We start from the raw sequence: 72089 nt of genomic DNA, 5'->3' as shown, positions 1-72089 counted from the left end.
AACATCGGTCAACCTAGCTAAAATAGTATGAACCTCAACATCAGGGTTCACCAAACCCATGAGGCTATCTAAGTGAAGGACGATGAACTATAGGCGGCTGTCCTGGTCACCTGCGGGAGGTAAAGGTGGTGGTGGCGGATCAGAAGAATCCCTAGTATCTAAAGGCCCTGAAACAACAGATGTTGTGGCAAGTGGTATGACCCTAGGGTGTGACACATTGTGGAACCACTCCAGGTATCCATTCTCGCACTGCCCGGGCTCCTGAACCTCAACGGCTGTATCAATGATCTCATGGTGGGAGCTGATGATGTGACTCTAAAACCATCAACCAATGCCGCCAGCTGGATTAAACACAAAACCAGCAAGCTGTCTGGTGTCAGGATGCTGGATCTTCTGCTCACAGATGTGAGAGAAGTGCTCGTAGATCCAACACTGCATAAATAAAAACCATCAAATAAATACGCCCAAATAATTAAACACAAAACCATCTAATAAAGGGTTAATACCTATTTTCCCCCCTGCCATATAGGCGTCATTTGAAAAACCCCCCTGCAAAAAAAAAAGTTGCAAGAAGTTCCCTAACATTTCAAGATTCTCTCATTTTTTACCTTCATCACAACCAGTCAGCAAAAAAGCTGACATGGCATGTATTTTTTTTTTATTAATGATGTGGATGCACAGGTGGCTTTTTATTTTATTTATTTGTTAATTTTAATGCCACATGTACTAAATATTACACAACCTTCCACTTAAGGTGTGCAGCGCCTGACCACTAGGCTGGATGTTTCAAGTTGCAATATATTTGCTTTTAATTGTTGTTATAGTACCAACTAAATATTTGCATTTAATTACTAATTACATATATATACTATACTTACGTTATATATATATATATATATATATATATATATATATATATATATATATATATAATATATATACTATACTTACGTTATATATATATATATACTATAGTTACGTTAAATATTTACGTTTTATATATAATAATAATATATTTACGTTAAATAATAATAATAATAATATATATAATAATATATATACTATATATATAAATTGGTTCAGTTAGTATAAACTAAAATAATTATGTTAAATATCATTTATATTTAAAAATATTAATATTTAAATTACTATTTAAAAATACTGTACATATAAAGTAATATATTAGTTAATAGTTAATATTTAAATTAATAATTATTAGTTAATAGTTAACATTATTAATTAATATTTAGTTAAATTACAAAACCAATACTGTAGCTATTTAAATAAATTAAAAATAAACTAAACTAATTATATTAATACATATTAATTAATTTAAAACTAGTTTAATTAATATAGTTAAATTGAAAATAGTAAAACCTATTTAAATTAAAACAAATTAATTTAGTTTATAATGATAATAGTAAAATAATATTAAAATAATATTATTTTAAACAATTTATATTAATATTTATATTTAATTTAACTTACTATTAACTTTATTAATTAATATTGTTTAACGTTATTAATTTACTAATTTAATTTAATTTACTATTAACTTTACTAATTTATAAAATAGTAAAATAATATTTTAATATTTTACTATTTTATAACGTTAAACAATTTATATTAAATTATATAAAATCTTTAAATTAAATTTATTAAGTTAAAATATAACAAGGCTTTTAATGAAAATATATATATATACTATAGGAATTGTAAATAAAATTGCAGTATGCTATTAATACCATTCAAAGTAATTGTTGAACATAACAAACCACCTAGTCTAGTGGTTAGGCGCTTGGGCTTCATATGGAAGGGAGTGGGTTCAACTCCCACTACCAACAAATTTTGGCTATTTAAACTGTTTTAACATATCATCCAAAAATTAATATAATATAAATTGCCAACATGGCATTATAAATAAAAATAAAAGCCACATGGAACTTCTTGCAACTTTTTTTTTGCAGGGGGGTTTTTCAAATGACGCCTATATGGCAGGGGGAAAATAGGTATTAACCCTAAATTATAATATACCTGTAACAAGCTCAGGTAACTAGAAAGTTGTCAGGTGTCAGGACGAGATGCAACATCAAGTGTCGTGTACAACATCGTCAATCCCGCCACTCCTTAAGCCCAACATGGGTGTCAAGGCCGTTGAATAGAGTAAGGTATTGAACATCTATATAAACTCCAGACTTGTCCGCAAAGAGAGAACATGCCACTAGATGTAGCGTATACGCCCTAACGACGGCTTGGTACCTCTCTGCATCCACAAGCACCTGATAAGTAGTCCTCAACCAAGACATCCTAAGGTTAAAGTCCCGAGTCTCACCAAACTCATGTAGCACATCCACCTCATCAACCTCCAAGGCATCCATAATCATGCGCGTTGTTAGCACCTGATTCCTATAAAATGTTGTGAAAACGTACCAACAATCGGAATGTGAAAGAGGACATCCATTTCATCTAAAGTCACAGCCATCTCCCCAAATGGAAAATGGAAGGATGATGTCTCTGAGTGCCACCTCTCAACAAAAGTTGATAATAGGGAGGCGTCCAGTATCGTCAAGGAGCTTCCAGCAAAGTCCACCAGATAGAAATCCTTAACTATCCTCCTCACCTGCTTAGGCATCCGACTATCAGGGAAGTTCTTCAATTTCGACCTGTGAGAAGCGACCTTCAACACTGGACGCTCCTGTAACAAAATAATACAGTTAAAACAAATTAGTATACATCAAATCGTGTAATATACATAAAAATTAAGTATTTACACGAGACCAATATTACATACCTCGCTCTGCCATATCCTATAAGCGACATGGTCAACATATCCCGCCAACACGGACCACTTAGAAGGTCCTTCGGGAAACCTCCATCAGTGTGTACTGATGTGTGTCCTAAACCACCGGCTCTTGAACCACTGACTCCTCAACTACCTGCTCCTGAACCACCTGAACCACCGGCTCCTGAACTACCTGCTCCTGAACCACCAGCTCCTCAACTACCTGCTCCTCCACAACAGTGAATGCTCTACCAGTCCAGCGGCGAGGTACGCGGAACCCCAACACCGCTTGTTGCTCAGTCCTTCGTTTTTGGTTAGAACCGATTGGAGGAAGGCGTCCAACACGTTGCTCTGAGGCCTGTGCCTCACTAGTAGCTGGAGCAACCGCACTGGCTCTATTGGTGGTTCGTCCCGCAATAGAACCGTCCCTGCCTCTGGTCCTCACTGTAAAATTTAAAAATATAAGGAAAATAAATTCTTCTTTTTTTTTTAAATTGAAATACCGAAAAATTTCAAAATTTCCGATAATATTGGTAAATGATAATACCGGAAATTTTGAAATTTCCGTTACGAAAATATCGAAAATTTTGAAACTTCTAGTAGCAAATACCAGAAATTTCAAATTTTCTAGTACAATATACCAGAAATATCACAAAATATACCATAAATCTTACTTGTTTTTACCACATTTCCGGTATGCCTTCAAAATTTCCAGTATCGTCCGAAAATTTGGGAGGTGGCAAGATAAATACTCGGTGCTATCTATTGATCAAATGTGTTTTGATTTAGGAATATAATATCAAGGTTCAAATTCCAATTGGCATTATTTGACTTACCTTTTGATTTTGGTGTTATTTTAAATGTTTTCAAAATAATTGCTGCAGATTAAAAAAATTGAAATAATTTAAATGAGGTTACTCATAAAACTGAACTTGGGCTTCAATTATCAAATTGGGCCGGGCTAAAAAGTTTCTTGGGTCAGGCCCAACATATCATTCTCCAACAAAACCCAAAAAAAATTAGGGTTTGCGCTACAGCTCCTTCAGATCATCTTCTTCATCTTCTTCCTTTCTGCGTTCTCTCAATCTCCATTCTTCACCATGAGCAGGTCAGGCCAGCCTCCGGATTTGAAGAAGTAAGCCTTGTACCCGTTTTCACTTCAATTCATTATTACATTTTTTCCTAGCCATTCAATTTCTTCTTCACTTGATCGACATTAATATGATTTTTTTTTTATTTTTTTGTGTTTATTTTGGCAGATACATGGACAAACAGCTTCAAAGTAACTATCTTTCTTCTAATAATTATTATTATCTTCTTTCTTTCTCGTCAAATTGGATTTTCATACTTCATGTGTATAATTTGGTGCTTCTTATCTGAAAACATGCTTTATAATTTGGTGAGGGGTTATACTGAAATGAGCTTTATTATCTTGCAGTCAAGCTGAATGCGAATCGTATGATTGTTGGTACTCTCCGTGGCTTTGACCAATTTATGAATTTGGTTGTTGACAATACTGTTGAGGTCAATGGCAATGAGAAAAATGAAATAGGAATGGTGGTAAGTCCTCAAATTATGATTGCATTATCAATTTAGGTGTAGCAGCTTATAGAGATTGAACATTGTTAAATTCATTCCTATTCTGCAGGTAATCCGTGGAAATAGTGTGGTAACTGTAGAGGCACTTGAACCAGTAAACAGGAGCATTTGATTTCTGTTTCTTGTAAACATTTATAACTAAATTGTAAGGTTTCAAATTTCAACAGAAAGTGATATTGCTGGGAGTGAAATGTAATTGGGGATCTAATACGGTCATGCTAGCGGCTAACTGTGGTTATGTTTCTAGTTGAATATCAGCCCGGGATACCTTCAGTGGTTCAGTGGATGGATGGTATTGGTTTTAACTAAAATGATGTTTACGTCTTTTTAGTTGAATTCATAGATTTCTGTTGCATATAACATAAGCAATTCTCTCTTTCTTTCTTCACATTTGAGTCTAAAATTACAGCTTACACATAATGTTTTGTTAAGTAAATCATATATGTTGTTGACTAATGTCTCATTCTGCTCTTTGTTTTGCTTAATACGTCCAGAACCTAGCAACTTTCTATGTATCTAGGTCATGTATGTGTTATTTTGGTTATATTAAATTTCATGTTGTAAAGATCATTTCTTCTCCAATGAATGGTATTAATATTATTTTAGAATAATTTTCATTTAAATGGATCATTCATTTGAGATGAAGAGAATGATTTTTTTTTTGTAATATCAAATTCTTCCAAACACCCTGTTATATGCATTGACAAGTTTATGACATATCCGTTGAGAGTGAAAAATAGTTTGTGAATAGGTACTTTTAGGGGACCTATATTGTAGCTAGCTAATTGCAATTTTCCTTTGTTGTGTTACTTGAGCAATGTGCTTTTCTTCATGCCCTTTTTCCCCTCTTAAATCCCAGTCAATGGTATGTGTTTGGTTAGAATTGTTTTATCTCCAAACTAACCAGAAAGTATTAATGATGCACTTTTCAAGTTAATTGTTCTTGTTCTTATCCTATGCCAAACATTATTCTTGTAAGGAGATTTGTTAGGTATCACCTTTTTTGAACAGCCACATGCATGTGCAATATTCAAATCTCGTGTGAGACTTCTATAATTTGTGAGTGTCATTTACATTTGACAAAACTTAAAACTACACATTTGGTCGACATTGTTGTACAATTAACTAGGACCTCAGCTTGTGAATTGTATTAAATGAAATTTTGCCTAATCATTTGTAGATCAAATTATCTGAATTTGTTCGTTTGTCCATAGGTCAGTATTGGATTTTTTTAAAATAAATTGAGAGAATCACACATCTCTCCATTAACACCAAACTTTAAGTTCTTTTTTTTGTCCGTTGAGTTTTCCATGTTCATTTCCCTTTTATATTCGTCACCTTTTTTTGCGACTTTGTTGCCTTCGAAAAATTATCTTTGAGGATTCAGTGTTGATGGTATTCTTGGGTTGGAGAAAGATAGCCTTTGTTCCTCTTTAACTTCTACCAACTGTATGTGACCTCAAGCATGTGCATTTGCGTAGAACTCCATGGTGATAGTACGGTTGCTAGCTTTTGATCAAGTTGTTTAGCTTCATCCGCCCTCTTTGCACCAATTCATCAAGCAGCACCTCGGGAAATTCGTGCAAACTTTTTAGATCAAAGCTTCATCTACCCTCTTCCCACCAATTCATCAAGCATCTCAGGAAATTCGTGCAAACTTTTTAGATCATTGCTCCTTTCTTAAATGCACATAAAATCCTTTACAAGCAGGTACCTAGCAGCATCTTCCTATGACAGGAACTTATATGACACGAATAGAGTAGAGCAGCACTGGGGGAACCTTAAAACTTATATGACACGAATGGAGTAGCAGTAGCACTGGTGGAACCTTAAAACTTATATGACACGAATGGCAGTAGCACTGGTGGAACCTTAAAACTTTGCACTGGTGGAACCTTAAATGCTACTACTTTTCGGAGCCATTATACTGATAAAATGCAAATATAAAACTAAAGGAGCTAAAATAATGTTAAAAGATGAAGAGATTATGGGATAATTTGAGAGGAAATTTAGTGAATAGTGAAAGTGTATGAAGAAGTGCCCTCAACCTTACTATTAATAGGCGCTGCAGGCATCAAATCTTGCCACGATGAGAGTCCATCTTTTGGAAATCCACGTATTTTTGTGGTCTAAATGGATAGAGGAGGCAGTGGCAACACCAACAAATGATGCCAAAGTGGTAACTATGTTTTTAGTCAAAAATATTTTCACATGACTTGGCACACCTAGAGAAATTATCAGTGATGAGGAAACTCATTCCACCATCATGATTTTTTACCCCTAGGTCTCAAAGCTCTTGATTCTCCTAACATCTTTTTATCTATTTTTTTAATATCTTAGGTCATCTTATTTCACATATCATTTGCATTTTTTAGCCATCACTTGATTAGTGGCGCTCCCATGTGACTTCTTCTCTTTGCTCTCCTCTTAATTCCTACATCCATAACCAATACTCCATGTTGAATAGTCAAACTCTCTCTCTCAGAATAACTTTACAATCCAAGCAAATCTTTCTATCTGTTTTTCTATTAAGAAAGAAATCTATCTCAAAATGTGTCACCCCACTCTTAAATGTGATAAGATGTTCAACTCTTTTTCTAAACCAAGTACTAGCTATATTAAGATCAAAAGCTGACGAAAACTCATGGATTGATCCTCCGCATTTACCTCCTCAAGACCATACCTCCATGCACACCCTCAAAACCTCTTGCTATGTTTCCTACATGTTCATTTAGACCCCCTCCTAGGAAAATTTCTCAGGGTGTATTCTGAGTTAAGTCTTATAAATCCTCTCAAGATTTTACCTTAAGGTGTTTTTCTAACCCAATCCGAGGTGCATAAGCCCTAATAACATTGAAAGTGTCTTGTTCTACTACGAATTTCAAGACTATTATTCTATCTACTACTCTTTTCACATCAACAATAACATTGAAAGTGTCTTGTTCTACTACGAATTTCAAGGCTATTATTCTATCTACTACTCTTTTCACATCCACAATATTCTTCTTCCACTCCTTCCAAATTGGTCTCTATCCCATTTTTCTCATCTAATTTTTTCGGTGTACCAAAGTTTAAATTCTGAGTTGTTTAATTCTTTTGCCTTTTCACTTGTCCAGTTAGTTTCATGTAAGCACATACAATTGATCTTTTTCTTAACCATGGTGTTCATTATTTACATAATTTCGAGGGAGTATGCATATATTCCATTCCATTATCCAAAACGAATCTTAGATATCAATTTCAATTATGTTAATAATATAATATAACTTATAATAAAAGTTTTAAAAATTGCAAAATAAAATATAAATAGGCTAAATTATTTTAGTCCAATTATAACAGTTTTAGCATAAAAATAGTGGCAATTGGTGCAATAATAATAGAATTAATTTGATTCTCAGTCGTGTTGTGTAAGAATAATGACTCTAGACTGTGTAGATATCAATAGTATTCCTTTCTAAATAAAAAAAGTTTGGAATATATTAGGTTAGTTTAGCATGCATTTCGGCGTTGTGAGGATGAATTAATAGCATAAGAAAAATGAATAAATGAATAAATTTAGACAAAACAAATGGAATGGTAAGCGTAAATGTCTCCTATAAAGATGCATGGTGACAAAGTCTCCCCACGTATAAATATGTATATAAATCAATCAATCATAAGTAACACTTACTCCAATCTCACTTTCATTTACACTTTATCAAGCAAGGTCTGTGTTTCTCTATCATTATTTTTTTCTGATATTGCATGCAACATGTTTGATATTTGATATTTGGTTATTCATTCGTTCATGTGTTTGATTTGAAGATGAGTGATCACGATGAACAAGTTCAGGAAGTTCAAGAAGTTCAAGAATCCCGTCCAGCTCCACGTTTGAATGAAAGGATTCTTTCTTCTTTGTCAAGGAGATCAGTAGCTGCACACCCTTGGCATGATCTCGAAATCGGTACACCATCTTTATTCTTTCTCATATCTTCAAAATAAGGTTTGAAATGTTCTTAATTTCAATTTCTACTATTCAATATGCAGGACCTGGAGCTCCCCATATTTTCAATTGTGTAAGTTCTCCTCCTCCTCCTCATCATCATCATCTATTTCCTTTCGAAAACATGTTTCCGTTTGAGACGAATTCGCGAAACAATTTTGGTTGGTGCAGGTTGTGGAGATCACTAAAGGAAGCAAGGTCAAATATGAACTTGACAAGAAAACTGGTTTAATCAAGGTATAAACCAATTTCCTGCTTGCTTATTGAAATGCTGCAATTAGGTTGTTCTTTTTAACATTTGAATATTGTTCAGGTTGATCGAATTTTGTATTCGTCGGTTGTTTACCCTCATAACTATGGTTTCATCCCTCGCACACTGTGCGAAGACAATGATCCAATTGATGTCCTGGTTCTGATGCAAGAGCCAGTCCTTCCTGGTTGTTTCCTGCGAGCAAGAGCCATTGGACTCATGCCGATGATTGATCAGGGAGAGAAGGATGATAAAATCATTGCAGTATGTGCTGATGATCCAGAATATAAGCACTTTACTGACTACAAAGAACTCGCACCTCATCGCATCATGGAAATTCGACGCTTTTTTGAAGATTGTATCCTTAGCATAACAATCTTGGTTTATGATTTTTCAAATAACTTATTTATTTTGTTGTTTTTTCTTAACATTCTGCTAAGACAAGAAGAATGAGAACAAGGAAGTGGCAGTGAATGATTTTCTACCTCCAAGCACTGCTGTTGAAGCCATCCAGCACTCAATGTCAGTATATCTGTAACAAATGTTGCGTTGTTCTGCAATCAGCATCATATCTTCTTCTTCTACTAATATCTTCATATCAATGATTTGGTGCAGGGATCTTTATGCGGAATATATTCTGCACACCTTGAGGAGATAGACAAGAATGCGGTTCTCCAATCTCCATTAATTAATCAGAATAAGCTGTAATCCACACAGTTCTAAATTATGTTTTGATCAGCAGTATCTACACTTATAATTATTATTTTTTAATTTAGTTGGATAATATTATACCACTTGAATGATTCATCAAGTGAAAAACAATTATCAACGTTGCTTGATATGTAATACTTCTCATATAGAATCCTCCAATTTTTGATGCATGATTTGGCTATATGTTATTTATCAGTGTGTTATTTTATTCCATAGTCTTGTGTCAGATTGAAATATTGTGTTATCTTATTCCATAGTCTTGTGTCAGAGTGAAATATTAACTACTAAATTTCTAAAGAATAAGTGGAGAATTGATTATAACTATTAACCACATTATTAAAGGGGGAAAACGTACACTTAATTTCATAAAATCACATTTGATAGGACAAAATCAGTTCATATAATTTAGAGAAACCAATAATCAATCATGTATTACACTAAGTCAAGTATTTTTGAATTAGTAACATGACATGAATCATAATAAATTTCTATTAGATGATGGTGTAAAACTATTCTATTTATGATTTGATTTTAGAAGGATTTTGGAGGGGAAGGCTTTGGACAATTGCATAATATTGAAATGTATTTGATATATTTAAAAAACAAAATGATTTTATATGCTAATTTAGTATATTATTTTTATTTTTTTTAAATGCCACACGCATTTCAAGATATATATGCAACACTCTAAAACCCTTCAAAAACCAACTCCCAAAACTCTTAATTGAACCCTTTAATCTCTGTTATTTATGTGAAACCAAACACATAATTATGCTTGCAACATAAACAATATCAAAAAGGTTATAATGAGACCCTATTATCAGCCAATAATTTAAATGAGTTGCTTCAAAAATATATCCTACAAAAACATAGTAACAAAGTTTAGATCAGTTTATTATCGCATTTTCTATTTTTATTTCTTAGAATGTAGTATTAGTTTTTAGTTGTTAACAAGAGAAAATAATCTTGAGGTGAACACTAAAAAAGATGAAATTAAAAAAAATGTTTTCACAAAATTAAACAGAATTTTGAAAATACTTGTTTTAAGCACCTATACAATCCTCTCTTCAGTTACAAGATACTGGCTGTGGTGAGTGTTCATTAACATAAAAGTATGAGGGCTCAGGTTCATACTAGTACCAAAAGTGCAATGTAGATTATAACTTGTATATTTTTATCACTGATACAACTTTCATATATGGTGGTTTATAATTTATTTACCCACTCCATTTGACTGGAATATGGTAGTTTGAACAAGTTGATTAATATTACTACAAGATAGAATGTGAATAATAAACACTACATCTATCTATCTATCTATCTATCACGAGTATAATTTGTTTATTAGTTCTAAGAGAAGAACAGCAGCTGAGTCTTTGGCCTTCTTGACACTTGGCATTGGCTCTCCAACACACTCACCTGTCCAACCTTTATCAGTAGTATTCACGCGCACTGCAAATGTAAACCTCTTGGCATGTGCAGGACCACCCTCGCTCACACACCTACAAATCAAGTCGGGCCATTTTAGCTCCATTAAAGCGAAGCCATTCAAAGTGATATTCAAGTTATACAGTATAATTTCATACCGGTAGAATGGCATAGGCCAGTTTCTTCGCAAACAGATGTCATTTAATGTTTGTCTAGTAAATGTCTGGTTCCCATTCTTTGTCCCGTTTTCATCATTTTTCTCCTGAATTTTGTCCACTTCCTTCTCTTTCAAAGAAGCAAGGGCATTTCTAGCAGCTAATTTCTGTGCCATTTTTTTCTGTGGATTTTGAGCAGTCCCTACTTGCACTCCATCAATGAATACTTCAACAGTGGCCAAATTCCCAGCGCGACTAGCTCTATACTCCAAACCTTCGGCCTGCTGCTGGCATCGCTCTTGCAGCTCACGCACAGGATGCATTGGCAAAGTCTCTGGTGTGACCATAGGATGCAAAAGAGGCTGAAAAACCTGGGGAAATTAAAAAAACCAATAATATTATCCGTCAAACATTTTGACAGAAAAGAAATATATATAGGAAGGGTCTATATGCTTAAAAGCTAGGTGCTAACCTTCCAAACGACAGCAGTATTCCTCCCACTGTCAAGAAAAATTGCCCCTGCAATAGATTCAAGAATGTCACCAAGGACCTTGGGAGCTTTGCAGTCTCCAAGACCAAACGAGTTAAACCCTGGTTTTAATAATTCTTCTTGAACTTCCTTCACAAATTCTTTAATCTGTAGACAATCAAAAGTGCAATGTCAGGTAGACCATAGACCCCAACGGATCAGCAACAACTTGCTCAAGATACTAAGAAGTGTAGGGTACATGATCCATCTCCAAGTACTAACTAATAAACGAAATCACTGGTGAGAAATAAAACCTGTTTTTCTAAGGCACTGGACCCATGTCGCAAATGCAGGTGAAGATTGTGCTTAACTGTAACACGTGCAAAATTTTCATTGTTTACAGCAGCAGCTCGAAGGTCAGTCAGACGTCCTGGAGGCAGGTCTGTGTATGAGAAAAATAAATGCCTGGTTATAAGATGGTCCAACACAGCATCACCAACAAACTCCAACCGCTGATAACAGGATACTCCTGAGGATGGTCTTGAGGCATGAGTTATGGCTTCTATCAGCAGACCCTTGTCTTTAAACTTAAGATTTAGAGCCCCTTCTAAAGCATCGAAATCAACACTCCTGAGTATGCTGTCTGGAACACAGGATGGCTTTGTTGTACATTCCATTTCATCGGGATCGATCTCTATGTGAATACCAATCCATTTCATAAGGTGGTTAGCAGCATTCTTACCACCTTCGACATAATACACTCCAATCAGTGCTTCCACTACATCTGCAAGTGTCTTGCTGGACAGAACTCGGTAAGAACTTGAATCACTCTCAAGCTCACCATCTTCCATTTCATCCTCAACCCCATCAGTGATATCCATCATCTCAATCTTACAAATGGACTTCTCTTGGTCAAATAAAGATGACTCATCATCCTTTGTATCTTCATCAAATACAGGCAGCACCCCAGGAGCTGCCCATCTGGATGGGGCAAAGCGATCTGCTAGGATATATGATTGAAGACCTTTACTTAATGCATACTGATATAATACCATGTTACTGACCATTTGTTGTCTCATCCTAGTAAGCTGGCCTTCATGTTTCTGTGGATATTTTAGGAAAAGAAAGCGACTAACAACCCATTTCAGATAAGCATCTCCCAGAAGCTCAGCCCTTTCATAGCAAAATGTCTCCTGGCAAGATGCAGCGGTCAAGGCCTCCAAGATCTGTTAATGTAGAATGCATGGGTTAACTGCAGAAACTAGAATTAAAAGCTAACTACCTTGAGCTGGGAAGATACCTTTGAAGCCTGAACAGGATAATTTATCATATTCTTAAGCTGAACTGCAAGCAGCATGCTTTCAACCCTCCTCATTATTGAAGGCAGTCTCTGAGCACCACGAACGAGTGATCCAGGCAGTGGATGTACCAAACATAGCTCGGGAGGAAGGAAAACATAGTAAGTTTTGTCATGAGTCTCTTCGGATTCACCTTCGTGTGCTACAATAGTGCAACATTCCCCGTTAAATAAGATCTACAAATTTGTGGAAAAACTTAATAGTTGTAGAATAGGAATTATGAGAGAGCACCTTCACTGTGTTCAAATCGAGGGGACAAAAGATTCTTGCAGTATGATACACCACGCCCTCTTATAAGAGGTTGCTGCTTGTAAACCAAATCAACACCGTATCTAAAAGAAAACCAGCAGCCATATGCACCCTGAGTTATGCAGGAAGAGACAAAAAGCTTCTGTAATCTGGAAGGATCAACATGCTATTGTCACTCTCCATGGGACATTCTTGATAAATCCATTCCGATTGGAGGTGACAACAGATGCCTCCTTTACAGATTAAGATTAGCTTCCTGGTCTTCCTGCACAACATTATAGGTGCAATGTGGCTAACATAATATCAGTAACATATTTCAAGACACAAACAAAAGAGTAAGAAAAAATGGAGTAGGGAGGCTTGCTGGATGATAAAGAGAAAATCTAAACAAAAGAGAAAATACTAGAAGACTAATATAATGTATAAGAGAATTCTACATCATACTTTTGCTTGTAGTAATCAGCATATGAACTGTATTCCAGAGGACCAAGATAACCTTCTTTCCTAGGGAAAGAATTCTCTGCTGACATTTCATAGCGTATTGAATCAACATAAAACCTCTTCCCTGAATGAGCAGCAGTTACAATTCTCCCTACCAGATCATCTGCACTGGTACAGGTATCTGCCATCATCAATTTTCCTTTGCTAGTCATGTTGATATGCTTTTGTGTTTGCACGGAATCTCTGTTAGGAACCAATCCCGAAGCTTTCACTACATCAAACTGGGCCACAGCTCCTCTGATTCCATAGGTTGGATGTGACTTTTGCCCAAAAGCCAAGCCATGACGCAACTTCCCGAATCCGTATTCCCTTCTATCGCCACCTAAAGTTCTCTCATTAGTGCCAAGGTAAACATCTGGTCGAGCCTTCTGTAGGGGATTTTTCCATGCATCAGCTCCAATTATTGTCTCAACCAGATGCCAGTCAATTTGGTTCATAGGATCTAAAGACTTATTGCCGACCATTGGGACAAACAAATATGCTTTTGCAGGATCCCAAGGAGTGGTAGATGGTTCAACATCCACATCCAAGACAATGCTCATTAATCTTACATGAAAGCTTTTCAGGGATGCCAACTGCATTCCATAAAAAATAGTTTTCTTCCAGTTTTCAGAAATTAAAATATTTAAAAGTTATGAACATTTGAAAAAAGTATAAACAACTGTTAATCTATCAACCTGATTCTCAGTGATATCTATTGACTCTCTAAAGACAAGAGATGCCTTGGTAGTCACGGTTCGAGCAATAAATAGATCCATGGACATCGATAACACCTACACAAATAAATGCGGTCAGAGAGGAAGAAAATGAGTTACAATACCCACAAATGATCTAAAAGTAGTAGCACAGATAGAAACTACTACCTCTGCATCCAGCTCAGTGCCAAAAAGTACTGCAAAATCTGAAACCTGAGTCAAGAACGGATCCTTTGACTGGCCTACATTCTCGCACTTTATGGTATACAAATAAAGATGAAGCAATTTGGAGTCCTTGCAAGCATCTTTTCCAGATAAGATCCATTCTCCCTGAAAATCCAGATAGCATTGAGCAACAGTGGATATTTTTGGGCAAGGCAATAAACTCAAGATAAGAGCTGTATTGGCAAAAACATGAAGCTAGGAACAAAACCCCTCTTGTAACTGAAGTCCAATAAAAGCACACTTTTTATGGCACAGATACATAGTAGATGCATTCTCATTTGTAGAAGCATCCTTGTTCTTTTCATTTCCTGTATGGGGGAAATATCTAGAATTCTAGAATCAAGATTGCAATTATTCACTATTTATCTTCTTTATTCCTAAGAGTTCCACATTGGATATTAATATGGGCTGAATAATGGTTATCAGTGGTGGGCATCCCTCACCTTATAAGTTGGTTTTGTGGGGTTAAGTTATGCCAAACCCCAAATACTAGGAGTTCTGTTGATGATTCTTCTCCAAGGCCTTCTTCAAGCTCACAGCATTTGATTGCAGATATTATAACACAAGCTTTACATATAAGTAATAATCGACAATGCGTTCTGGTCATTAAAAGGAATTGGATTTGACTGATCTGACATTAGATATAATTTTCTAAGTACACAGTAGATATCATTATATTGTCATTTGAATCATCTAGCCAAACCCATCTAGTAGTAAGAAAAGGCATTGGTTGTTCTTGTCTGTTCGGTCAACAATATACCAAAAATCTCACATCACAAAAATAAAAATTTAGAACATATAATTTGCAGAATGAACCAACCTTCAGTATATTGGCCACACCTTCAGGATAGAACTCCCTATGTCTAGCAGTCCCTGGAAGTGCATCCCCTTCATCATTTTGCTCAGCCTTTTCTTTTTCTCCCCCACTTCCTTTATCAGGCAATAACATGTCAGTAAATGCTCCCATCTCATGCAATTTTTTGCAAGCAGCTAGACAAACAGCCTGCAAAACACCAAATCAATAACCAGCGCTTGTTTATAAAGATGAGCAAAATCTAGGCAGTTCATAATAAATGATGACATGCCTGTTGTGCCAAGCGCATTGAACTGCAGATAGGACCCTCCAGATTTTCAAATGGTGCATTACATGGCAGTTGAAGCCTGCAAGAATATTCAGTGGGGCCTCCAGAGTTTTCATGCTTCTCCATAATAAATTCGGGACGAAGAATTGAATATCTGGATAATGAATAGATGACATCCAAATCATAATTTGAAGCTCAAAATACAAAAGGAAGTGAAGCAAATCAACAATCTCAAACAGAAAGTAGCACCTGTCACTAGGTAGCTGAGAGCAGTAGAAGTGGACAAGTCCTACAGCAGAATTTAAACTAACTACTGCACCAGTGGATTTCACCTGGTAAATTGTTTCTGGATGGGTATCTACAGAAATCAACCTTGAAGTGTCTTTCAGATGACTAAGGTCTGTTCTCTCTATTGCTTCTCTCCGCAAAGTCTCCTCACTGTTCCTGGCATTCCTTAGGAATGCTTCATGTGACAAATTTCCCCTATTTACAATACAAATCAATCCAGGGGGTGGAAATAGTTTTCAGTTATTCAGTCCCTACTGTCATATAAAACACCAGGTATAAAATATAAAAGATGAAAACCTTTGACAGCATAACTAATCATTGATTGAAAACTCAAAACATATTTTGCAAATAAATCATTCTGACAAATCAAATGTGATTTTTGCCTAAAGTGGCCATATCCATAAAAAATTCTCAGCCTCAGTTATTGCATGACTGCTGGAAAAGGAAAAGCAGTAACCTTTGACAGCATAACTAATTATTGATTGAAAACTCGAACATATTTTGCAAATAAATCATTCTGACACAATCAAATGTGATTCTTGCCTAAAGTGGCCCATAGTTTAGACTACGTGATCCCATGTCCACATCCTAAGGGACGACTAGGCTACAGTTTCAGTTTACCTTCCAAGTTCCAACCCACACTAATTACTGGACCTCACTTGCAACAAATATATAAGAAATCCCCTTGCCAAAAAACCTCAACCAAAAAGAAAATCTGAACAGAAAATCAATGGTTGGAGGAAAGTCATAATGATAATAATAGTTTAAAAGCACCCAAAAATAATAAAGCCATTTCTAGTTACACTGGTGAAGTATCTACACCTTTCACCATGACAGAACCAATGGTATGATAGCAGATCATTGACTTAATCTTATACAAAACCATAAGTACCAAAACAGGCCATCCAAGGAAGGATAAAACCCAGCGGCCAAACATAATCAATTCTATCGCAGAGAGGTTTTAATTTTGTTGGCTTAGCAAAGCTCTAGAAAACAATACTTGAACAGCACGCCAACAGATGATACAGCCATAGCAATTACCTCTCAACCATTAGGATGTAATCAGACCCAGGCTTTCTAGCACGCCCCCTAGACTGAATGTATGCCAGAACAGTCTTTGCAAGATCAAAGCGAATAACAACATTACATTGTCGGATATCAAGTCCTTCTTCAGCAACACTAGTGGCAACTAACAATGTGACCTACATGTGAGTAAAATGAGATCGGGAAAATACAAGGGATTATTTCTCCCCATGTGAATCTGATTGTGCAGTCAAGTTAGCAAGATATAAACCTTACCCGCCCATCACGGAACTTGGCAATTGTATCATGCATTTGGTGGGTCCGCATTTCCTGACTATTGTTGTGACCAATCATGCTTGCACACTTCACAAAACTGAGAGATGGAAGCTCGGCAAAAACCTGCAAAATTAATAGACAGAGGGCCAATAGGATCTTGGTTATGCAATTGAGGCAACCAAAACAAACTATGCATGTAATTTACATATATAACCTTTGGTAGAACTAACGCAGACACAACACGCTCAACAAAGATGATTGCACGAAAGTCGTCTGTGTTCTGATACTTGAGGAGTATTTTGATTAAAGCCTGCACCTTAGGGGTCACCTTGCCATCGGCCACGGCAGCACCTATTATGACATCCACATGCTCCCCACCAGAGACAACTATACAAAAGTGCACCAGCTTAATTAGAAAACCAAACTACATTCCATCTCAACCATAGGTGTATTTAAATTTAAATAGCTTTACATATCAAAGTGTAAAATAGAGACATCAAGGATAAAAACATGGTGAGTGACAACAAGCAGAATGTCACTCAACATGTGAAGTAATTCAGAGATTGGTACCGCCAAGTGTCCAACTTTTTAATGTTCATGCACAAATGCACACAAAATATGAATGCTTTGACACATTGTGTAGAGTCTCACATTGGATGAGATATAGCAAATGCCAGTGTGTTTATTAATTGGGGACAGCTTTTACCTTAAAAGCTGATTTTATAAGGATGAGTTTGGACCAACCTAAATATTTAGTATCAGAGTCTATCAATCTAGGACACCCACCATTTATATCTGCGCCTCAAGTCCAATAGTATTGGGGAAAAAACCCAAGTCCCATATATAAAAGAGTGAAGACCTGAAAAGAGTTTATAATGAGAGGCCCCCGATAACCTTACAAAACGGTATTGTAAGGGCTGAATTAAGCTCAAACTGGGCCATATTCTATCATGTTTCCGTTGTAGGGCCCCACTCGAGTCATGCTCTAGATGTTCAGTTTTGGGCGTGAAGGGAGTGGGTGGTGTTAAAAGTTCCATATTGGATAAAATATAGCCCAACAAAATTTTTATAATGGGGAAAGCCCCAACCTTGGATGAGTTAGGCATAACCCAGATTCTAAGACACATGTAATATATAGTCAAATATTGTCTAATTTTCTGAAGAGTCCTATTTTTTATGCATACTAGTAACTTATCAGGATAAACTACAACAAACTATGAACCATTCAACACGTGTAATTTTAGCCATTATAACATTTGAAGAACCAGGCTCACCGTGACTGTCCGGAAGCTCTCCTTCTTCAATCTCTTCAGGTTCATCAGACCCATTGTGAGCTGCACGATTACCTGAGTCATCTACTCCATCGTTTTTGTCAGAAACGGCACCCTCTGACAGTTGACATTTCAGAAGAGACACAACTTTACTCAGATAAGATTCCTGAAACTTGACATCAAGTTGGTAGTTTGCCCTTTCATCATTTTGCAGAGCTGCAAGAAAAGATTGTGCAACCTGAAAACAAAAGAGAAATTATATATATAGCTATAAAATTCATGATTCCTCACTCTCCATGAAATAGTATGTACCTTATATGAACACCACTGTCCCAGTTCACCAAGTGCATAATTAATAGCTCTCAACTTCTGAATTAGGTTTGCAGCTCCATCACTTTCTGTTCTTTCAGAAACACCATATACTTGGCGCAGCTCTTCCTTAGCTCCAGCATCTCTAGCTCCCATAAACTGCCATTTGCTTCTTCTTGAACTAGATTTTGCAGCTTCCTCAACTTCAGCCTCCATCTGCTTTATTTGCTCATGTAAATAACACAGACTGGCCGCTTTATCATACTCCACCACAATTTCAGAGGGCATAGGCACGTGTTTCTCCAGCTCTTTGCGATCTTTAATGGTACAAACTGTTGAATCTAGCTTACTTTCAAGATTACGAATTTTTATTGCACAGTCTACTTGGCTGGAGACACCTGAATATACCATAAACACAAAATGTTGATCACATATACTTAAAGAGTAGAAAGTTGTTGAACTTGGGGTTCAATCTGCAAGAAAATTGTGGCATGAAGACAAAAAAGTAGTAAAAGTGAAGGGTCCCTAGTTCAATTGAGTGCCTTAATAATTACCCTTAAGGTTAACAGGAGAAGCAGTCATTCCGAATACAGATGGCCTCTTTTCTTTGGATGTTGTATGGTAGAACTCGGACATCACCAGGGAATATGGGTGTTTCTTTACAGCATGATGGCATTCATCGAGAATCAGGAGATCGATTCCTTCCATTTTTATAATGCTATGTCTCAAAATGTTCAAAAGTATTTGAGCAGTCATAACTAAAACCTACAGCACAAATAACCAATTGAGTAATTGCAGTACAAGAAGTCAAAAACACAGCTGGATAGAAGTCAAGAACCTACAGCACAAATAACCAATTGAGTAATTGCAGTACAAGAAGTTAAAGAAATCTTGACACTCATACAGAGTCGTGTCTTTTTCGTATGAATGTGTTTAACTAGCATCTTCACAACTATAAGAGGGTAACAAAGAAGCCAATAAGTACACATTTCTAGTTTTTAGGATAAATTATAACTCGGAGACACCCAAGGTTCTAACCCCAAGAAGTGGATAGGAGTATATACAAAGCATATATGCAACCTGAGAAAAACTATACAAAAGGCCACGCCAAATCAAAGAAGTTAATGAAAGAGAGAAAACAGAATGATCTTAAATAGAAAGTTGAAAAACGCACATGCTTAGTGTCAAATTCCCGCTGCCACCTTCGAGCATCCCAGAAATCCTGCCCCATTTCTCCACAATAGTGGCCCACTTGATATCCTGTGCGCTCACGGATTACCTCTGCTTGCTGTAATTAGACAAAGAGCCAAGAACAATTTCAGCTAGTTGTAATTAGACAGAGAACTAGAACAGCAAGAATAGACACACACTAAATAGGTTGTGAGAAAGTACATTACCTGGTAAACAAGTGGAACTTTAGGAACCAAAAAGACTGCAAGCATTTTCTTATTCTGCTGATTTAAAGTCTCATGTATAGATTTAATAAGAAGAACAGCAATGAGGGTTTTCCCAGCTCCAGTTTCAAGAAAAGCTATAGTATTTCTACTCTTTGCCTGCTCAAGAACATCCAACTGATACTGTCTAGCTTTTTCCTCAGGAACAACCTTCTCCTTACTAACCTGCTCGGTATTCTTATCATCACTAGTTTCCTGTTTGACATCAACAATCATTTTATCTTGGCGAACCCGATCAGGCTCCCAAGTCCCAGAGCGAAACACCAAATCATTAGAACCAGAAGACTTATCCCTCTCCCAATAACCCCTAACATCTCTCCTAACACTGCAAGAATTATCCCTTTTCTTGAAATCTTGAGCCCTCGGCCTCTTCCTACCATTGAAACACCTCTCAAACCTCTCCTTGCTACCATTACTGTTGTTTTGATGATTGATTCTTCTCTCATTGTTGTATCCATTAACACGAGCTCGTTTGCTGAACCGTTCTTCATCTTGATCAACAAGAGCACCACCATCAGTGTTATTACCTTGATTCTTCACATTAGAGAGGTTAGCATCGTCATCACTGAGAGGTGGTGGCGGCGGTGTCGGAGGGAGGCCAGCACCGTTTTTGATACTGTCCAAGATTCGATCAATACCGCCAAAAAAATCTTGATTATTATTGTTAATGGATTGTTGTTGGTGTTGTTGGTTGGGGTCAGAAACATGGAAATCAATGAAATCGTCACAAGGGATATCTTCGCAAGCATCTAACCAGTAAGAAGGGGATGAAACCCTAATTGCATCCTCCATAGTATATGATAACCAAAAAAAGAGGGTTTTCAAAGAATGAAATACTGAAAAGAGTAGAAGAGTTGAGTTGAGTTGAGAGAGGAGAATATTCGAGTCCGCGGTGAATCAACGCCTATTCTTCTTTGAATCACCCACGCGTGCGTGCGTGCACCCCCCTCAACACACTTCTTCTTCTACTTCTTACTAGATTTTGGAGTAAGTAATAGTAACAACGACTTACAGCGCAAAACAAGAGACACTGAGACAAATAATCAAGATCACACCCTCGTTTTTTTATCGACTAAATTTCTAATTAATTTTACTAAATTAGCACACATAACATTAATATATAATTTTATTGCAATTTAATAACTCTATATTTATATAAAAAAATTATATGATGTAAATCTCTAGTTGGATTTATTACTTATAAAATTCATTTATGTATCACGTAAATTTCAATTCAACTATCATCCATAAAATATCTCTTCAATAATGAACAGATATAATATTAATTAATAACTATAAAACATTAATGGTGTCTTGGAATATATTGGTTGTTCACGAACATTTAATGTCTTTTTAATATTTACTACTTGAAATATTCATTTTTGTGATTCATCATATCAAAAGGAGTTCAAGGAAGTGGAATTTAAGGTAAAGTTTATTCTTTTCAATCCCCACTCCTTACATTATGCTGTTTTTGAATTTGGAAATAGGTCACGCGAAAACCGGATGGATGTATACTTTCGATTTGTAGTTGAACAAAACTGGAGTTACATTTTTCGGTTTTTGTCTGTGTTTATTTTCACAATAGAACTGTTAATAACTTAGTGTTAATAAGCTTTATGTTTTCTATTACATTAGGTATGGTGCATCCCGATAACACTCTCAAACCTAATGAATCTCAAGTTGTTTCACCACTCGTATCTCCTATTGTAACAAAGGTGGTAGATATTTGCGAGCATTTTGAAAATGGAGAAGAGTTTGAATTACGTGAAGACATGTTGCATTGGATTCGTACGGAGGCTACGAAACTAGGATTCAATGTTGTGATTGGAAGGTCCGATAATGGTACGGATAAAAGAAATGCATTTGTGACATTGACATGCGAAAGAAGTGGGAAATATATCTGTCGTATCCAAAAATTGAAACGCGAAGATACCGATTCAAGAAAATGTGAATGCCCATTTAGGTTGCATGGTTACCTTTTGGCAAATAACAAATGGAGATTTATTGTGATATGTGGTTTACACAACCATGATTTAAGTCAAAAGTTGGTTGATCATCCAATTGCATGTCGGCTCCTTTTAGATGAGAAGACATGTGTTTCTGATATGACTTTGAGCTTGGTACCACCCAAAAACATACTTGCAACCTTGAAGCGCAAAAGACCCGAGAATACATCAAATATCAAGCAAGTTTACAATAGGCGCTATCAATCCAAATTAGCGATTAAGGGCGATCGAACCAAGATGTGACACTTCTTGAAACTTCTAGATGAAAACAATTATGTTTGTAGGCACCAACGAGGTGATGATAGGGTTACAGTAAGAGATATTTATTGAACTCATCCTGACTCCATTAAATTGTTCAATACATTTCCCACTGTGCTCATAATTGATTCAACGTATATGACCAACAAGTACATGCTTTAATTGTTGGAAATTATTGGTGTTACGTCGACTGAGAAGACATATTTTGTTGGTTTTACATTTCTAGAGTGCAAAAAGAAGACAAATTTGCATGGGCTTTGCAGGTTTGTAGATCAATGTTAAAGGATCAAGAAGATATTTCGAAAGTCATTATTACCGACCGAGATATAGCATTAACGAATTTGGTTGCAACTGTATTTTCTACTTCTTATGCCTTACTTTGAAGGCGCCATATTACAAAAAATGTGAGAAGTCAGGTTAAATTTTCCGCGGTGGGGACAAAATAGATTGCAGGTGAAGATGGAAAATTGGTCAAGTCGGGCGTCATTGTGGAGAAAATTATGGATGCATGGAATGTTATAGTAAATGCATCTACAAAAGAGCTATACGCTGATGTTATTTTATAATTCAGGAATGTTTGCGTGAAATGTCCCGATCTATTGAAATATGTCGAAAGCACAATACTTAATCAGGTTAAGGAAAAGTTTGTTTGTGCTTGGACGGATGATGTTATGCATCTCGGAAATACAACAACGAACCGAGTTGAGTTTGCTCATGCTTGTCTGAAGAATTGGCTGGGAAATAACAAGGGTGATTTGATTACGGGTTGGGATTCTGTGAACCAGATTATACTAAACCAGCATAGTGAGATACATACAATATTTGGTTGTAGTATCACGGTGTTGGAACACAGGTTGAAAGACATTACCTTATATTCTCAGTTGGTCGGTAATATATCTCAGGCAGCTCTAAATTATATTTTTCACGAAGCCAAATGAGCTTCTAATGTCGGTTCCGACAGCTCAAAGTGTGGTTGTTCTATTGTGAAAACATATGGTCTCCCTTGTGCTTGTGTCTTATCTAAGAAGATGGAATTTGATTGCCCGATATGTATGGACGAGGTCTCTAGTCATTGGAAGAGACTCGGTTTTGAAGATGACGGTAAAACGAAATATGATGAATCAAGTATTTCCATCTTGATTGAATGGGAAGTAATTCAAGAAAGATTTTTGAAAGTCGATGACGCCACCAAACTCCACATCAAAGAGCGGTTGAGAAAGAATGCATTTCCAGATACCACGGACCTAAAATCACCATCTCAACCACAAAAATTAAAGGGGCGCCTAAGAATGTGAAACCGACACCGAGCGACAGTTCAATTACGAGAAGTCCATCATATTTTAAACACGTGGACAAAGTTTTTCCCGATTCACCTACTTTGAAATCTCATAAAAGTGCTTTCAAAGGTGCCCGTATTAGATAACCACCTACTACACCGACTCCACCAAAAATATCATTTATCTATCACATGGCGGTTTTTATGCATAAGTACATTGAACAGATCGTCAATGTCGGGGGTGACGGTAGCTATGGTTTTTGAGCTATTTTCGATTTGCTCGGTAAAGGGGAGGATGATTACATTATTGTTCGACATACCCTTGATCAAAGATTTAAGGGACAATACAGATTTATACACACGTGTCTTCGGGAGTAAAGAAAAAATTGAAGAAATATATAACACTCTTGTATCAATGTAGCAACCTGCCCTAAAAATTAACCTTTAGAGTCGTCACCTATTCTACCAAGGCGAATAGGAAACCTTTACACAATTACTGAGATTCAGGATAAGATACTATATTCAGGTCGAGGGAAGGTGTTAGGCACCCTCAACCCTTTCCTAAGGTTTGCATTATAAAGTCAAGGTTTATGGCTAAAAATAAAGAAAGGTGACAGACAGTTAATAGGGTTAAAGGCAAATATTAAGATTAAGGGTTTATGATTAAAGAAGCAAAATCGGGACGAAATGAGATTTATGGGGGAGGGGACTCGCCTTGTTGCCAAGTGCCTACGTACCTCCTTATGGAGGATCAGAGTCTACGTAGTTTGGGAAAGGGTTGTACGCCTTAGGATTTGATATGAAGTGGTTTGAAGGCTTTTTGAGTTGCCTTATCGTAGTTATGATAAATCGTAGTTTTTGAAAAGGTTTGGGAAGTGTTTTAGGATTTGGGCGTACAACCCTGATTTTACTTTGTTACCATTAGTTGCAATAACCAATAGGTTTGATTACCGTGGCTAACGGATTGAAGGGAGGATTGCTAACCACTATAATCGATAGATTCGATTATCACGAATAGCAAATGTGTGTGTTTTAATTATCGTTACTCCTCATAATCGATAGATTCGACTACAAATAATAACGAATTTCGATAAAAGGAAAATGCTAATCATCGTAACCAATGGCTTTGGTTAAAACCCTTTAGCAAAATAAATCTTATTTTAATTTATGTTTATTATTGGATTTGATTAATTAAATTAATCGATTGTTAATCATTGCGACCAATAGGTTTAGTTGGAACGAATAACAAATAAAATCCTAAAACTTTGGCCAGTGGCCAGTGGGATTGGACAAATCCTAATATATATAACCTTTATAGGGTTTGTTGTGATTTTTGTAATTAAAATACCAATAAATTAAATCGAATAATTTTGAAGAAAAAAAAAGTCAGGACAATAATTATCACGATGCTAATCCTAATTTGATTATATTTCCCTAATCCTAATTTAAATAAATAAATTGAATTAAACCATATTTAATTATTATTTAAATTCTAAACAATTAAATAATAATAATAAAAATTATATGAAGAAACCTGGCTGTGATCCTATGAGGTACGCTCTTGAGGATTGTTAGAATCCCAATTGTGTATATTTTGTATATAAGTTTTGTGGTATTTCTTAAACTCTTGTGCCAAATTTGATTACCTTTTGATATAATAGTATGTAAATAAATAACTTTGTGTTTATTTTCTAAATTTAGTTAGTTTATTAACTCTTGTAATGTTTTCTTTAGGTTTTAACAATTTGTGGGCAAGATGGAATGAAAAGAATAGTTGAAACAAGCTTGCAATGAGGTTGGAAGACCAAAAGAAGGAGTTTTGTGCAAGAAGGTCCGCTCAGCGGAGTTCAAGCGGACCCAGACAGAGAATTTCCATCAGCAAGTCCGCTCAGCGGAGTTGAAGCGAACATGGGCAGGGACGAGCAACAAAGTTGGCTCCGCTCAGCGGACCCCCTCCGCTCAGCGGACCTTGAAGACAAATCAGATATTTTGCCTGCTCCGCTCAGCGGACCTACTTTTTCAACTTTTGTTCTTAGCCACATAAAATTGATGATTAAGGAGATTAGGATAGTTTTTATCATAACACACACTTGGAGAAAAAAACTAGGGCAAGAGAAGAAGAGAAAATCAAGATTTCTAAACATCTTTCTTCAATCTTCTTGAGTTTGATGTCACTAAATCTTGGTTTGTTGCTTGTTGTTGAAGCTTCCATGGATATGGAGGGCTAAGTTTCATCTTGAAGGATAGAAAAACACTTAGAAAGGGGGGGTTTGAATAAGTGTAGTCTAAAAACTTGAACGATAAAAACAATATGCACAGTTATTTTTATCCTGGTTCGTTGTTAACTAAACTACTTCAGTCCACCCCCACGGAGTGATTTACCTCACCTGAGGATTTAATCCACTAATCGCAACAGATTACAATGGTTTTCCACTTAGTCCGCGACTAAGTCTTCTAGAGTATCCTGATCACAACCTGATCACTCTAGGAACAAATGCTTAGACACAAGCTAAGACTTTCTTAGAGTATCCTGACCACCACGTGATCACTCTAATTACAACTGCTTAGACACAAGCTAAGACTTCCTAGAGTATCCTGATCAACACTTGATCACTCTAGTTACTTACAAATTAATGTAATCAATTAAGAGTATTACAAATGCTTCTGAAAAGCTATAATCACAACAGTGATATTTCTCTTAACGTTTAAGCTTAATCTCACTAATATATTACAACAGCAATGTAGTGAGCTTTGATGAAGATGAAGTTTCTGAGCTTTGAGTTTGAACAGCGTTTCAGCAAGTTTTTTAGAATTGGTTCTTTCAAAATCGTCAACCTTGCTTCTCATCAGAACTTCATATTTATAGGCACTTGAGAAGATGACCGTTGGGAGCATTTAATGCTTTGCGTGTTCCGTACAGCTTTGCATTTAATGTTTCACGCTTTTGTCAACTACCTCGAGCCTTGTTCACGCTGTGTCTACTGACGTTGCCTTTAATAGCTTCCAACGTTCCTTTTGTCAGTCAGCGTAGCCTGCCACTTGTACTTTCTTCTGATCTGATGTTTGAGAATACAACGTTTGAAAATCATCAGAGTCAAACAGCTTGGTGCAAAGCATCTTCTTGTCTTCTGACCTTGAAGTGCTTCTGAGCGTGATACCATCAGAACTTCAGTGCTTCTGCTTCTTATCTCAAGTTCTTCTGATGCTTCCATAGACCCATGTTCTGATTCTGCCTTGACCATCTTCTGATGTCTTGCCAGACCATGTTCTGATGTTGCATGCTGAACCTTCTGAGACAAAGCTTCTGAGCGCTGATTTTTGCATACTCTTTATATATTTCCTGAAATGGAAATTGCAATGTATTAGAGTACCACATTATCTCACACAAAATTCATATCCTTGTTATCATCAAAACTAAGAATATTGATCAGAACAAATCTTGTTCTAACACATCTTGTGTCAAGATTAGAGGTAGTTAGTTTGTAAATATGTACTTTCTTTGATCTATTATGTATGATCTTGGTTAATGAGTAATACATGGTGAATATCTTGTTGTTTATGTTTCATTTATTATTTTGGATCACTATTGAGAGATATGTTTCAAAGCTAGACCTAAAAGATATTCATCTATCAATAAACAAACTCTAGAGATAGATTTGTGAGTTGATAATCACATGTATCAAGCTTTTAAAGATTATCACATTGATTGTCAGCATGAGAGATCATCTGACGGTTAATATGATAATAATCACGATATTGCTTTAGAGATAAACGGTATCGAGAGGATACGTGATTGTATTAATCATTAATAGGTTCATATATATATGATCATTAGAGTACACATGAAGCAAACTAATGAACACTAATCTTGACACAGTTTCTCAAATCATTTTCAAACCCTATTTTATGTTCTTTACTTACTTTGTATGCATTTATTATTCCATGTCACCAAACTGTTACCCAAAACTTAACTCAAAATACACTAAGCTGTAGAACGGCGATAATATCGCATCAATCCCTGAGGAGACAATATTAGAAATACTTATCATATACTTTCTAACAAAATGGCGCCGTTGCCGGGGATTGATGTTAAAATATTATAAGCATAGCAATAGTTTCTGTGTGTTTTGAGTATACTTATTATTAATATTATCTAGGCTTGCCTCACTTTTTGGTTAATGTTTCAGCTCTGGTTTATGCGTGGGAGTGTACCAGCAGATCAGCTTCTTTTTGATCTAGAAATTGAAAGAACCGCAAGGAGATTGAACAGTAAAACCAGGAGAAGAAGGAAACTAGCCAAAGAACGAAGATTAGCCCAAGAAGCAACTACTTCATCAGCACCACAAGTTATAGAAGAAGAGATGGCAGGGCATGGAGACCAAGATCCACCACCACCACCACCACCGCCTAGACCACCATGTGCTAACAGTCCAAGAAGAGCAGCCCAGTTTGCACGAAATGACAACAATGCAAGAAATTCTGAAATGAAGACTGGCATTCTTCAGCTACTTTATGCTAGTCCCTTTGCAGGTCTTGATCATGAGGACCCATATACACACTTGACAAAGTTTTATGAAATTGTCGGAGCAGTCGGAGCCCCTGAAAGAGAGGAAGAGCAGGTGTTTAAGAGATTATTCCCTCACTCCTTGATTGGCAAAGCAAAGGATTGGCATCTAGACCAACCCACTCAAACCATGACAAATTGGAATGAGTTAGAAGAAAAGTTTCTTGATAGGTTCTTCCCTCAGTCACGGTTGCTTGAAGCAAAAACAGCAATTTCAGTGTTCTCTCAAGGTGTGAATGAAACTCTCAATGAGGCATGGGAAAGGTATAAGTCAATATTGAGAAAGTGTCCTAGTCATGGATTTGATGAACTCACTCAGATTCACATTTTTCGTAATGGCTTACAACCACAACCTAAGCTTCTGTTAGATGCTACTACTGGAGGTTCCTTGATGGCCAAGACAGCAGAGGAGGCAATAGAGATAATTGAGAAAATGGCCAGAAATGATCATCAGGTACAATATAACCGAGGAGTTGTTCAAAAGAAACCGGGGCTTATTGAATTAGGAACCAATGATGCTATTCTTGCTCAGAATAAACTCCTTTCTCAACAAGTGGAGGAGCTTACTAAGCAAATGGCAAGGTTACCTCAACAACTCAAAGAGCTACAAGATCCTAACAAGAATAAACAAGTTGCTTTATGTGAGCTTTGTAGTGGAGACCACCCTACCGAATATTGTCCACCGATGAATGCAGTGAATTACATGGCAAATCAAAATCAAGGAGGCTACCAACAAAGACAAGCTCCTTACCAAAATCAAGGTGGATACCAACAAAGGCCTAATGCACCCCAATATGGCCAAGGGTGGAGACAAGATAATTATCAACAAAGATAAAATCCTTATCAACAACAACCACCTTCTCAAGACAAGCCTTCAAAGTTGGAGGAGACTCTAAATCAATTCATGCAAGCATCAATGGCGAATCAAAAGAGTAATGAAGCGGCAATAAAGAATTTAGAGACTCAAGTCGGCCAACTTGCGAAACAACTAGCCGAGAAGCAAACCAGACCATCATTCACGGCAAACACTCAAACCAATCCTAAGGAGCATTGTAAAGCGGTTGTAACTAGGAGTGGGGGAGTGCTTGAAAGTGAAGTGGAGAAGGAGGTTGAGGAGGAGGAAGTTAGGATAGAAAAGGGGAAAGAGGTAGAAAGTGAAGTAGAACCAAAGAAAGATGAGGGAGTTTTAGTTGAAAATGAGAGTGAAGAAAAAAGTGAGGTAGAAAAAGAAAAAAATAGAGAGAAAAAGAGAAAGATTCAAGAAGGAAAGAAGAAAGTTATGAGTCCTCCCGTTCGTAATCTACCTTACCCTCATGCTCCCTCAAAGAAAGATAATGAGAGGCAATATGCTCGCTTTTTGGACATATTTCGGCAATTACAAATTAATATCCCTTTTGGGGAAGCTTTAGAGCAAATGCCAAAATATGCCAAGTTTATGAAGGACATCCTCACAAAGAAAAGAAGTTACACTGAGCCCGAAACGGTTGTCCTAGATGCTAAATGTAGCGCAATCATTCAAAGTACTTTACCAAGGAAGGAAAGAGATCCGGGAAGAGTCACTTTGCCGGTTACTATTGGCGATATTCATATTGGAAGAGGTTTGGTCGATACGGGTTCAAGTATCAATTTGATTCCTTTATCCATGGTCAAGAGGTTAGGCATTGTTGATATGAAAAATACAAGAATGACACTTCAATAAGCCGATAAGTCTACAACTATGCCTTTTGGGATAGCGGAAGACTTGCTTGTGAAAGTTGACAAGTTCTTCTTTCTAGTTGATTTTGTTGTCATTGATATGGAGGAAGATGTGGATACCCCATTGATTCTAGGAAGGCCTTTTATGAAGACGGCAAGGATGATGATAGACATTGATGATGGTTTGATGAAACTGAGGTTCCAAGATGAGGAAGTGTGTTTTGATCTCTCGGAAGCAATGAAACATCCAAATGATAAAGGTGATTGTTTTAGAATTGATGCTATGGAGGAAGTTATCATGCAAGTTGAAAGTAGAGCTCATGTGTTCAACCCTCTTGAGAAAACATTAACCAAAGCTCTTGATGTTCTCAATGAAGAAGAAGAAAAAGAGATTGAAGAGTGTTTGCGAGATCTTGATGTTTTTGAAGAGATAAGTCCTTTTGAAGCAAAGATGGAGGAGTTGAAAGATGAGCCAAAGGTGGAGGAAGCTAAGTTAGAATTGAAGATGTTACCACCCCATTTGAAATATGTTTTTCTTGAAGAAGGTGGTAAGAAGCCGGTGATAATTAGTGGTTCATTGTCTAACAAGGAGGAAGAGAAATTAATTCATGTGTTGAAAGCTAACAAGGAGGCGATAGGATGGGTTCTTTCCGATCTAAAAGGGATTAGTCCGGCCTATTATATGCATAAAATTATGATGGAGGAGGATTTTAAACCGGTAGCTCAACCTCAACGCCGGTTGAATCCTACAATGAAAGAAGTTGTAAGAAAGGAAGTGGTGAAACTATTAGAAGCCGGAATGATTTATCCTATTTCCGATAGTGCTTGGGTGAGTCCAGTCCAAGTGGTACCAAAGAAAGGAGGAATGACCGTGATCACAAATGACAAAAATGAGTTGATTCCGACAAGGACCGTGACGGGATGGAGGATGTGCATTGATTACCGAAAGCTTAACCAAGCTACTAGGAAAGATCACTTCCCTTTACCTTTTATGGACCAAATGTTGGAAAGGTTATCGGGTCAAGAGTTTTATTATTTCTTGGATGGCTACTCCGGATACAACCAAATTTCGGTCAACCCGGAAGATCAAGAGAAAACGGCGTTCACTTGTCCCTTTGGAATTTTTGCTTATAGGCGAATGCCGTTTGGATTGTGTAATGCACCGGCCACTTTCCAAAGATGTATGCAAGCTATCTTCTCGGACTTCATAGAAAAGACAATGGAAGTTTTCATGGATGACTTCTCCGTCTTTGGAGCTTCATTTGATCTTTGTTTGAAGAATTTGGATGCCGTGTTGAAAAGATGTGTTGAAACCAACTTGGTCCTCAATTGGGAAAAATGCAATTTCATGGTTACCGAAGGCATAGTTCTTGGTCATAAAGTCTCTTCCAAAGGAATTGAAGTTGATCGAGCAAAAGTGGAGGTTATTGAAAAGTTGCCACCACCAACAAATGTCAAAGGAATTCGAAGCTTCTTAGGCCATGCGGGGTTCTATAGGAGGTTCATCAAGGACTTCTCAAAGATTGCAAAGCCTTTGAGCAACTTGCTCAACAAAGATAAGTCTTTTGTTTTTGATAATGCATGCCTTTTAGCTTTTAATGAATTAAAACAAAGATTGACCACCGCACTCATAATCATAGCGCCCGATTGGAAACTTGATTTTGAACTCATGTGTGACGCTAGTGATTATGCGGTAGGAGCGGTGTTGGGTCAAAGAAAAGGAAAAATTTTTCATGCTATACATTATGCTAGTAAGGTTCTTAATGAAGCACAAGTTAATTATGCAACGACTGATAAAGAACTACTAGCTATTGTATATGCATTGGAAAAATTTAGGTCCTATTTAATTGGCTCGAAAGTTGTTGTTTACACTGACCATGCAGCGATAAAGTATTTGCTTACCAAGCCGGGTTCAAAGCAAAGGCTCATCAGGTGGATATTGTTGCTACAAGAATTCCACTTAGAGATTAGAGACAAGAAAGGAGCGGAAAACTTGGTGGCGGATCATTTGTCAAGGTTGGTGAATGAGGAGGTAACAAACAAAGAAGAAGAGGTTTTGGAATCATTTCCTGATGAAAAGTTGTTCATGGTAGAAGAAAGACCGTGGTTTACTGACATGGCTAATCACAAGGCATCGGGATGGATACCGGAAGATTGGAGTAAAAGTGCAAGAAAGAAGTTCCTTCATGATGCCAAATTTTATGTGTGGGATGATCCTTACTTGTTCAAAATTAGTGTGGATGGTGTGTTAAGGAGATGTGTGACAAGGGAAGAAGCAATGAGAATCTTGTGGCATTGTCATAACTCACCTTATGGTGGACACTTTGGTGGACAAAGAACGGCGGCAAAAGCTCTCCAATCCGGGTTCTATTGGCCAACGTTATTCAAAGATGCTTACTTGCATGCACAAAGTTGTGATAATTGCCAAAGAAGTGGTGGAGTGAACAAGAGAAATGAGATGCCATTGACAAATATGTTAGAAGTGGAAGTGTTCGATTGTTGGGGAATAGACTTTGTAGGACCATTTCCTTCATCTTTTGGTTGTGAGTACATTTTGGTTGCGGTTGATTACGTTTCAAAATGGGTGGAAGCAATAGCGTGTCCAAAGGCGGATGGAAAGACCGTAATCAAGTTCTTGAAGAAAAACATTTTCACAAGGTTTGGAACACCAAGGATTCTCATTAGTGATGGTGGCTCACATTTTTGCAACACACAGCTTGAAAAAGTCTTACAACAATATGGTGTGAAGCACAAAGTAACAATGGCCTACCATCCGCAAGCTAATGGTCAAGCGGAAGTGTCCAACCGAGAAATCAAAAGAATCTTGGAAAAAACAGTTTCTTCATCAAGAAAGGATTGGTCACACAAGTTGGATGATGCTTTATGGGCTTACCGTACGGCATACAAGGCACCGATTGGTTTTACTCCGTTTCAAATGGTTTACGGGAAGAGTTGTCATTTACCCGTGGAATTGGAGCATAAGGCATTTTGGGCCTTGAAGTTGCTTAATTTTGATCCTAAGGCAAGTGGTGAAATGAGAAGATTGTAATTTCTTGAGATGGAAGAATTGCGATTACAAGCCTATGAATCCAACAAAATCTACAAGGAGAAAGTGAAAGGATATCATGATAGAAAGATTGTGGAGAAGGAGTTCAAAGAATTCCAAATGGTTCTATTGTTCAATTCAAGGTTGAAGTTGTTTCCGGGCAAATTAAAGTCGAAGTGGTCGGGTCCGTTCCGAATCAAAGAAGTAAAAGACTATGGAGCGGTTGTGCTTGAAAATCCGACAACAAATGAAAGTTGGACTGTGAATGGTCAAAGACTCAAGCCGTATCTTGGTGGTGAAGTCGATCGAAGTTCTGAATCCATTCCGATTTTTGATCCGTAAAGCCGCCTCGGACCGTCGAGCTAACCGACGTTAAACAAAGCGCTAGTTGGGAGGCACCCCAACATTGTAAGTATTCTTTGTTTTATGTGTTTTGGGACATTTGAAAAGTCGGTGGAGAAAGAATCGAGTGGGACAGTCTGAGAAAAAACCAGAAAAACTCAGTTTTCTGTCATCCGCTCAGCGGACCCCCCTCCGTTGAGCGGACCTGCGAAAAACCAGAAAAATAAAAAAGGGCCCAATGGACCAAACCGGTCCAAAGGCCCACTTAAGAAAGAGGTCTGTGGCTGAGCGGGTTCAGAACCCTAACTCACCACACTTGTGAAACCCATTTGCCTCCACTTGCTCTCTTCTCCATCTCCACCATTTTCAAATCTTCAAGTCTCAATTTCTCTTCAGTCAAGTGCTGTATTTTGTTTTTCTCCATTTCCAGACAAGGTATGTGTTGTTTAATGTTGCAATCTTGTGTTTAAAGTATATTAGGGTTGTAGAGTTATGTTTCTTTTAGGAGTTAGTGTGATTTGGTAGTATAATTAAGATTAGAGTGTGTATTATGTTTGGTTTTAGTAAGAAATTTTGTTTATGTTTTAGATTTAGGTTAGATTAGATTTTGAATATTAGGGTTTCATCAATTGCTTGTTAATATTCTCTTTTTCATTGCTTATTTGCTTGCTTGCTTGTGCTTGAAAGGGGTTTGAAACCCCATGGATGTTCCTGGTGCAGACCTGTGTTGTGCAGAATTTTTGAATTCTGCGCAGGTCCGCTGAGCGGACCCCCTCCGCTGAGCGGACCCTGCTGAGTGCTGAATTTCAGTTCTGTTATCTGTGTTTGGCGCAATGGTTTAGGGCCTGGTTTAATGCTACAAATGGACATGTAATGTTCTATAAATGCTGCTTTTGACGATGTTTGTTCGATGTTGTGTTGTTTTTTTTTTGTAGATGTCGTCAAGAAGTGATCGAGGAAAGCGAGCTAGGCAATTGACAGGTTCAAGCTCTGGAACTGCTCCACAACCACCCTTCGATTCCCATAGGTTCTTAGGTCCAGTGCAGCAGGCAAGGTTTGAGAAGTTGGTTGGTCGAAAGATTTGGCCTGAAAAGGTGTTTGACCTCCCACAAAGAGGTAACTTTCATCAGTTTCTGGAGAACATTGCAGAACGAAAGTGGGAAGCCTTGATCTCTCCTGATACTCAAATCAATGCGGACATCGTGCGTGAGTTCTATGCTAATGCGGTTCCGATTGAGGGAAGGGTGTACACTTACACTTCCTATGTGAGAGGTAGGGGAATTTCTTTTTCAAGGGATGCAATTAACACTTTTTTGGGAAGACCTTCTCCTCGTGCTGCAGGTGATAAGTGTGAGTATGCAAGGAAAAAGGCTGCAAGAACTTGGAATATGCAGGAGATTGCTGATTTGTTGTCTTTTGAGCACCGAGGGTTCACTCTTAACCCTTCCGGTTATATTTAAAAGATGGACAGGAAGAATATGACTCAAATGGCGTAGCTGTACACAGTTTTCCTCCTAAACAATGTCATGCCGAGAAGCCACACTTCTGACCTGACCATTGACATGTCTTGTCTTTTGTTTTGGATTATGACAGGTGGAGAGGTGGATGTGGCTCAAATCATTTCAGAGGAGATTAGGATCGTGGCTTCAAGTGGTACCAAGTCAGGGACGAAGCCTTCTGCTCAGCTTGGTTTTCCAAGTTTGATAATGGGACTATGCAAGAAAGCGGGTGTGGAGTTTCCTGATGTGGCAAGCATGAAAAACACTAGTGTTGTGGACACTAGCTATGTGCACAGGCATTGCTCGCCTAAGCTAGGTGTCCAGCAGCATCCTCAGCCTCAGAACATGGCCCCTCCTGCTGGTGGTAGGTATAATGAGGAATTAGCTTGCAGGTACAATTGGGCGTATTTTGATGCCAACAGACGTTCACAGGCTATGATTCATGATTCTCTATGCAAGCTCTATCGCCACCAAGTCAATCCGGCGGATGTTCCCTCTTTTCCTACTAATGAGGATTATGAGGCTCATTGTGCATGGCCTACGGAGAGGCCATTTTTCAGAGAGGGGGATGGTGAAGAGGAAGATGAGGAAGGAGATGGCATGGAGCAGGATGATGAGGAGGATTGAGGATATCCAGTGTTGACTTTTGTTGTTGTTTATTTAGTTTATGTTTAGTTCGATAATACTTTGATCTTACTTTTTGTTGTTGAACTAGTAGCATAATTTCCTATCGCTTTTGTTATTGACTACTTTTGTGCCATCCGTATGCGGATGAGGTTTTATGTACTTTGGTGGTCGAGGGTGCCACCCGAACATATTTTGTAGGCAACTTATGCCTTTGTTGATTAAGTATTTTGTTTAAGTAATGTGTGCTTGTGTGGGCAATTTATGCCCTTGTTGTTATAATATTGTGTTTTAGTAGTAGAATAGTGTACATATATTATATATGTTAAGGTGTATATAATTTTTTGTGTTTGTCTTGGAATAGAAGTGATGTTCTAAAGAAGAAAAAGTGATAAGGTGTGTCAAGTCAACATCAAAAATTTGGATGGTGATGATAATATTCTTGATGATGTTCATACCAAGGTAAGTGTTTTGTTGCTTTGTAGATTATAAGGTGACTATGAACTAAGGGCTTTACACAAATTTTTTTTGTCACATTGCATTTTAGAAATTTTGTTTGTGTTTGAATCAAAAATTAGGACAAAACTAGATAAGTGAGTGGACTTCCATTGTGTACAAAAATAAGAGTGTTCTAGTGATTGATGTTAACTTAAATGATTCATGTTTAATCTTGCTTTGTATGAGACATTAGAACTTAGAAGGGATCGAGGCATTTTTTTTTTGAGTAGTATGAGAAAAACCACCTTAAACAAGGCTACCCGTGAGTGTGTGATCTTTTGTAACCAATTTTGAGCCTAAATTTTTGTTTTGTCAAGTGAATCAAAGAAAAACACAATGAATTTTGATAAAGAGAAGAAGTGATTCACTTGACAACTTCTTTGGCAAACACTTAACCCAATAGTACTTGAACCTTGAATGGAAAGCATTGATGTCTTTATAGATAGAAATGTTTAAAGTTGGGGAGAGATGTTTCTTAAAGATAAAGAAAAGAAAGAAAATGGTGGTGCAATGCATTCTTTGAAAAAGGAAAATCAATGAAAAGAATTGAGAAAGAATGAGCATATGATAAAGAGAGAAAAGAAAAATTTTAATGATCTAAAGAAAAGAATGCATTGTATGGTGAAAAACAAAAGGGTAAAATATTATTAGTGTTGTACATAAATAATGCTTTCCATGATCATTCACCCTTTTTGTTTCAATGGCCGTGTACATATAATATCACTTGTTTGGAACCCAGGCCAAGTTACAACCGAATGAAGTCCTCAGTGATCTTTGTCTCTATTGTCTCGTGTGCATAGTATAGATGAATATATGAATTGTTTTGGACGTGCATCATTGCTAGTGAGTGTGATTTGTCCCTTATGCTATCATGGCAATTGTCCTTCAATTATTTTGTGAAGTGAAACCTAGGTGATTCATTCATGAACATTATCTTTTTAATGCAATTGTGTTGAAATGTTTGTGTTTAGGAAATGGTTCATAGTCATGTTAGAATCTTGTACAAGCAAGGAAGACTTATCTTGTAGGTATGTAACTCAAGTTTGAACCATTCAATTGATGTTACTAACCTTGTGTGATTTGTTGATGTATGCTTCTGAGCTAGCTTTGTTCGAGGACAAACAAAGATCAAAGTTGGGGAGAGTTGTTAGAATCCCAATTGTGTATATTTTGTATATAAGTTTTGTGGTATTTCTTAAACTCTTGTGCCAAATTTGATTATCTTTTGATATAATAGTATGTAAATAAATAACTTTGTGTTTATTTTCTAAATTTAGTTAGTTTATTAACTCTTGTAATGTTTTCTTTAGGTTTTAACAATTTGTGGGCAAGATGGAATGAAAAGAATAGTTGAAACAAGCTTGCAATGAGGTTGGAAGACCAAAAGAAGGAGTTTTGTGCAAGAAGGTCCGCTCAGCGGAGTTCAAGCGGACCCAGGCAGAGAATTTCCATCAGCAAGTCCGCTCAGCGGAGTTGAAGCGGACATGGGCAGGGACGAGCAACAAAGTTGGCTCCGCTCAGCGGACCACCTCCGCTCAGCGGACCTTAAAGACAAATCAGATATTTTGGCTGCTCCGCTCAGCGGACCTACTTTTTCAACTTTTGTTCTTAGCCACATAAAATTGATGATTAAGGAGATTAGGATAGTTTTTATCATAACACACACTTGGAGAAAAAAACTAGGGCAAGAGAAGAAGAGAAAAACCATTTTCCTTAAGAGAAAATCAAGATTTCTAAACATCTTTCTTCAATCTTCTTGAGTTTGATGTCACTAAATCTTGGTTTGTTGCTTGTTGTTGAAGCTTCCATGGATATGGAGGGCTAAGTTTCATCTTGTGTCAAGATTAGAGGTAGTTAGTTTGTAAATATGTACTTTCTTTGATCTATTATGTATGAACTTGGTTAATGAGTAATACATGGTGAATATCTTGTTGTTTATGTTTCATTTATTGTTTTGGATCACTATTGAGAGATATGTTTCAAAGCTAGACCTAAAAGATATTCATCTATCAATAAACAAACTCTAGAGATAGATTTGTGAGTTGATAATCACATGTATCAAGCTTTTAAAGATTATCACGTTGATTGTCAACATGAGAGATCATCTGACGATTAATATGATAATAATTACGATATTGCTTTAGAGATAAACGGTATCGAGAGGATACGTGATTGTATTAATCATTAATAGGTTCATATATATGATCATTAGAGTACACATGAAGCAAACTAATGAACACTAATCTTGACACAGTTTCTCAAATCATTTTCAAACCCTATTTTATGTTCTTTACTTACTTTGTATGCATTTATTATTTCATGTCACCACACTGTTACCCAAAACTTAACTCAAAATACACTAAGCTGTAGAACGGCGATAATATCGCATCAATCCCTGAGGAGACGATATTAGAAATACTTATCATATACTTTCTAACAAGGATCCATGGTGATCCTTCAGCCTTTGGTGCCTTGGATCAGATTGATATGAATCGTATGGCCCAGATTAAAGGACCATCGTGGGCGTGCGTCGGATTGCACACACTAGATTTGCAAGCACACATTAACAAGTGAATAATAAAAATAAACCGTCCGAGGTAAGTCTCGAACCGTCTCCCTCCCGTTTAGAGATCCACGCCAGTAACCATTGAAGCACGCTAATCCTTCTGTTAAACATATGCTCGCGAATTATGATATACGAAAAAACACACGAACCAGATTAAAAAACGTTGAAGCGCGCGGACACTGTTCACGCCGTCTTCTTCGTTTTTCCTTCCCTTCTGCAAATTGCATCCTCGCACACCATGACCAATAAATGGAAAAGAAGCATACGGTTCGATTAGAAATTGTATTACGAACATGATTATGGCTTTAGTTTAGTCTAATTTTACATATTCATGAGAATCCCAAATTGAAGCTAAGAACCCTAACAATGGTGGTTCCTTCAAAACAGCACCAAAACTCAATTAACTCTGCAGAAAGGTCATGAACATTAGTATGAACGCAAATACGTGGTCAAAATCAATTTACAAGGCCCGAAAGCGTGTGATCGAAACCGAAGAAGAACCAAAAAACGCGGCCAATTTGGACGTGATTCCGGGCACTCTGATCCTTGGTGATGGTTGTGATAGTTTCAGGAGGTCCCAAGGAATGCGTCTGAATCATTAAAACCTGTTGAAACACCCTGCAATCCTGAAATCGATTTCCATGTTCTTCTTGAATTTTTCAAGTCTGGTTTTGATCCTTGGAGGCTGAAACTCTCCGTGAATTGTATAATTGGTTGGCTTATGTACATGAGGGTTAAGGTTTGTGGTGATGAATCGTTAGTACTCAAAAGTTAGATACTTTTGTGAAATTTTGTACCGTGTTAGTGTTTGTAGGGGACAGAAAATAAGGGTTAGAAAAATTGGCCCCCCCTTGATGTGTATGAAAATTGTCTATTTATATTAGTTGAATCAGGGTTTTCTACACCTAATGGGCTTATTACCTAAATAACTAATAATTAAAAATAAACTAAATCTAATAATCCTAATATTAATAAGAATAATCCTAAATAGTTAATTAAACCCAATACCCTTAATTGAATAATAACCTGATTACTAATAACCAAAATGAATAACAATAGTTAGTAAAATTACAAAAATAATAATTCTAATAATAATGATAAAAAGTAAATGGTAAGTTGAATAAAATGATTAAATATATAAAAATAAATTATAACGACTAAAATTCCCAAAAAAATAGGATAGCTGGGCCAAATGACTGGGCCCAAGATACCTGTTGATTTCACCTCATTTTAACTCAGGATATTTTATAAGAGGGTGGGTTTGACAATAGGAATGTCAAACCCCATGACTCTTAATTTTGCCCTTTGATGAATTAAAAGGTGTGGATTTGATCGGGCAAATTTTAGGGTATGACAATCAAGCGTGAGTGGATTCGCACCGGAGGATAAGTGGATGCGCTTCCCTGATATGGGTCATCTAATAGCCAGTGCATATGAGAGGGTGTGTATTAATCTTACAAGATACAAATTCTCAAAGACTTTTTTCCCTCTACGCACTACTCCAACGTCAAATCCCAATGATCGTATCATATGTGTTAGGTGGATTTCAAATCCGCGGTATTTTGTTCAAGTGTATTTGAAACCTGGATGCCATATACCACCTAAATCACCGGAGTGGGCGATTCATTTCACAATCTCGTCCGAGACTTATCCAGACCAATTGATTGAAAGGATGCAAGGCTACAACAAGTTGAACAAAATTGAAATAGAAAAAAATAGAGAAAAGTCAAAAGGGGTGCCACCGGTGGATTTGGCCGATGTTAAATTTTTCATCTCTTTTATGTAGTTAGGTATCATTTTATTGTAAATGTCATTTTGTTCATGTATTATGCTGTGGAAATATAGCCATTTTTGTACTTTGGCCAAAATACAATATTTTAATACATGAGGTTTATTTTTTGTGTTGATGTTTCTGTTCTATTTTTGGTTTTTCACTTTCAAGGATCTAAGAAATATATTTTCGGTTTTCATTTTTTTAAAACCGGAGTTTCACTTTCGGTTTTCACTCTGATAGAAGGATAGGATTTGTTGGTTCATCTTTGCATTCTACTACTATATATAACTTCATTTGTCATATTATCTTTTACCACAACACTAAAAACCAGAAATGAACATGAAAATGAATATCAAATGGCATGTTGGAGTTGTCCACTTTACCAGCGTCACCACCATCGCGCAAATTTAAGTTCACCACGTACACCCTAATTGAAGAAATGCGTGTAATATTACAAGAACTTATACCTTATGGAGACAATTAGAAAGTTGTGAAGATTAAGTACCGCTCGCCATCTGTTAACAAAGATGGGAAGCTTGTGTTCATCAACCGTGAGCTGAAGAACGATGCTGATATGTGGGCTATGTGGAATACTTATACCAGTTTTGAGGAGAAAGTTTCGATCGAGTTAGATATGACTATTTTAAGATCGGTCGATAATATTATCATGATGTTGCAACGTCCACATGGACGCTGATTTGTAATGTTTGATTTGTGTTAAAATCCTTAATGTATTTCCTATGTTTATGTTATGATTTGTATTTTGAGTTTGTGATATTGGTGTTATTTAATGATATTTTTTTGGTTTTTGTATAGCCACAAAACCGAATGTATATTTCCGGGTCAAAACCAGAAATACATTTGCGGTTCCATTGTACAGTTTATCAAATTTTGATGCCCATCAGAAATATATTTTCAGTTCTTAGGGGCATTTTTGGAATTTCACGTGGTGCGTTAGAAAAGCATGGGGTGGAATAAGAAATCCCCTAAATTTGAGCCTTAGGAATTTTGGATCTTTGGCTGATCCAAAATAGTTTCCCCCAAGGTTTGTCAAACACTTAAGATGTCAGGAAAGTCTTCAGTCGTGGTCGACCTCCCGAGATAATATCCCAAAATTATTCGAATTTTTATTCTTTTAATAATTTAATTTTCTGTGTATTGATATTTCTTTTTCTTAATTTTAGTATTATTATTTTGTGATTATTATTTGAAAAATATTGAAATTAAGTGGGATTTTAGAAAATTTAAGAAAGAAAGAAATAATAAGTGGGAGAAATGAAATTTGAAAGGAGGGTTTAATAATAATAATAAAAATAAATTCTGAATTTTTATTTGAGAAAAATAGTTAAATAAAGGCAAAATACCATTTTTGGTCCCTTAACTATACCCCAAGGTACATTCTGGTCATACGTGGCACTTGGTCATACGTGTGGCAGATGACTTGGCACATATTGATCTTCAAGGTCTTTAAAATTCTGAAAAAACATTACAAATTTTTTGTTTAGGTCTGGAATTGAACCCAAGCCACCTTACTTGCAAGCTATCTCAACTTTCCACCACACCACTTTACAATTGATGTTAATTATTTCATTCACATTTATTATCAAGTTTATTATTTCTGAAAAACATTAAAAAAAAAACATTCATCTTCATTAGAACAACATCCAGTCTGCAACCATCTTTCAACATCATCTATAACAGAACGAAATTGTTATATTACATAACCATCTTTCAGCATCAATTAATTACTTTACATAATTACATTACATAATTACATTACATAACCAAAAATTATTGAATATGTCAAATTTCAATGGCTAAAAATCATTCCAACTAACAGTGCTAGCTTTATATTCAACATCAAGAATTGTTATGATCACAATATGATTTTCCTATAAAAAGAACAAAATTCTACAGTGACACTTCAAGTAAATCTACGTTGATCCTTCCAACTTGCTGTTTGTGCATAAAGTGTTTAAATTCTTCCATTCTACAAAAATGAAAAATAATGGTTCAATTAGTTAAAAATATTCGCTGCATTCTAAATCATAAAATTCTCTGCTTAAGCATTTATTTTCCAGAAACCCATGAAACATAATGCAGAAAACCCAAGTTCTTTTTCAAAAAAAAAAAAAATAGCAGCATTATCCACCCAAACACACCAGATTTATTTTTCTCTTTTGATAAATAAACCTTAGAATATTGAATTTGAAACCCAGAAGAAGCCATGGTGAATGACGGCGATGCAGTGGTGACACAAAAAGGGCGGAGCCGGCGGATTCATGGTGACTTACAAGGTTGATTTTGGCTCGACAATAGAATTAAAAGGTTGATTTTGGTAAAATAATTTTTGAATCTGAAATCGTTAGGGGCATTAAGATAAACTCTAATCCCAATTCGCAGAGATGGAAGCAGAAATCGTTAGGGGAATAAGCGTTGTTAATGATGAAATTGAAAAGGGTTTTAGTGTCTTGGAGGCTTGGGGATTTGAATGGGGATAAGGGTTTATGAGGTTGAGATTGTTGTTATTGTTGTTAGGGTTTTTGGGGTTTGGAAGAAGATGGAAGCGATGAAGATGGAAATGTTTTTGGGTTTAGTATTAGTTGGGTTGAATATCTTTTTTTTTTTAGTAATAATCAATATTTCAATATATATTTAATTTATAAATTAAAATCAAAAAAGTAAAGTGATCTAGTGGTTAAATATCTAGCTTAGCAAACAAAATGGACCCAGTTCGAATTCTACTTGAAACAATTTTTTATAGAAATTTTCTGGTATTTAATGACCTCACATGCCACGCGTATGACCAGTTGGACGAAAAGGGCCACGTCAGATGCCACCCAAGTAAAAGTTGACGTCGTTACAAAAAATTGGATGGAAAGGACTAACGTGGACTTTTTTGAACAATTAAAGGACCACTTTGACACTTTTTAAAGATAAGGGACCAGAATGTACCTTGGGGTATACTTAAGGGACCAAAAAGGGTATTTTGCCTTAAATAAAAAATTAGGGAACAGAAAAGGGAGACAAGAATTTTTTTTTTTTGGAAAAAACACGTTTTTTTTAAAATAAGAAAGGAGACCGAAAACCTTAACAAACAAGTTATGCAAGGAAGAGATTCCTTAACTGTTGAGAATTCAAAAGGAAATTCGTTGCATCGTTGAGGTAAAGGGGACGATTATTCGGTAATTGGTATGTTAGTATTAGGATAGTGGGGTTTCTCTTAAACCCAATTAGGATGATGTTGTATGATGAAAACATCTATGAATTTTTGGTAATGAATGTGATTGATATGCAATTCCATAAATTTTTTGATGCTATGTGATAGATGATTGAATATAAACTATGAATTCTGATGTTAATTGATGATGATTGTGGGTTCTTAGTTAGTGGTTTCCAAACTAATTCTTTTGAGATTTTCATGTTTGGGGAAAATTGAGGTTTTTCACGTGTGATCTTTGAATTGCATGTTTGATTGTTATGTGATTGCATGTGTTAATTGTTGACATGAACATGCTAGAATAAAGAAATGTCCCAAGATATTTTATTACTATGAATTCTCATCTTACATGATAATGAATGCTTGATGTGTGAAAAGGATTGCATGTAGTTATGTTATGATGTGAATTATCTATGAATCTCATTGCAAATTGCTAGCATAAACATGTCTAGAAGATATACATTAAGTGGTTTATGTTAAAAGTTGGATATTATGCAGAAAAATTGATAAAAATGGGTTCTTAATGTTATAGTTTAAATCATATCATTTCTTGGTTGAATCATGTGAGTTTTGAGAGTTTTTGGGCAATTCTTATTGTTGCGATTCAAATCATGATATATGTAATTCGAATCACACACAAATTTTTCATGTGGATATCAGTCTGGTTGGTTTGATTTGAGTCACATGCAAATTGAGGCACGGTTTGAAACGTAGAAAAACTAATGTATTGAACTATCTTATGGTAATGTCTCATGATGTTTAAATGTGTACATGATGTTGTGAATATGATAATGTCTCGTGATGTTTAAAGGGGTGAATGATGTTATGAATAAGATAATTGTTCTTATGATGTTTTTATGCATGAATGATGTGGAAAAAGATTAACCGTATTACTCTTGTTCTTATAATTGTTCTTATGAGTGTCGTATTTCGTATCAACACTTGATGCATTTTAAAAAATCTTAACCGTATTACTCTTGCACCTTTATAAACCATAATTGTACAACACATTAAAACACAAATATTGCACTATCATAAACCCTAATTAAACATGGTCATACCATCAAAAACATAATAATCAATTATTCAACATGATTGATCGAAATGTTGGTGCTTCACTATATAAATGTTGGTCACGAAGTAGAATCAACTTTAGTCATTCAAATGTATTACAATCATTATACTAATTTAATGGATGAAATGAAAATAGTATATGAAATGCATTTATATCTCACCAAACTTATTTATATCATTTATAAATCAGTAACATATTTGTATTATTATGGATGATTGAAGTATCGTTGCTTCACCACACAAATGTTGGTCACAAAGCATAGTAATATTGAACATCCAAATTTTACAAATTATAATACCAATATTTTATTTATTTATTATAATTCATTTTACTTTATATGTTTAATCAAATTAAAACATAAGGTACATAAAATAAAATGACTTAAATACACTTTTGGTCCTCGTGTTTTAATCAACTCATAAAAATGGTCTTGCCTTTTTCAAATCCACGAAAATGGTCCTTACCTCCACTTCCTCCTTCAGAAATGCTGATGTGTCAAAAAAAAGGCTTACGTGACCTGACTTACATGGAATATCACAATTTAAATCCATTTTGATTATTTGCAAAAAGTGTAAAAAAATTTAAAATCATAAATAACCTAATCCCTAATTCATTTCACCAAAACCATTTCACAATACCCATAACACCTTATAAATCGTTGTTTGGAGCATTTTAGAACTATACAAATAATAAGTTAAACTTTATTTGTATAGATGTTACAGAGTTCTTCACCACTGATGTTGTATGTTTTCTATGTAACAAGTTAAACTTTTAAAGATTTTCCCGTCTCTATGATATTGATAATTTACTGTTTATGTTGTAATTGACATATATTTAAGTCTCGATCTGAAGTTTTAACTTGGGCACAAGCTACTGATAAACGGCATGGTATTACTGTTGTCATTGTTCATTCTGATCTTGCTAATGGAAAGCCAGGGAGAAAAGATAAATTAATTATGGATTGTGAGAAAAGAGAAAATTACAAAAGAAAGAATGCATTTGAAAGTAATAATTCTTATAAGGCATTTATTGTATGAAAGTTAAATGTCCTTTTAAGATGAGATCTGTATCAAGTGGTATCGGTTGGAAGGTATTGTTAGATGCAGGATGTTCAATCATAAACTATCTAAGAATTTGGAAGGCCATGACATATTGGACCGTCTAAAAGATCATGAAAGACAGTTTGTGAATGACATGACGAAGATAATATGGTTTCAAGGTACATAGTTGTTGCCTTAAAAGATAAAGATCCAGAAAACCTCACGAGTGTTATCCAGATGTATAAAGCTAGAGCTATATATAAAACGAGCAAGAGAGATTCATTGACATATATGCAGATGTTGTTAACTCTTATTCATAGAGAGAAATACATGTGTTGGACAAGAAATATGGATGACTCAAATGTTATTGTTGATATCTTTTGGACACATCCTGATTCAGTGAAGTAGTTGAATATGTTTTATTTGAAATTGATTTTTTACTGCACATACAAGACAAAATAGGTAATGACCAACACTGCTTATTAAAAAATACAGATTTTAATTTATCAGTTTTTGATTACGTGCATTGTGATTATATAGGTACCGGATATCACTGCTTGAGATTGTTGGTGTTACGTCAATGAAGTTGATGTTTTCGGTTAGATTTGCCTATTTGGAACGTGAAAGGGAGGAGAATTTCAAATGGGAGCTAGATAAGCTCAAAGAGTTATCCTCTTCCGATAAATTGTTACTGAAGGTTGTAGTGACAGACTGAGAGCTTGCGTTGATAAATTTCATGGAATCCGTGTTCCCAAATTTAACTCATCTGTTATGTTCATTCCATATCTCAACAAATATTAGTATTAAATGTAAAGTGTATGTTTAATCAAAACGACAAGAATATGTCATGGATCTATGGAACAACATCATGTATTCAAATAGAGAAACTGAATTTGGCGAACATTCCAGGCACTTTGAGAGTGTTTGTGCTGATATTTCTTTATTTGTTAATTATGTGAATGAAACATAGTTGACACCTTATAAAGAAAGGTTTGTTGCTGCTTTGACTAACACTAGGGGTGTACATTTTAACCGGTTTATCAAAACTGCTCCAGAAATTCCAGTGCACCACTTAAAAAAAATCCAAACCACTTATATTATAAACTGACTCAGTCCATATTTTAAAATTAAAAATAAATCGGTTGTTTGTTTGTTAAAATCGATTAAAACCAATAACATATTAGTTAATTTTTTACTCATCTGTTATGTTCATTCCATATCTCAAAAAATATTAGTATTAAATGTAAAGTGTATGTTTAATCAAAACGACAAGAATATGTCATGGATCTATGGAACAACATCATGTATTCAAATAGAGAAACTGAATTTGGCGAACATTCCAAGCACTTTGAGAGTGTTTGTGCTGATATTTCTTTATTTGTTAATTATGTGAATGAAACATGGTTGACACCTTATAAAGAAAGGTTTGTTGCTGCTTTGACTAACACTGGGGGTGTGCATTTTAACCGGTTTATCAAAACCGCTCCAGAAATTCCAGTGCACCACTTAAAAAAATCCAAACCACTTATATTATAAACTGACCCAATCCATATTTTAAAATTAAAAATAAACCGGTTGTTTGTTTGTTAAAACCGATTAAAACCAATAACATATTAGTTAATTTTTTACTCTTCTGACTATGACTACAATGATCTTTTCTTCTGTCAAATACAATTTTTGTTATTTGATTGAAGTGCCATGATAAATAGATAAAATGCATTCTACTTTTTCATTATATTATCAATAAAATCATATCTCAGTATATTATTTTCTAATAAAATATGTTTTTTTAGACATTCTCAATTTTATTTATTTATTTTTAATAAATATTATATAAATTCCTTCTTTCAATTATTTAGTTAATAAATATTACTTTTCATCTCATAATATTAATATTGTATTTGATTATTTTATACATAGTAATAAAAAATGAAAAATAAAAAAGAAATACTAAATTTTATTTAATTATTTGTTAATTATAATAATTTTAAATAATTGTTATGATCACAATTGTTTTAAAGATCTTCCAATTTCATCGGTGGCCGATGTTGAGTTTTTGCAGTGTAAATTAATTACATTATTTAGTAGGAGCTCGTTTATCACTCGAACTCAATTGATTGTTTAACAACACAAAAAATTGTTACAGATCCGATGAAACTTTATTACAAGACAGGTCATGTCATTTATAAAAACAGACACTAAATTATATTATAAGTATATATTTGAACATAAGTTTATATTATTTTAGCTTTTTTTCATTATTTAAAATTTAAATTTGTTTCGTGCCCTTGTAATAAAGTTTTGCTTGCATGTGTAAATTTTGTTTGATGTTATTATGTTTGTTAATTTTATCTTATTGTGTTTTCAATGTTGTAATAGAAAAAAAAACAATTAAATTGCAGCCTAAATTACAATAAATATGTTTTATTTAAAATTCTTTGTGTTTTTTTTATAATGTGAAATAGAAGATAATAATTTAAAAAGTAATAAATATAACATTTTTTAAATAGTACAACTGAAAATTAATAATTCTAAGATAAAATTAATGTAAGATATGTTTTAAAATGCTATAAATATTGAAGAAAAATAATTTTAAAATGATAGAGTTAGGAAGTTATTAATTTTATTATGAAGAATATTAAACTTCTTTTAAGAAGAAAAAGAAAATATTAAATTATTTAAATAACACGCATATTTTTGTTTTTTTACTGAGTACCACTTCTATACTTTTTATTGGATTTGAGCTATATATATATTAAATGTGAACAGCCAATTTTATATTTTGATTATCGAACTCTTGTGAAGTGTGTGAGAGCTATATATACAATACTAGTAGGTGTTAAGGGTTGGAATTTAAAATACAATTTTAACTAAAGATCAGTTTAGAATCATATAAAATTGTTTTGAAATTATTTATCTTTTAAAATTGGATTTTGCGACAAAATGTCTGATTTATCAAACGTGAACCATGTAGTAGTTTAATTAATAAAATTTGGATAACACTACACGTTTATTGAGAAAAAAACAATAAAAATTGGGTAAAGGAAACAAATGAGATAAACCAGTTTTAAAACTGATTCAAATAAAAATTTAATTTTTATTAAGAACCGGTTTTGAACCGAACCAATTCAATTGTAATCCAATTTTGGAACAAGGAATCGGTTTTATTGAAATGGTTCTAAAAACCGCATCAAACCATATATATGGACCAATTTGGGTTGATTTAAGATCCATGCACACCCTTAACTAACATAGCCACTCATTTAGGAAACACAACAACAAACAGGTACACAAAACATGACAGTTTGATGTTATTACATTACTAATCATAATTTTACATATATTTCTATTTCTGATTTTTAGGGTGGAGTATGCTCATTAGAGACTAAAAAACATGTTGACTACAAGCCGGGGAGATTTATGCCGAAGTTGAGATGTTATGAACACCATGTTGAAGTTGCAGCTAGGTTCAATCAAAGTGTCATTTCGAAAAAGTATTGTCAACATTGAGCATTGGTATAACACTTCATTGTATACCAACTTGCACTTTTTTATTTCAAGACAGTGTATACAACTCATTGGAAAGGAACTATAAAGGATACAATTTGTTGGAGTAAGCCAAGAAAGATTTGGTTGCTTCATTAGAACAACACATGGGTTACCATGTGCGTGTTAGCTTGTCAGTTTCCAAATACAAGGCAATCATGTTCCTTTGGACTCAATTCATGTATTTTGGAAGAAATTATACATTGAAGAGCACGAGGTCAGTCATGAAGAAAGTAGCATACAGTAGAAGCAGAGTGTGAAGAGTCGAAAACATGTTTCCGTACTTTGAATATTGTAGGCCAAAGGGTGTTGAAGAAAAAAGTTTGGGAACTAACGCACCCATCCACAACTTCTGTGTCCACCGCCGGTGAAGTACAAGTCAAAGAGGGGAGTTAAGAATAGTAGAAAGAGTCAAGAGAGTGATGTGTATCGTGATCCTAGCTAGTGGAAGTGTGGTGAGGGCTCGCAGGGGAGTCAGACTACGAAGAGTTCATGCACAAAACTAATTAGAAGTTAGCCGTCAAGTATAACGATTGGTAGTCAATTGTCCACTGAATCTTCAAGACATGTTTACCTGTCCTAGTTTCCCGAATTCTTACATCCACATTGATGACATTATTGATGTTGGTGACGATGTCAATTGTGGTTTCCGTGCTATTGTTACTATACTTGGATGGGGCGAAGAGTTGTGGCATTTGATTCGTATGCAATTATATACTCAAATTCATCAACACACTCAAATGTTTTTCAAATTATTCTATGACACGGTTTCTTTAGTTAGGAATGTGTTACGAGTAGACCACTTGGGTGTGTAGGGTATCGAAAAATAGATGAAGATTCTTGATATGGCTACTCTATTACTTCTAGATACAACGTCGTATTTGCCTCCCTTTCCAAAAGACTTAACATCACATTTTTTCCTCTTGCCTTACCTCCACCTATGTATACGAGCAGACATAAAATCATTGTTGTTGGTTTTGTCAACAACAATCATTGGATTTAGGTAAAGTTAAAACCCGATTACCCATTGCCTCCTGTCATTGACCGTTGGAGACAAAATTGTACTGGAGATGGAAAAGCATGAGAATCAGCATATGTGAGTCGTTTTAGGAAGTCATCCTAATTTGTTTTGTGTCCTTATATGTAACATAGTTATTATATGTATATATTTAGTCGGATAGTTTTTTTATCGATTTAGTTATTCGGAAAAAAATAATGGAAAAAAGTGGAAAAGACAATCTGACGTTATACCGAAATTCTATATTTCTGGTTTTTTTTTTTTAAATACCAGAAATTTCAAAATTTTCAATAAGATTGTTCTTCTTGCCGGAAATTTCAAATTTCCAGTGCTATTACATTTGTTCCAGTATTGTTTCAAAATTTCTTATACGTGACGATATTTTTTTTTGAAAATCCTATATTTATATGAGGATATACCAAGAAAAACCCGATAAATAAATAGGTGATGTCAGGTACAACTTGGACATGGCAAGTTAAATGCTCTAAATTTTGTGAATTTTATTCCTTTTTCTTCTAATGAAGGTTTGAGTATTGAAATGGAAGGTGTTTTTGTCTCAACTTTGATAAATTGACTTTTGGAATCGATGAATTTATTTTTTGAAAGAGGACGTGACTGTACTATCTCTACGACTGATATTCAAGTTGTAACATGTGGTAGAAATTCAACTCTCTGCAATTGGTATCCTGTAGTGGTAGAAATTGTTTTTCCAAAGATGTCATGATATTGAATTTCATAGTGACATCTTGAACAAATTTTAACACAACAATCGAGTTATTGCTGGAAGAACTTCAACCCAACCGCCTGCATATAAGCTTCATAGTCAATCCAGACTACCTCAAGGCTCAGTCAACCAATTTCTGATTTGATGCTCTAAATAATATATATAGACCCAGCATATCAGGAATGCTTATGATTTTTTTTGTTCCATCAGAGTAGTGTTTGTAATGGAAAAAAGAATAGTTCATAAATGTCACACAACTATAAGTAAAACGCAGAAAGTGATAGAATGAAGGATTATCATAAATTACTTAAATTTTCAATGCTCAAACAGTACTTAATGTTTCTTCTCTAATGCTATTTTAGCGGAATTTTTAACTGCAGCAGCATCAGTCCAAGAAAGTAAAACAACGTAGGTAGTAATTTAATATGGTACACACACCTACAAGACAAGTTTTGTGAGCTGCAGAATTAGAAAATAAACAATACAGATACCGAGCAGGGGAGTTAGAAATAATGCGCAAAACTCGGATTTTCTGTGATTCTATGCATTTATCAAGCATCAAGTAGAACTCCCCCCTTCCAGTCGTATCCTCTTGGGACCTGTCTCTTCAACTTGATTACAAGTCGTTCCAATCCTGTTTTCCTTCGCTTCTACTAAACATCTTTTGTAAGGTTTAAACCCTGTTCGACGAGTCTTAAGTTTACCTTGTCCAAGACCTAAGGTTAGCAGTCCCTCCTCCTCACTGTTATTTTGTACAAATGGTAGGTTTTGCTGCAACCGGTCACAACTAGAACTGCATTTCTTGCTGTCAAGGTGATCTTGATGGGGTGTGTTTTGCTCGATACCCTTCATGTTGTCCATCTGATGATCTTTATTTATCAAATCAGGAGGAGGTGAAAAGCTTTGGGGCAACACCTCTCTGGAGAATAGAGCCCGAAAGGCAAGCCGTCCCTGTAAATAACACTGGCATAAGGACAGAAGCAATACATGCATACAATACATTAATTACATTTTATCGTAAGATATACTGTGATACCTCTTCAGACACCTCCTTCCAAGAATCAAGAATGTTGCTAATGCTTCTATATCGACGACTACTAGGATCAATAGCTAAATGGTCTGCATCAGGTGTTTTGGGGTCTTCCTTTTCTTTCCCATCCTTCTCTAGCGCATCAGTCTCTTCACTGCCAGAGGTTGTGTTAGAACCACAAGAAGACCGGTCTACCAGTTTCCTGCCCTCCACTTGGTTTGAATTAAGGTTCTCAGAAATTGGTTGGTTTATATCAAGATTAATAGTGGCCTTTGATGAAGCATTTAACTTAGCATCTCCACTCTCCTCTGATTCAGATGAAGAAACAGCTGTTGACTTAGAACCTGAATGTTGAGCTTGCAAAGCTTCCGAGTCTTCTTGATCTAGTTTATGATCTTGCAGAGGAGGATTTTGTAGTGTAATATCTCCTTGTTCTGTCTTAGGTGGAACTTCACTGATATTCATTGATGGAACAACAGTTGTTGATGCAGGAGGACAGGCAAAAGCTGTATGGAGTGGAGCGCACAGAGGAAGCAGTCCATGAGCTGTCCACCATGCAGTTGCAGCAGCTACCGTAGCAGCAGCGATAGCTGCTACACTAGGAGGTGAACCAATTTGTCTAGATGGAAAACCTCCTTGAGAACAAGCTGGAGAATCAGCTGAAGATTCTACATTTGCATAGGGCCAAAATGTAGCAGCAAAACTTGCTGCAGCATGGGCTGCAGGGTGTTGCAGCAAGGTAGAGACAATCAGACTTGAAAATGTAGAAGACATGTTGTTGAGAAAGGATTGATAATCATCATGATTAAGTTGTGAAAAGGGAGGACAAGGAGGAAATGATTGATGAATAGATGACCGTGCCATGTTATTTTGACTACCAGTTGTGTTTGATGCAGCTGAGTTTGTGAAAAGATTAGGTTTCCCATTAATTCCTCCTATTGGCTGAAATGCGGAGTCTTGAACTAATACATCTTGTGATGGAGTTTGAGTACTAGTTCCGAGGTTCCCATCAACAACATGCACAGTGATATGTCTTGGGTAATTCTGATTACTTTGCATCTCATCTGTTAATGCAGAAGTAAGATCATCTGTTTTCTCAGCTTGAACCGATTTATGAGAAGAACTCTCCAATTTAGAGGTTTTACAAGTGCCATCAGTCATTTGTTTGTGTTTTCCATCATCTGACTCCAACATCTGATTTTCAATCTCTGCAGTAGGAAAAGATTTATTTGTTTCATCTTGATTTATCACATTTTTCACTGAAGGAGTAAACTCCCTTAAGATGCAGCAATTTGTCTGGGGCGCTGACATTGAGATTGAACTCTTGATTGCTGCGGATACAGATGAACAGGGTGCCTCCTTGAGGATTGTAAATGCTTTTGAGCAATTTTCATCTTTATTTTCTTTCACAGTTGTTGGCCTTTCCTCATCTTTATGCTTCTAAAAAATAAGGAACAAGTAGAATGATTTCATTGAAAGAAAAAAAAACAGAAAATTTGTATGACAAGTGAAATACAAAATAATAATATTAACCTCGGGAAGCGATTCTGTCTCAAAATCCATGGCTTGTTTACCATTTGAAGATGCTACTGCAATAAGTGGCTTTCCATACTTTGCCCCACTATGTGATGTTGGGGTGCCAACATTGGTCTTGCGCGGATAAGGATTGCTTGGTTTTCTTTTGGGCCGGGGAGGGGGGATGTCTAAGTCAAGAGCTTGTCCTAATGCAGAACCTTTTACAATAGCTTCCTTCTCCAACTGAAAAAAAGTTGCAAGAGTATACTTAGCAAGTGAAGTTCTACAAAATTTATTTGAAAAGCACTAATTGGAGCAGTTGAGCATTGATTCTTAAAATACCATCTAGACTTGTAACACTAACATCCCAATGATTTCAAGTGTAAAACAAAATGAACTACATACATGGTTTATAATGAAGTACCAATCAAGCATACCAATTCTTCAATCCAAATTGATATGGATGTCCTACTACATATTTGGATTGAAGAATTAATCCTGTAAATGATCTGATCCTCTGCTTTTAAAATCAAATTATCAAATCAAGCATACCAATTCTTCAATCCAAATTTTCTTCTCAATTTGGAATAACTTATTTGGACTTATATTATCACATAATTCGTGTCAGTGTTTGAATTGAAAGAGCTTTAAGAAATATATTATAATATGTATACAATATATTTTCAGCTTATTTTCATATGCTCCCCAAGATAGCTTATAGAAACATCTTATACATCAATGTGTAGAGTGTTCCCTCATTTTCTCTTCAATTAAAATAACAATTTGTACATATATTTTTATATGATGTGTCCATAATAAAGAAATGAATAATTAAGTTGTTTACTCAAACTCCCCCTCAGTCCATGCTATATAACTGAAAATAGTTATAACTAGTATTGCTTAATAAAGAAATGAATAATTAAGTTGCTTACTCAAACTCCCCCTCAGTCCATGCTACATAACTGAAAATAGTTATAACTAGTATCGCTTAAGTTTTCCATCAAATTACCTATAGAAAGTGGCACGTTCAAATCGCAATGGCACTTTTGGGGCCTATTCATGCCCGAAGCACGGGATAATGCCTTCCACCCCAACACCATCTGAATCCACTCTTTTATATTGTTTATAGAACCTAGGTGCAACTGACGACCGAGAATTCCGTGCTACTGGATGTTGGGCTCAGGCACTCCATAACACCGAAGTCCTACCGTAGCATTACCCCTAATCGCAGACATCCTGGCAGCTGCATTCTACAAAGCTTTACTCCGCCTTTCCAGTCATATTTTCTGTTGGTAGCACTTTCCGAGCCACCAACGACTACCACTGACAACCAATTGATAGTCAAAAGAATTTACTCACCTATTTCGACTGCGGAGAACAGGCCACGCGACATGGAGATATGAAAACTCGACATGGAGATATGAAAATTGTGGAATCTTGGTTTGATCAAGCTGCTGAATATTGGAAACCATCTATAACCCTTACGTCTAGTAATTATATTAAGCACAAAATTGGTTGAAGATCACAGGGCATTTTGAATAAAAATACTGTTACGTTTTTTTAATTCAAATATGATTTAGAAGAAGTGAATTATTGTTCAATGAACAACACAAAACACACATTCCCCGGATATTCAAGAGATCCAAGACTCTCCTCAATACTAGTCCTCACTAATTTCCAATCCACCAGAACACATCTTTTCCTTCTAACACACACACACGACGCCCGTCATTTACCACTCTAAGTTATTTGTGCCTCTTATCTTGTGTTGAATCAATCTTGGAGTTGGGTCCCATTCGCCACTGATTGTTCCAAAGTCTCCAATCTTGATTCCATTCTGAACTAACAAGTTATTGATTTCCATATTCCTGATTGAGCTTGATACCAGATGATAAGATCTGGTTCAGGTTGCTCAAAAAAAAAAGAAATTGTTGCCTTTCCTTCTTAAGTGGAGCCCTCAAATTACTAAATCGTACATTTGGAAAGGAAGGGGATTTTATTTCATATCTTTGAAGTTTCAAAACCACACGTGACACTAAGTTGGAGAGGGTGAATCGAACCTTTTCCTTATGACTAGTTAACATCATACCTAGTGGTATTTACTATTTAGAACTGAACACACTTCTCTCAGTGGTGGATCGCCATCACTACCGAAGGTTAGCATTATACCCCAAAAGCAATGTCTTGAACAAATTTTATTTTATTATCTGACTAAGTTTTTCGACCATTGTTTCAAACAGAAGAATTAGATGAAAAGCATATCAAAATGTTTCTTGTTGCAGTGAGTTAAAAATTCTCATTAAGCTCGGTAATATTTTTAAAAATCTCTAAACAAATCAATCTTTTTTACAAAAGTATCAGGTTCTCCAAATCATGTGTACTTCACCCAATTGTCATTGCTTCAGCTAATGGATCCACCTTAGATCTGAAAATTTGTAAAAATTCTAGTGAAGTGGAACAAAAAAAAGGGGAACTGACTTGACCAAGCAATCGAATTGACTACTTGGCCAAATCAGTCCCCCTTCTCTCGTATTACTTTTTTCTTCTATAAATCAATTATTTGCTTAAGCTTGCATCTCTTTTTTTTTCTCTATAAAATCATTTGTTTGTTTGCGTATGTCTTCACTCATTTGTGGATTCTATTAAAGCATTGAACCCCCTCATCTTGTGAATATAGGCACCAATAAAAGGGTTGAGCGTGATCACTCAACTCAATTCAAAAAAGTAATGGACTTAAAGCTTAATACAAAAATGATAGGTGAATCCAAAAATGTAAATCATTTGAAGGCCTAATACTTGCATATCTCACTCTTTTCATCACCTAAGTTAACACATTTAGCATTATCAGTAATTGCAAGTTATGTAGAGTATTTTTCAGTGCTAATAAGGGGTTAGTAAAGGCTGTAAATATTAATAAGCCTTCTATGTTAATAAGCCTTCTTTATCAGTGATCCAGTCTAGTTGACTACTGCCCTGTTATAGGCACCAACAAACTTTTGTTTATATAATGTTCTCATAAAGCAAGAGTGCTACAAGGTACCTAGCTAGATAAGTAAAAAAATTGAAATGATTTAATGTGATATTTTTACATGGTAAACATGTGTTAAAGAAGCTATCCAACTCTCCCCCTCAAGCTGAATCATGTATGTTGTATAAGCCAAACTTATTAGAAATATAGTCAATACGAGAGCCAAAGGGACTTGATGAACATTTCAGCCAACCAGTAGTGACTTGCCCTAATGCACTTTCTCTTATAGAAAGTAACAATATTTATCTACATGTTTGGCTCATTAATAGAAAGATGAATTCTATGTAATGTGAAGTGTAGCGTGCTTGCTATAGATAAGTTTTGTATCCCAAATACCTCCCAATTTCAATTGTAGGGTGATTTCCTAAGTCGCGCAAGTTTGCACGCAGTTAAAACCATGGCATGTTATTCAACTTTTGCAGTTGATCTGATAACTATGCTCTACTTCTACCTGCTCCATGAAATCAAATTTCCTCCAAAACGAACAAAATACTACTAAAAAATGGATCTCCCATTGGGTGTAATGAAGGCAAGCCAAATGCCGCAATTAGGTGAGTAGGAGCAGACCACAATGAAGGCGGAAATTCCAACATACTAAAAAATGGATCTCCCATTGGGTGTAATGAAGAAAAGCCAAATGGTGCAATTAGGTGACTAGGAGCAGACCACAATGAAGGCGGAAATTCCAATACACTCCTTCACGGGACCTCAATGAGCTCATATTCCTTCACGGGACACGGGACCTCAATGAGCTCATATAGTGATCTAGGATAGACTTTGATATCATCTTAACAATGTGTAGGTAGGCCTGACTCGATCCTAAAAAACCGGATTGTATGGTGACATGGGCCATATCTCTAATCACTGTGGGACTCAATCCACCCCTTCAAATTTAGGTGTTGGAGGTTGCAATGAAGGCAAGCCAAATGTCGCCAATTAGGTAGCTAGGGGGCGGAGCGCAATAAAGGCGGAAATTCCAACATCTTTATCTTCATATTATCCTTGTTTTGGAAGCATCCCGAAAAGCACTTAGAAACTAGTTAAAAGGTGATATCAATTTTGATGATAGCGAGATAGTTGAATCTAGCCACAAGATCTTTCTCGATTGTTTAAAATACTCCCTTCGATCTAGAAGAAGCTTGACATTAGGCTTCTTACAAAAGGAATATCAATGGGATGACAATCTATTATACTAGTCTCGGTAAGAATATTCATAGCATACTTTTGTCAATTTCCAAAAAAAAATTGCATCCATACGAAGTATTTGAGAGGTCTTTCCTTAGTCTTGTTAAGAGTCCCACATCGGACAATATATGGCCTGAACATATCTTTATAAATGAGGGCAATCCTCACCCTACAAACCGGTTTTAAAGTCGGTTTTGTAGGGTTGAGTTAGGCCGATCACATTTCTTAACATGGTATCAGAGTTTGGTTTAAAATCTGGTGGACCACCTGCTATCAGGTTTCCGCTATCGAGCCACCCACCATTTATTTTCACGCTCCAGATGTCCAGTCCTGGGCGTGCGGGGATGTCCAGTCCTGGGCGTGCGGGGGTGTGTTAAGAGTCTCACATCGGACATATATGGCCTGAACATGTCTTTATAAGTGGGGGCAATCCTCACCCTACAAGTCGGTCCTGGGCGTGCAGGGGTATATTACGAGTCCTACATCGGACAATATATGGCCTGAACATGTCTTTATAAGTGGAGGCAATCCTCACCCTATAAACCGATTTTAAATCCGGTTTTGTAGGGTTGAATTAAACCAACCACATTTCTTAACAAGTCTGTAATCTGAAACTATTTCAAGAGATAGGATTATAGCTGCCATCTATCATCCACTCATCACCATTAATGACGATGCCATCATTATAGACAACCAAACATCCATCAAAGAAAAGGAGAATGAATGGAGAAGAAAGAGTGATCAAGTTCACGCTTTGTAAATGCCAAATTGCAATAAGGCAAATTTTAAACATCCAAATCAAGTACAAGAGAGTGCTTCAAACTACAGAAAGAGAGACTAGATGAGAATCACCAAAAATTGTAAAGCTTGGAGACTGGAACATACAAATTGCTTCATGCAATTTATGCAAGAAGGCTTTTGTAATATCTTCTCGTTAATAGGCCAATGATGCATAGCATCCATGACAAGAAAAGAGACATCAAAGTGATTTAGTCCGTATGGGAAAAAGGTGTCTCCATAATTTTGACCAAAGATCTAACTATCATTGTTACTATCTTGTCCAACCCTCACCCTATAAAACCAATTGCAAACTTTTCAAAAGGTAAGAGACCAAGTTCCTAATTGCTGTTAGAGTGTAACGCTTTAATTGTTGTTAGAGTGTAACGCTTCCATTTAATCCAACGTCATCTAGCTTCACTTGTGATCTCCTATGGCTTCACCGGCTTAGGAATAAACACAGTAAGACGGGGCATATGGCTTTTGCATATGCAAAAGTAAGACGAAGTATATAGAATGTAAATTTAGTAAAAGGAGAAGTGTTCCTAATGTAGAGGAAAAAATTGGAGACCACATTACCACAAATCACGTGGTTTAAATATCTTGGGTCCGTAAACAAAACGATGGAGAAATAGAAGGGGATCCATGTGGCTTATTATCTTGTAGTGTCTATAGAAGAACCCACCCAAGTTGAGTTACTACAGCTGCACAGATTACTAACAAGCTGTCAGAATCGCGATCTTGCTCACCCTAAACGATCTGAATCGTGAGTAGAATCCTAATTCAGAGCAAAATCCCAATAAAATCGCCCAAAATTACTAAATCGCATCAAAATCCACGATCTCATATGGATTCCACCGATTTTGGACTTTTTTTATTGAGTAATTTTAGAATGAGTAAAGACGACATGTTTCAGTTTTGTGACCCGGTTTTAAACCTTTTTATTTATAAGGGGGAAAACCCGATTTTATTGATATTTATTTGACGTTTGCGCTTCTACATCAACTGTGTTTCTTTCTCCTTCAAGATTTGAGACTTGGTTGTTTTATTTTATGTTTGTTTTATGATTTTAAACTTTTGAGTACTTTTATATTTAAGATTTGAGAGTTGGTTGTTTTATGATTTTAAACTTTTGCACTTTATATATATATTTGAATCCATCGATTTTGGTTGCGATTTTCGATTATGCGATCTTGATTTCCCCTTTCGATTCAACAAAACGATTTGAGTAGAATCCACCGATTTTGGTTGCGATTTACGATTTTTCGATCTTACTATCCTCTTTCGATTCAAAGTAAACTCTCGTTTCTGACAACCTTGTACAAGATATTTTTTTGTTGGTAATAATATAACTTTCTTAGAATAATAAGCCTCAAAAGATGCCAACTTATCAAGTGTACAGAAGCTTCACTCATTCTCCGTTACCTACTATATGATAATAAAAAAGCTTCCCTGTTAAAATTATTTGATTCTTTTTAACTATAAATATGAAAAGATTATCAGTTTAGGGGGTATGATTGGTTTGTTTTTCCTTTTTAGTTTATATGTTTTCAGAATTAATAACAAAGATGCAATTGTGTTTTCATTTAAAGAACATCTATCACTATCTCTATAATCTGTCTCTTATTGCTCAAGGTTCCCGATTCCAATTCTCAACAAATTAATATATTTTCTCAATCTATTATTAGATGCATCTTTGTTTTTGGAAACTCAATAACTAGATTTTTCAATATACTATTTTAATATTGAAGAAACTGGTTTTCAGTGTTGCCGCCTTGGAACTTCCTCAATAAAGCGGGTTATGTTTGTAGCGCTTTTTTAGATTTTTAATTTGAGAACTCGGCAGACGGCACTGCTTCATGCCTATGTTGAGTAAAGTGAATCAAATAATTTGCTAAACTGATTAATAATCAACAGCAGGTCAAAAGAAAGCATGAATTTAATTGAAATAACAAAAACTTTCAGTATATAAGAGAGGGTACCAATCAACCTTTGAAAAGAATTTTTGTGCATGGCTCCTGATTTGCACAGCAGTTTTTGTTCCGATATGCTCTGCTTGACAATAGTAAAACATCAGCAAAGGGGGCAAGGTGAGGAGGGAAAAGAGAGATCCAATTAAGATATGATCCAATAAAGATCAATTAGTGCCATTTCCTAATAAGATATCTCAATATTATGAGTCTGGAAATACAAAATTAGTCCTGCTTTTGAAGAAACTAATAACATAAAATATATATGAGACAAAATATTACCTTCTATGCGCTGCCATGCTCGCCCATATAGCTTAAGGGCTTCTAGAAATCTATTATGTTCCTCGTCTGTCCATCGTTCTCTTTGTTTTGTTATTGTATATGGTTTTCTTGTCTGCAAATATTAGTATTATCTACTTAGATGATGATGATGATAAATTTCATTTATTAACTTTAAGAAATCAAAGTATCCCTATCTATCAATCAACCAAAAAGAACTAACCTTAACAACCACTTCTTCACCAGAGGAGTATAAATCCATCACAGAAGGCGTGAAGCTAGCGCTGCTTCAGATCTTCCCTGACGAAGAGTGAGTAAAACGAACACCTTTCTTTTTTTGTGACATGAAGCACAGCAAATAGTAAAGCCGTTGTGGTGAAAGTAAGCAAAAGCTGATGTTACTGCAAAATAAACAGAAAGCAAGAAAAATAGGTAGAGATCCGTCTCTGTTTGGTATGAAATAATTATCAATTATAAACATCCCAAATTCACAAGTCACCGCCAAGATAATCCACAAATCAAATTACTGAAAGAAAAAAATTAATAGAATCAATTTTGTTTTTAATAATCCACCGCAACATAGAGAGAGATGCTACAAAATTCTTTAATCAGGATCCTCACCAAAACAAACTCCACAGCGCCAAAACCTTCCAAAATAAAAAACAGCTATAATTAGTATATCACATCACTTCAAATTTCTATGTTCAAAGTTCAAATTTCACTTCGAAAATACGAGTTACTAGACATAATTATAAATTATAAATATACATGTACTTCACTTTCACTGCAATTTCAAGTTTCAACTATCAAGAAAAATTAATCACAAATCAGGCGAAGTTCAATTCAACTGAAAGAGTTTATCCCAATCCAGAAAATTAATTAACGACAGTTAATCACAAATCAGGCGAAGTTCAACTCAACTGAACGAGTTTATTCAAATCCAGAAAATTAACTAACGATTAAATTTCTGAATAATCCTTTCGCGATTAATTTTTATCGGAAAACTAATATACTTTCCTAAAAAAGGAGAAACGATAACTACCTCGACGTAAATCCATGTTGAAGTCTGCAAGTGCGATCGTACATGTGAAGCGTACGAATTCACCGGATACTCGCCGGACGATTCATTTCCGGCAACCGGTAATAGCGAATCTGAATATATAGATCGGAGGAAGAATCAAAATGAAAGAGAAGAAACAGTTGCAGTTATAGTGGTAGTAGATGAAACAATAGAAGAATAATAGTACTTGAAGAAGCAACATACATAGAGCTTCAACACGAACTAGAAGCATCCACATCCAACAGTTCAACAAAGAGAACCAATCTCAGCCACTACAATTTCTCACCTTTTTTTATTTTTTTATTATCGATTTTAATTTGAGGTCGTTAAAGCTTGAATAATAAAACTGCGTTAGATTGCGACAAGTGTCGTTAATTTAGTGGCTAATGGTACGAATACCCAACTTGCACTTTTTCTTATTTATTTTTGGGTTTGTTTTAATATTTATTTATTATATTTTTTGAATCTTTTTTCTTCTATGTGAAATCTCACCCACAAACTGGTTCGGCTTGGGTTTTCATCCGTAAAAAAGTGTTGCCAGTTGTCAAATGTGGACCAACTTTGCTTGCGTGGCAATGGCAACGGGTTGTATCCGGTTGATGATGTACGGATCGCTTAATTTCATGGTGTTGTTTGGAGCCAGCGTGGCATCTTGCTTTTCAGAAACCGGTACGTGGCACGGCGTATTCTTTGATCAAGGGTAGTACGCGTGAACATGCTCTGTGAGGTCATGTACGGTTCTTAGTCATGTTAACAATGTCGAGAATATTGTTTAATGATACCATAAAAAAATTTGTTTAAAAATATAAATAAAGAAATTTTTTCAACCAACCCCATTGATTTCCTATTTCTTATACACCACAAGAATTTCTATTTTTGCCCTCAGATTCTCCATAAGCACCCTATATTTTGAAAAAATTTGATTTCTTCCGTAAATGCATCTAGGAAGCGTACCGAATCAAACAAATCATATTTAAAGACGCCTTTTTTTTTCAATTTAAAATTACTTTCGTAGATGCATCTACAGAAGGTGGTGAAAACAGAATGTTCCGTAGATGCATCTACGGAACAGTCTGCTATTTTTTGAATTCATTTCATTTTCATTTAAAAACTCCATTTTTTAAACATACATTTTTTAATTCAGAAATACATATAAAGAAAACAATAAGTAGACCAATAAAAATGCAATATAAAAATAATGTCGGTCAAATACATAATCCAAATACATAGTTGAGTACATCATCAAATACAAAAACAAATCAAATATAAATACATCATCCAAAAAAATACTGAGTATGCCGAGTAGCATCCTGCGTACCATCCTACCCATGTCCTCCACCTCTGTCTCCGCCTTCGAGTCCACCAAGGGCTCTGTTGGCTCTACCTCTGGCGACAAGTGTCTCACGGATCCTGGCTCAATGTCGACGGTACATAAATGCACTCTCTTACAGCCTAATCATATTGTCCAACACACGCCTATGAGCAGTCCGCTAAGGAAATAAACCTTCTTTAATGGCTCTGAGGCCCTTGTCAGCTATCTGACGACTGAGTATGATCCACCTGAGTCTGATGTGCATAGAGAATCTCCTCGTGGACTGGTCTGGGCGGACCTCCCTCGGCAACTAGAAGCATGTAGGGATGTGAGACTCTGTAGTACCAGGAGATGTATCCCTCGACACAGCTTCAGTCATGCTCTGATGGCGTCGCTCGTGCCTCCTCAAGGACCATGTGATGCTCCCAGTCTGCAAAGACCTCCTCTAACTGCATGTAGGTCATGGCGATAGGAGCTGAGACAATAGGATCGCGAGGTATCGTCTGCTCATATCCAAACTGCCGCATGATGCGCTCCGGAAGACAGCGTACAACAATGGTTGAGTTGGCGGCCAACCATCTGGAATACAGAGCTATCTCGTTAAACGGAACCTTCTCCCGATGCTCAGCATATCAGTCATATATGATGTCATCGGCGGCCATGCGGTCAAGACTGCACCTGTATGGATCCGGCACCTGTTTCTCTCTGCGGGGGGTGAAACGAATGGCACGCGGCATGACCTCTGTGTAGGTGGGCACCTCTTCCCAGCCAATAATGTCTAGGAAGTGTTGTAGTATCCAAGCCTGAAACAACAAAACACGGTTATTTTGAAGTACTATAAAAAAATATAAAAAAGTAGAAGAGTATAAGATTGTTACCACTAAAAGTGTACAGCTGTCTGCCACAATCATTGCCTTCCAGGGGCATCCCTCTCCCAGTTTGTAGTAATTATATGCTAGTACAATCGCTCCCCAGTTGTACTCATGGATACGTGCTATATCCGATAAGTACGTAAGGTATACGGCGTCTGTGTACGACGAGCTAGTGTCCACAAAGAGATGGGTGCCTATCAAATATAGGAAGTAGCACCTCAGCGCCCGCTCTCTGTGCGTAGCTTGCTCCAACTTGTCTCCCTCAGCCTGTGTGCCGCAGTGAGCTCCGCATTGTACTGTCTCTGAAGGAAGATAAACCCGACGCGGGCCCCCGAGTCCTCTCCACCTCCTTAAGGGCCTCATCAGGATCAGCTCAACAATCAGCATCTCCTGAGCTTCCTCGTTCGTCATCCTACCGTGACGAAAGAGGGTACCCCTAATAGGTAGATGAAGCAGGCATGCCACATCATCTAGGGTGATAGTAATCTCACCGTGAGGTAGATGGAAGGAGGAGGTCTCAGGATGCCATCTCCCCGCAAAGGTCGCAAGCATACCATTATGTATAGTATGGTAGCCGAGCGCACAGAGGTCCCTCAAGCCTAAAGCTGCCAGTACCTCCTGAAACCATGGCTGGTTAGGCTGCGCGAGATCCCTTATCTTCCTCCCATAATTGTAGAACCTCTAGGGATCCCTGCTCTGAAATTTTATAAAAAATTTAAACGGTAGTAATAATCAAGGTGAGAGCTGAAGAAAATAAATATGTAACTATCAAATAAAACTTACATCTCCATCCCATATACGTCTCGCAGCATGATCAGCATATCTAGTAAGCAGAGAGGCGTCTACGGGTCCACCGGGGTACTAAACAGGCTCTGGCACAGGCACTGGCCCCCGCACTGGATCATCCTCGTGTACCTTCAGAGGCGGCTCGACAGAAGAAGACTGCCCCGACGAAGTCTGCGTGAGGGTGGTGACAACTCTAACGTAGAAGTACCCCCAGGATCGTCCCGAGGTCTCCGTGATGGAGTAGTATACGTAGATGGAGTGGGCCTGACTGATGCAGGTGAACAAATGGGCCCGGATAGAGCGGGTCATGGAGTGGGCCTGGTTGATGCAGGTGAAGGAATGGGCCCGGCTGAAGCGCGTGTGTCAGATGTAGAAGGTGGGTCAGGTACAACCGCAACTCCATCGGTCACCTGAGATACTGTACACAACGTCCGTTCTTGCCGAACAGATGCGTATTGTGCTGTCCTACCATGGATGTCTTTGTCCGGACTGTGAGTCATGATGACTGCATTATGATACAAAAATGATAGAGTTAGAAACTGCGTATTTATAAATAAACATTAAAATAAAAACAAGAAAATACTCTTCCGTAGATGTATATACGGAAGCACCATGTTTTAAGAAACCCTGGGTGCTTCCTTAGATGGATCTACGAAAGTACCTTTGTTTCAAAAACATTGGGTGTTTCCGTAGATGGATCTACAGAAGTGCCCTAACGCACAGCTCTTCCGTAGATCTATCTACGGAAGCTACTGAAAGTAGAGAACTCAACAATGGTGTCTTCTCCACTATTCAATCATCCAAAAACACAATTTTTTTGTCTTGATCATCCTTTTTAAACCTAAAACATTACCTACATTGTCTATAAACACTATTTCTAAACCTATCCAATCAATTATACACCTAAATATCGAATTCTAATTCGATTTCACAACTACTCTAAAATAACTCGAAATATCGAAAACTTACCGATTAAATAGATATTTGAAGTTGATGGAATGCGTTGGAAGTTGATGTTGATAATGTCGGTCGAACTCGAGCGAAAGAAATGCACTGTAGGAGATGTTTGTTTTTTGGGGTTGAGAGAGAGTTTGTGTTTGAAGAAGAGAAAGCTGAAGAATGAGGAGGGGAGGGGTCTGGCGCGAAGTATAACATCAAACTCTTCCGTAGATGGATCCACAGAATGTTTCCGTAGGTGCATCTACGGAACAAAGTAAATTTAAATAAAAAAAGGGTGCTTCCAGAGATCCATTTACAGAAGTACGAGGACAAATTTGTCAATTCAATGGTGCGACTAAATGCTATGGGGTGGGGTGAAAATTTTTCTAAATAAATACTTGTAAAAATTTATATTAAAGGTTGATAATAAATACTTGTAAAAATATAATAAATAGTAGTAAGAAATTTGTGTTGTCGCACTGGTCTGACAGCTCCCCGTACATTCTTTTTTCAAACCTAAAATATATGATAAGGATTGAACCCAAGATCCTTCCATTCAAAAAGTACTCTCTTTCCACTACACCAAACATTTATTTTTGTTATAGCATTTCAACAATAGTATATATTGCATATATGCCTTAGTATTTAGTAATAGTTAAAACTTCAACTACTTAACGATTAGTTAGTTTATTAAAGATTAAATAATTAATAAATATATTTGACACTTTAAATAATTTATGTATGGTTGAAATATTAAATTAAATAGTTTAAATAATTAATAAACATATTAATTAATAGTATAAATAAATAAATTCTTAATAGTTGAAATATTAAATAGTTAAAATATGTAACAAAATAATTATTTGATAAAATAAATAGTTCAAATATTAATAGTTCAAATAATAAATAGTTAAAATAATATAAAATAATTATTAAATACGTACTAAAATTTTTAATAATTAAGAGTTAAAATATTAAATATTTAATTAAAACTTAATAGTTGAAATATTAATAAATGATTAAATATTGATATTTGTAATATTTAAAATTGGAAATATTAAATAGTTAAAATATTTAATAGACTTAATATTTAATAAATTAAATAGTTGAAATATTACATAAATTATTTAATATATAAATTATTAACTATTAAAGAGTTGAAATATTAAATAGTTTATATATTTAATAAATTATTCAATTTAAACTATCGATCGCAGTTGCGGGGATCGAACCGTGGTTCTCCCTACCAAGTCCAGCGCCAATCACCACTGGACCAACTAACGATGGGTCAATTTAAACTATTTAGTTTATTAACGTTTCAACTATCATCTATTAAAATAAATTAGACTAATAGTTGAAATAGTTGAAAGCAATTATTTATTAATTGCATATTTAATAATTTATGTAATATATAAACTATTTATTAGATTAATAGTTGAAATAGTCAAAATAAACTAAATAATATTTAATGGTAGAAATATTAAATAATTGAAATATTAGTTAAATTAAAATTAAAATATATTATAAAATAATTATTAAATAGTAGAAAATAATATTAAATAAAATTTAGTTTATTAAATAATATTCAAATATTTAGTTTATTAAAGTATGTTAACTATTAATGATTAAATTATTTATTAAGTATTAAATAATTATTTTATATTATTTTAACTATTTTATATTTAAACTGTTATATTTCAAGTATTTATCATGTATTATTGTTGAATATTGAACTACATATGATAAGCATATATATTATATTTAAACTCTTAATAATATTTTAATATCGAAGTACATATGTATATATTATTATTGCAATTATGTAAACAGGAGGAAAACTTTGCTTAATGGTTAGGTAGTATTATGTGAATGCAATTTTAACATTTAAGATCAAAAACAAAGGAAAAACAAAAAAGGTGCTTTTGTGGAATTCCGTATTTTAAAAAAATGGAAAATGAAAAAAAAAAGGTTGTCACGTCAGCACCACGCCAAAAAAAAGTGAGATATAAGGACTCAGACCTACAAAAAATGATTTATGAACTAAACGCTAAAATTCGCTAACTTACACGGGCCATAAGACTATTTAAGCAATTTTTTTATCATAATTATCTCGTGTTCTTTTATCAAAAACAAATATTTATAACAATTTTTTAGTATAAATGATAACATTTTATCATAAAAAACACTAACATTTTTTGATAAATTAATATTTTTATATAATTTATTATATTTTAATAATAGTTTTAGTTATAGCGTGCTGGAGGGTGTTGCATGGAGAATGAATCAGTTGGACTTGATCACAACAACTTAAGCCCATCAACAAATTTTAAGGAACCCTAAAAACATGTTGTCCGCCTCCCATTCTCTCTTCCATCGGTCAAACTCACTCTCTCAATACTCTCTCTCTTTCCACTCTGCTTTTCACACTAAACATACTAGTACTTTACCCCGTGCGATGCACGTGTTTAGGCGGGATATTGGTCTAAAATTGGAGCCTAAACATGTATCCTGTTTTAATATATTAAAGATATCTAGAAAAAAAACAACCAAGTATACTCTCTTTCACCCAGATACAACTATAATTCAAGCTAATTTGGATCATAACTACTTAAATCCTAACAACCATCCATGAATCAACCAACAATTATAAAATCTGAAAATCCTAAACTATTGATTCAAAACAAAATAATCATGGACATAAGAAATTGATTAGGGAAGCACATACATCAAGCTCAGAAACTCATAATGGAAGTTGCTGGTTTGAGCATTGTTGTGAATCGGTTCGAAAGATGTTGATGATTCGATTATTGTTGCTGCGTGTTTCCATCGATGCGATGCAGTTGCTTTGCAGGTTGTTTGTTATGGATGCGTTGATATCGATTGAATTTGTTATAGATGAAGTTGCGATGAACATGAATGCATCGAAGGTGGTGGATGCAGATTTGTTTTTGGTGTTGATTTTGGATTTTTGCGGAGTTTTACTACTTTTCTCCTCATTTTCAGTTTTTTCGTTTTCTCTATTTTTTTTTTTTGGCTTTTTAGAGGTGAATTATTCTGATGTCCCTCACAGCTTCTATCAAGCATGCCATTGTGGTTTTGAAGACCTGTTATAAAAAATCCATTAAATTGCATAAATACGTTAGAGCATGAGGATGCAGAGAGTGGAAGAGAAAAAGTTTCAGTTTTTGCTTGTTGAATGAGATATGTGATTGTTGAGTAAGAGAATCAAAGTATATAGAAAAATTCAAAAAAGTTATGGCTTTTCATTGTCCAACAAAAATTAATGGAGAGGACCAACTTCCTATGTTGTTATATTGGAACCGTGACTGGAATTGTAAATAGGAGGATATATGGTTGAACATTGTAAATAGGAGGATATAGGGTTGAACAATTGAAGCATGAAACAGTGGAAGGGTTTTGGAGTAGTGGAACATTAAACAATAAAACGGATAGGCTTAATTGCAACTTTGGTCCCTCTATTTTGTCTTTTTCTCGATTTTAGTCCCCTCATTTTTAAAACCACGATTTTGGTCCCCCTTTTAAATTTTCTATTGAAAAAGATACAGGAATAGGGACTAATTTTGCAGAAAAAGGCATAATAGGGGGATGAAAATTGCACAGAAAACTTAAAAAGGGGACTAAAATAGTGATTTTTAAAATAGAGGGATCAAAATTAAGAAAAAGACAAAATAGAGGGACTAAAGTTGCAATTAAGCCATAAATAAAATAATCAAATAAATAAAATATGTGACAAAATTTGTAGTGATGACAAATCAACAACATTTAATGCCAAAGCAATGTGGTGAGAGTAGTGTTCAAAAAATACTAAGTTGCGGTTGGAATTAGTTAAAATTGATTTTGGATTAGTGGGGTTAAACTATGTTTTTTCAGGTACTTTAATTTTTATAGATGTATATTAGATTAGATTGTTTAAATAAGTTATACGAGAATAATATAATAAATATTTATTTAAATAAGTTATACGAGAATGTGATGATTTAATAATAACCATTAGATTTAAATTAAAGGTTGTAATTAAAATATATTTTTAAAATTTAATTAGTGATTTCTCTTTTCTCTTAAAAGTGTCTGATTTTTTGAATTTTTAACATATGATTCACTCAAAGTTACAGTTTAATTTTAACTTTTCTTTTTAAATCTAACGGTTCTTATTTATTCTCACATTCTCATTCTCACTAGATATACAAATATTAACCGTTAAGTTTAATTTGCGATTGAGATTTAAAAAATTTAATTAAGGAATACCTTAACATTTTCCTTTGGAAAGATTTTTTTTATTTTCTATAAGCAAATTGATTACTTCTACATGTATTGCTTAACACATCACCCACCGTCTCCAAAACCGAACACGTTAAACAAATAATTATAAGAAACTATTTGTTCTTCACATCTTCAATTGCATCTTGATAGTTACATTGCAAATCATACCTACTACCACTGAAATCCCAATTCTCCATTAATTCAACTTTGGTTTTCATTGGTTAATCGATATGTTTGACGGTAATGTTAAGAAGAAATCACTAGATATGAATAAATTCATTGCAAATCCAGTTTTAGAAATCAAATCGATTATAAAATCTCGACAATGCTTATTTTGAAAAAAAAATTGTTCACTAAATCGGAATTTGTCACCAGGTGCGATAATGAAAATGTGTTTTACCTCGGAGGAATTTCAATCGGTGCTTCAAGTTATCAATTTGAAACTTGTTCAGTTGTCACAAAATAACACTACTGAGAGGTACCGAGTCGTACTATCTGATGGCGAGTTTTACGAACAAGAAATGCTTGCTACCTAGAAGAATGATATTGTTCATTCTAGAAGGTTGCAGAAACGTTCCATTGTTAAGCTTATTTAGTTTGTTACCAAAGATGTTCAGCGTCACAAGATTATTATCATTGTTGACCTTGATGTTCTAATGGACATATGTTCAGTGTTAATGTTAGACCAGATGCGGTTGTGCCATCCATGGGAAAATCTGGCAGAGTAGATGATTTCAAGGGGAAATCTGTTGGGACCATTACCACCAACCAATTAATTGTAAAACCTGATTTTCTAGAGGCTACTACACTGAGATAATGGTTTGAAAATGAAGGTAGGAATCTCCCAAGTCAATATATTTCCAGAGATTCATCTTTTGGTAAAAGTGGTGTGGGACTCTTAACAGATCTATGCAACAACATTGAGTTTACCATGATCACTTGAAGAACCTAATTATGCCCTCCAAGTGTTTGATCAAATGTCGAAGTGCCTTGGTCGTCGAAGTCGACATCACTATGGGGCCAAAGTGTTGAAACATTAGTCTTATGTCTCTCTGTATCTGAGCTGTGTTGTTTACTGATTTACTAATTTTATAGTTCATTCATTGATTTATGTTGGCTTATACTACATTTACCTCTCAAATTTTGGCCCTTAGTGGTATTCAATGTCGATGCATAAAACAAACTAAACAAGTGAAACAAGCTCCTCGACAAGGTAATTTTTTCTATTGTGTACACGGTTAAATTTTCAACTCTTAACAAGTTAAAGAAGTTGTAGAAAACTGGTTTTGTGACATTACTTTGGATCCTATTGAATATAAGGAATGAAAGGGTATGTGAAAGTTCAATGTCGATGCAACAGTGTTTGAAGAATACAATTATGGAGCGCTTGTGCGGTGTGTGAAGAACACAGTTTTGGAGCGCACATATGACATGTGTAAGCGAAATAGAAGGCAATTTAGACAACTCAATTTATACTAATCACCAAACTATTGATTACATTCCACCTTGTATAGAAACCATTGTTTTTAATGAAATGACTAACTTTGTTTTAGGGACTAGTTCACATTTTCTTTACGGCAACATGAAACTGATATGCTATGATTGCTTTAAGGACTAGTCCAATTTTTTTTTTACTTCAACATGAAACTGATATGCTATGATTGCTTTAGGGTATAGTCTAAATTTTCTTTACTGCAACATAAAATAAAAAAGAAATATTTTCAAACAAGAAATCAAACAGAACATTTAAATTGTCTTTACTGCAACATAGAACAAGAAAAGAAATATTTCCAAACTAGAAATCAAACAAAACAATAAATTTAAACTTACATAAAACTAATATATGTTCTAAAGTGAACAATTTATCAAATAAACTAAAATAGACACTTATAAATTAAAAATTCTAGTGGATGGCAACAAATAAACAATCCTGCCAAATCCAACAACAAAATTGCAATCTCAACTTTTAATTAAGCAAGTTTATCTTTCAATCCCTACAAATAAAAAATATGAGTTTGTTAATTTAAAATAAAATGTGAATAATATAAATCTAAGTAAATGAGAATGATATATTTTTTACCAAGACTAATGAGATGATTTCGCATGACAATTACGAGTGTCATGATATGCATATTGGCCACATGCTTTACATAGTCTGGATCTTTTTTGTTGTT

General features: G+C 35.5%; 5 protein-coding genes across 8 annotated transcripts; 3 read left to right on the top strand and 2 right to left on the bottom strand.

The window, feature by feature from the left end:
• The first annotated feature begins 3781 nt into the window (after positions 1 to 3781).
• On the top strand, positions 3782 to 4837 carry LOC131626591 (probable small nuclear ribonucleoprotein G). Its single transcript, XM_058897414.1, has 4 exons — positions 3782 to 3917; positions 4042 to 4064; positions 4221 to 4342; positions 4431 to 4837. Exons 1-4 carry the CDS (start codon positions 3883 to 3885, stop codon positions 4491 to 4493), a joined length of 243 nt encoding a protein of 80 aa, XP_058753397.1. The 5' UTR covers positions 3782 to 3882; the 3' UTR covers positions 4494 to 4837.
• Positions 4838 to 7949: 3112 nt separating this feature from the next.
• LOC131626590 (soluble inorganic pyrophosphatase 1-like) lies at positions 7950 to 9498 on the top strand. The gene is made up of 7 exons (XM_058897413.1): positions 7950 to 8087; positions 8186 to 8324; positions 8408 to 8436; positions 8535 to 8600; positions 8677 to 8971; positions 9054 to 9135; positions 9229 to 9498. The coding sequence occupies exons 1-7, from the start codon at positions 7968 to 7970 to the stop codon at positions 9269 to 9271; spliced, it is 774 nt and encodes a 257-aa protein (XP_058753396.1). The 5' UTR covers positions 7950 to 7967; the 3' UTR covers positions 9272 to 9498.
• Positions 9499 to 10388: 890 nt separating this feature from the next.
• Positions 10389 to 21150, bottom strand: LOC131626589 (endoribonuclease Dicer homolog 1-like). Its single transcript, XM_058897412.1, has 20 exons — positions 20051 to 21150; positions 19828 to 19941; positions 19208 to 19418; positions 18657 to 19051; positions 18348 to 18582; positions 17288 to 17460; positions 17074 to 17196; positions 16816 to 16976; positions 15736 to 15969; positions 15490 to 15640; positions 15225 to 15407; positions 14348 to 14509; positions 14162 to 14257; positions 13428 to 14059; positions 12966 to 13066; positions 12677 to 12876; positions 11691 to 12602; positions 11380 to 11544; positions 10911 to 11278; positions 10389 to 10826 (listed from the first exon to the last, which is right to left on the bottom strand). The coding sequence occupies exons 1-20, from the start codon at positions 20897 to 20899 to the stop codon at positions 10649 to 10651; spliced, it is 5643 nt and encodes a 1880-aa protein (XP_058753395.1). The 5' UTR covers positions 20900 to 21150; the 3' UTR covers positions 10389 to 10648.
• A 597-nt stretch (positions 21151 to 21747) lies between these two features.
• LOC131626583 (uncharacterized) lies at positions 21748 to 23312 on the top strand. Its single transcript, XM_058897403.1, has 2 exons — positions 21748 to 22355; positions 22946 to 23312. The coding sequence occupies exons 1-2, from the start codon at positions 21748 to 21750 to the stop codon at positions 23310 to 23312; spliced, it is 975 nt and encodes a 324-aa protein (XP_058753386.1).
• A 27847-nt stretch (positions 23313 to 51159) lies between these two features.
• On the bottom strand, positions 51160 to 61966 carry LOC131626588 (protein LATE ELONGATED HYPOCOTYL-like). Of its 4 annotated transcripts, none has more exons than XM_058897410.1 (8): positions 61930 to 61966; positions 61708 to 61817; positions 60889 to 61312; positions 60669 to 60780; positions 60407 to 60468; positions 53445 to 53669; positions 51918 to 53351; positions 51160 to 51832 (listed from the first exon to the last, which is right to left on the bottom strand). In XM_058897410.1, exons 3-8 carry the CDS (start codon positions 60925 to 60927, stop codon positions 51440 to 51442), a joined length of 2265 nt encoding a protein of 754 aa, XP_058753393.1. In that variant the 5' UTR covers positions 60928 to 61312; positions 61708 to 61817; positions 61930 to 61966; the 3' UTR covers positions 51160 to 51439. The 4 variants fall into 4 exon arrangements, with proteins under 4 accessions (XP_058753393.1, XP_058753392.1, XP_058753391.1 ...); XM_058897409.1 differs by lacking the exon at positions 61930 to 61966 and having other exon boundaries at positions 60889 to 61191; positions 61287 to 61312; positions 61708 to 61906; XM_058897408.1 differs by lacking the exon at positions 61930 to 61966 and having other exon boundaries at positions 60889 to 61066; positions 61287 to 61312; positions 61708 to 61906.
• Between the last annotated feature and the right edge of the window lie 10123 nt (positions 61967 to 72089).

This window comes from Vicia villosa, unplaced genomic scaffold (assembly GCF_029867415.1).
Source record: "Vicia villosa cultivar HV-30 ecotype Madison, WI unplaced genomic scaffold, Vvil1.0 ctg.000308F_1_1, whole genome shotgun sequence".
Classification (NCBI taxonomy): Eukaryota; Viridiplantae; Streptophyta; class Magnoliopsida; order Fabales; family Fabaceae; genus Vicia; species Vicia villosa.
Note: the sequence above shows the minus strand (reverse complement) of the source record. Positions and strands in the feature narration are given on the sequence as shown.

Bases quoted from the DNA above. Each gene is read 5' to 3' on its own strand.
- LOC131626591 (XM_058897414.1), top strand. From the start codon at position 3,883: ATGAGCAGGTCAGGCCAGCCTCCGGATTTGAAGAA. The intron at 4,065-4,220 runs GTAACTATCTTT...ATTATCTTGCAG, and splicing joins CATGGACAAACAGCTTCAAA to TCAAGCTGAATGCGAATCGT. The intron at 4,343-4,430 runs GTAAGTCCTCAA...CCTATTCTGCAG, and splicing joins AAAATGAAATAGGAATGGTG to GTAATCCGTGGAAATAGTGT.
- LOC131626589 (XM_058897412.1), bottom strand. From the start codon at position 20,899: ATGGAGGATGCAATTAGGGTTTCATCCCCTTCTTACTGGTTAGATGCT. The intron at 12,603-12,676 runs GTATCTTCCCAG...CTACATTAACAG, and splicing joins ATCCTGTTCAGGCTTCAAAG to ATCTTGGAGGCCTTGACCGC. The intron at 11,279-11,379 runs GTTAGCACCTAG...TAATTTCCCCAG, and splicing joins ATACTGCTGTCGTTTGGAAG to GTTTTTCAGCCTCTTTTGCA.
- LOC131626590 (XM_058897413.1), top strand. From the start codon at position 7,968: ATGTCTCCTATAAAGATGCATGGTGACAAAGTCTCCCCACGTATAAAT. The intron at 8,325-8,407 runs GTACACCATCTT...TTCAATATGCAG, and splicing joins TTGGCATGATCTCGAAATCG to GACCTGGAGCTCCCCATATT. The intron at 8,972-9,053 runs GTATCCTTAGCA...CATTCTGCTAAG, and splicing joins TCGACGCTTTTTTGAAGATT to ACAAGAAGAATGAGAACAAG.
- LOC131626583 (XM_058897403.1), top strand. From the start codon at position 21,748: ATGGTGCATCCCGATAACACTCTCAAACCTAATGAATCTCAAGTTGTT. The intron at 22,356-22,945 runs GTGACACTTCTT...TTTATAATTCAG, and splicing joins AAGGGCGATCGAACCAAGAT to GAATGTTTGCGTGAAATGTC.
- LOC131626588 (XM_058897410.1), bottom strand. From the start codon at position 60,927: ATGGATTTATACTCCTCTGGTGAAGAAGTGGTTGTTAAG. The intron at 60,469-60,668 runs GTAATATTTTGT...ATTGTCAAGCAG, and splicing joins AGCATGGCAGCGCATAGAAG to AGCATATCGGAACAAAAACT. The intron at 53,352-53,444 runs GTTAATATTATT...CTTATTTTTTAG, and splicing joins AGACAGAATCGCTTCCCGAG to AAGCATAAAGATGAGGAAAG.